The sequence below is a fragment of the Helianthus annuus genome, chromosome 9, assembly GCF_002127325.2.
Source record: "Helianthus annuus cultivar XRQ/B chromosome 9, HanXRQr2.0-SUNRISE, whole genome shotgun sequence".
NCBI lineage: Eukaryota > Viridiplantae > Streptophyta > Magnoliopsida > Asterales > Asteraceae > Helianthus > Helianthus annuus.
Window position 1 is genome coordinate 110,956,109 of NC_035441.2, and position 72,089 is coordinate 111,028,197.

At 38.0% G+C, this 72,089-nt stretch overlaps 3 protein-coding genes, 1 long non-coding RNA gene and 1 other non-coding gene across 5 annotated transcripts; 3 read left to right on the top strand and 2 right to left on the bottom strand.

Annotated features, from left to right (window-relative positions):
- Nucleotides 1–5,151: 5,151 nt before the first annotated feature.
- On the bottom strand, nucleotides 5,152–7,912 carry LOC110905956. Its single transcript, XR_002573540.2, has 3 exons — nucleotides 7,493–7,912; nucleotides 6,164–6,233; nucleotides 5,152–5,197 (listed from the first exon to the last, which is right to left on the bottom strand). It is a non-coding gene; the product is annotated as an uncharacterized LOC110905956 (long non-coding RNA).
- Nucleotides 7,913–31,061: 23,149 nt separating this feature from the next.
- Nucleotides 31,062–38,595, top strand: LOC110903926 (UDP-glycosyltransferase 88B1-like). The gene is made up of 2 exons (XM_022149729.2): nucleotides 31,062–32,507; nucleotides 38,378–38,595. The coding sequence occupies exon 1, from the start codon at nucleotides 31,077–31,079 to the stop codon at nucleotides 32,466–32,468; it is 1,392 nt and encodes a 463-aa protein (XP_022005421.1). The 5' UTR covers nucleotides 31,062–31,076; the 3' UTR covers nucleotides 32,469–32,507; nucleotides 38,378–38,595.
- Nucleotides 33,773–34,451, bottom strand: LOC110907448 (formin-like protein 5). The gene is made up of 2 exons (XM_022152431.1): nucleotides 34,447–34,451; nucleotides 33,773–34,115 (listed from the first exon to the last, which is right to left on the bottom strand). Exons 1-2 carry the CDS (start codon nucleotides 34,449–34,451, stop codon nucleotides 33,773–33,775), a joined length of 348 nt encoding a protein of 115 aa, XP_022008123.1.
- Nucleotides 38,596–40,022: 1,427 nt separating the features above from the next.
- On the top strand, nucleotides 40,023–41,565 carry LOC110903925 (UDP-glycosyltransferase 88B1-like). The gene has a single exon (XM_022149728.2). It carries the CDS (start codon nucleotides 40,057–40,059, stop codon nucleotides 41,437–41,439), a length of 1,383 nt encoding a protein of 460 aa, XP_022005420.1. The 5' UTR covers nucleotides 40,023–40,056; the 3' UTR covers nucleotides 41,440–41,565.
- A 19,777-nt stretch (nucleotides 41,566–61,342) lies between these two features.
- Nucleotides 61,343–61,449, top strand: LOC118482378. The gene has a single exon (XR_004868419.1). It is a non-coding gene; the product is annotated as a small nucleolar RNA R71 (small nucleolar RNA).
- Nucleotides 61,450–72,089: the final 10,640 nt, after the last annotated feature.

Below are 72,089 nucleotides of genomic sequence, written 5' to 3' on the forward strand. Positions count from 1 at the left end.
AGCACGGGCTACGGCTCAACTTTTTTCCGGTAGTGTAAATTTTTAATTTTTTTTCGATTTTTATACTAATGACACCCCTAAACAACTACAAGGACACCCCTAAACAACTACCTAAGGTGAAGATAGGTGAAGATGAAATGAAATCAAAATTTTCCATTGACGGAAATGTTTCCGGTCGACCTGCAAAAAAAATCGTTCAACATGGAGAAGATGAAGTATAATAAATAATAATAGTGAGGAGCATTGGAAATATAAAAAGTTATAGCAAGTTGGAATGTCAGAAGTTATATTCAAGTCAATAGTCAAACTATTGCATTTAACCATTTACTCTATTTTTTCTTAAATATCAGTATTAATAAAACCACAAAATATTGTAAGCAAATATTTACCAAGAAAATAAAAACAATTTACTTTAATTAATATCTAACCATTTAGTATATTTAGTTTGTTACTGTAAACATTATCTGTTTGTCTTTTTTTATTTCTTTGTTTATCCTTTTTATTAGTATTTGAATTACTTTTTTTTAAATTTTTTATTCTTTTTGTTGTTGAAGATATTTTTATTACAAATTATATCTATAAAACTTCTTAATAACATTTAAAGTTTTATAAAAATAATTTATAGCCTTCTAGTGTAAAAAATGATAATCAACGTATATAGAAATAAAATTATATTCGGATCTTGCAAGTCAATAGTTTTTGTTCTCACATTTTATTAGAGAGTAACACTCTATTATAGAGTATAGATTATAAAGAACTAATTAACGATTTTGTTTTCAAAAATAGTTTCACTGTAAATGTATCTATACCTAACAATACATTATATCAACCCGTGTAATACACAGGTGTGTAATTATATATATTGAGACTCATTTTTACTAGCCGCCCAGGTCCCCTAAGGGCTCTTGAATTCTCAGGGGACAGGCCCAGGTTAAAAAAAAATAATAATAATAACTAAGGGCCCATTTTTACTACCCGCACAGGCTTTTTAATTCTCAATAAACGACCACAGGTAAAAAAAACTGAGGATATCTCTCAATTTTTCTTTTAGGTCCGCCACTGATTCTAATGGTTTATTGTGAAAATTTTGAATACCAAAAAAAGAGAAACCTATTTGAAAAATTTTTTGATCCCATCACTATTATACATTGGGATGATTTGCAATCCTGTTTTAGTAGTTTTTCTTACTTTTGCTACAAAGAAAATAAAATAGGTTAATTTAAAAAAAAACAAATGTAAATATAATATCACTATTTTAATAAATATATTTTGAAATGACCCATTTTAGTAAAAAGAAAAATTCATCAACAATCCTGTTGAAAAAAAGCTCGACTTATGTTTGCAATTTGTGAGGACGAGTAATTATTGGACCACTTCCGTGATGGTGTGCAAAACTAAATGATACAAAACCCTACCGTACAAAATTATTTTTTTGGATTTTCTTTCAACTGCTAGGGAAAAGATCAAATAGGAAGTTAATTTTCGTTAGGAAGGATAGGAAGCAATCTCAGCCGTTCATCATCTTTTTTTAAATTTTTGCACGCGTGGGCTTTTTCGTCTTTTTACATCATCATTCCGTTACTTCTTTTCTTAGTTCATCACTCTTATAACAGAATTGAAGATTCAATAACCCTAAATTGCCATCGATCGCAAATTCACCTCTTTTCAAACATTAATCTTCTTTCGTTTGTCAATTCGATAACTTCAATGTCTTCGTCAGACTCTGCTGGTATGTTTAGCTTCAATTTGAGTAATTTTTTGTTATTTTGTCCAAATTTCATTGTTTTACGTTTTATAATTCGTGTTTCTGTAATTAATATTTGATTTTTCATAAGTTTAATTGTTATTGTTGTATAATTTAACATAATTTGTTTGTTTTGCTTCTTCATCATTTATTGCGTTTTAGTGAATAGTTGTGTTTTATGTTATTACTTAAATTATATGCATACAAACTTTTAGTTTAAGATTTATGTAATTATAAAGCTATAACTGTTATTGTTGTACAATTTTTGTTTGTTCATCATTAGATGCGTTTTACTGAATGTATTGCGTTTTATGCTTTTATCCATAATAGTTGATATACAAACCTTAAATGTCTGTATTTCTAAATTATTATTAACATATTTTGAGATTTAACAGTAAACACATTACTATATAGGTTGTATTGCTTTTTATGATTTTTTGTTAAGTGTTTCATATCGCATGATGCGTTTTACTGAACGTATTGCTTTTTATGCTTTTTATGCTTTTATAAACCTTAAAGGTTTGTATTTTTTAAATTTTTATTAATATATTTTTAGGTTTATTACTAAAAACATTATTCTCTAAGAGGTGGTGTGTTTTATAGTTTTTTTAATTGTTTCAGATAACATTTCCAAGTGGGAGGAACGTCTATGCACAAAGAGTGGAAGAAAGTTTTTCAAACCTAAAGTCAGTGGATCTATTACACCTGCTGTTGGAATGTTTTTTAAGTCATTTGATGAGGCTTTTGCATTTTATCAGAGATATGCACTTGCTGCAGGTTTTTCTGCAAGAAAAAATACTTCTTGGAAAAATGTTGGTGGTTTAGTGACAATAAGGTATGTGGTTAATAGGCTGGTTGGCGATTTAGATGAACTGTGTCGTTACAGGGATCATATTAAAAGTTATATTGATAAAGCGGATGAGGTTATGGTTGTTGCGCCGCCTCCTAGTCGCAAAGAAAGATTTGCTGATATTGGAGGGAACTTAGGAAAATCAGATTCTATGATTCGTGTCCCGATAAAAATAAGGACCAAAGGATGCGGTGTTCAAAAAAGGATCAAGTCTAATCGTGAGATTGCAATTCAGAAATCATCAAAGATCCAGAAATCGTGCCGTGTATGTGGTGGAAAAGGACATAACAGTCGCACATGTAAAGATAAGGTTTTTTCTAATGCTATAGGTTCTAGCAATGGAATGTAATTATGTATACAAATTCTGTCAAAATTAGATATCAATAAGTAAAAAAAAATTGTCATTGTGTTTTATGATGTATGGATTTCATCTCTTTTTGTTACTACGTTTTGAGATATCCTTCATAAATATCAGTTTGTTATGGTTAATTACGTTTTATGATAACAACAATATATTTTTATTGCGTTTTATACATAGAACAATTACTTTAACTGGTATTTTTTGATTATTGCGTTTTATTGTAACACAGATCATAGATCAAATTAAACAAGAAATGCAAGTGGATATCATAAACATTGCGTTTTATACATAGAACAATATATTTTAAATTGTATTTTTTTATTATTGCTTTTTATTGTAACACAGATCATATATCAAATTAAACAAGAAATGATGAGAACCTTAAGCTTCCATCAGGGATATCCAAATCACATATCAGCTTTTTTTGGTTATTCCGTTTAATACAATATACTTTAAATTGTATTTGTTGATTATTGGGTTTTATTATCACACATATCATACATAAAATTAAACAAGAAATGCAATTGGATATAATAAACATTGCGTTATATAGATGATGATAGTTTTTAAACAAACATGATGTTTTCAAACTACAAAATTAAAGAAAAATTACTAGCATAATCAGCTTCATGGATCAAAGTTTGTTTCTTCATCGGATGAGAACCCTAAGCTTCCATCAGGGATTTCCTCATCACTTTCAGATTCAACCCAAAGTTCAACCTGAGACCACTGCGTTTTGGAGCTTCTCTGCAAATTTGCTACCAGAGTTGTTGATGATTGGTATTTCAGATAACTGCTTCAAAAACTTTAGATCCTCACTGTTAGATATGTCCTTTGGGTCATACATCTCCACTTCACCATCGTCCCAAGTGACTGAAACTTTGAATGTTTCCTTAATGAACTCCTAAGATGTAACCTGGTTATCTTTAGTTTCAGTTTGATTCGGATTACCATATCTCTTGTGTAGAATTTTGAACAGTGCGGCTGTTTGACTTGTGTAACAAGAAGGTGGTATACCTATTTCGTTCATCCTTTTCAAAATACTTTCATTGCAGTTTTGAAGAACAGAAGCAACGGAATGGTATTTTATTTTTTTTCCATCAAGGAATTGAAGAACGAAATTGCCTCTTTTAACCCACCAAACTGAGAGTTGTTGATTAGCCATTTTAGAGTTTGTTGTGTTGGGTATTTTGGTGTATTTTTTGGTGTATGATGAGAGCAATGTGAAAATAGTTTAGGGTTTCTGTTCTTATATATTGGTAGAGGAATTTGAATCAACTGTTTTAATAATAAAAATGATTATTTTTTATTTTTTTCTTTGAACTAGAATTACGACCCGCCGCAATGCGGCGGGGATTCTTTAGTTATAACTAAGTCAATTTAGGACGCGCATGTTATGTTGAACCTTTCAAACGGGAAAAAATAGACGATGTAAAAACGTTCACCCACACATGTACGTTGCGTCGTGTTAACTCGCAAAATTTAGAACGAAACATAAAAACGTTAAACCAAAGACGCACGTTTCGATGTGTTTAGTCACAAAATTTTTGAACGAAGCATAAAGCGAAAAAATTTGCGGAAAATAAAAATTATAAAGGACCAAAGTTGAAAGTAAAAAAAGTTGTTAGGATAGATTGCAAAAGATAAAAAGTTTTATGTTAAAAGTAAAAAACAAATAGTTTTGCGTTAAAGGTAATTTATGAAATACATTTGAGTGAAAAGTTAAAAAATCATTTTTTTAAAAAACCCTCAAAGCCAAGGTTACGACAATCATATGCATAACCATATGAAATACATTTGAGTGAAAAGTTAAAAAATCATTTTTTTTAAAAACCCTCAAAGCCAAGGTTACAACAACCATATGCATAACCATTTTTTCTTTGGAAAACTCTCAAAGGCAAGATTACAACAAATAAGTAAAAAAATCAAAGTGGTTAAATTGCAAAAGATGGAAACTTTTGAATTAGAAGTGAAAAATCAAATTAATCAAAGGGGTTAAATTGTATAAGATGAAAACTTTTGAATTAGAAGTGAAAAATAAAATTAATCAAAGGGGTTAAATTAACAAAGATTAAAACTATTGTCACACCCCGAAATATCAGAGCTGGCGTGACTGGACCGGTATCTTCATTGCACAGCGGAAGCAAAAAGCTAAGACTTCTAAACAATGAACGCCCGCTAAGTACTCGAAATCGCGTGGGTTCTCCTATTCCAACCGTTCCGTAGTTTTGAAAAATGCAACCTGAGAAAGAACATGCGAAAAATCAACATAAAGTTGAGCGAGTTCATAGTTTGTTTTGAAAAGATTTAAGATAAATCTTTTTGATAACCGGTTTTAAAGTTGTTGAGAAAATATAGTAAAATTATTTTCTTGGCATGATATATGAAAAACTGTGAGTCTAGCCCACAATAGTCTTTGTACATTGCACGAGAGAGAGTGGGCCGAGCCCAAACGAACCTTTGTAAGCAGGATCAGGGCGTCCTCTTACTTAGGTATAATTTGAAAAACGTTACCAAAGTTTGTAAATCTATGTATTTGTGAGTTTACATCAAATGAATCTTAAAAACATTTGAAAGTTCAGTTTGTAGGTAGGTATGTAATGCGTCTATGAACATGTTGATCATTAATGTGTAGCTAAGACATTAATATGTGTGCCGACATAGGAAGCACTCAACCCGGTAGACGATTTAAGTGTCGATTCACTTCGACAGGGACACAAAAGCACTCTAAGTGGCCGCACAAGGACCGTGAGTGGGGCTCGCCCGTACCCGATAGATCTACCCCCTGTTCCGTGGTCCTTAAAAGGATTAATGGTGCCTAAATTAGCGCCTATTCGCACGTGATCCAAGAGTTCATTCCATAGCTTAATCATACCCTATTTAATATGTATTTCAAAAGAAAAAGGGGGACATAAACCCATTGGGTTGTCTCGTTGTTCGTACGCAGAACAACCCAGTCCCGTTGTAGTAACTAGGACATTCCTGTCACTAGTCATGAAAATCATGCACGTTTTGTAAAACCGGTATGTTTGTATAAATTGTTCGTAAACCATTCGAGTTTGTTGAAATTTAATTTCAAATTGGTTTAGAAATGTGAGTTTTTGTTCATCGAAATATAGATTAACTTTGCAAAACTTTGCATGTCTTTCCACCCCCGAAAACATTTATAAAAATGTAAAACAGTAAAAAGTGGGGGTTATGAACTCACCTGATGTGCAAACAAATGTGGCAAAGCAAATAGCAAAGTCCGTGTCTACATGAAATGACCTACTCGTGCCCTAAAGCATAAAGGACATCTTAAGATCTATACAATGTTACAAGCATGCAAGTTGGTTATGTGCCAAGTTCACCCAACTAACTAGACTTGTTGTGAATCATTAAAGAAATAATATGAACGTTTGAATCATCGCAAACCATTGGTGATATGTTTGCGTTTCTTGAAAGTATATTTGTATTTTGAATAAAAATGTATTACTATATACAGTGCACTAAATTATGACCCGTGTGGCCGTGTTAGTAACCAACTTTAATAGTCGTGGTCGGGTGTATAAAACTATGACTCGTTATGACCCGAGAACCAACACAATAGCTTTCCAAATAAATATAATAAATATTTATTTTTTTAAGAAACAAATAATCTCATATGGACAATCATGTTTTACCACTAAATGACCCTATACAAATCCACCCGAGGAATAAATATACACTTTTGTCCAATTTTTATTTAAGTTAAAAGTTTTATGTAGAAAAGTATATATACTTATATTCTTACATAACAATTTCCATTGAATTTTATATTTGCGTAGTAATTGAAATGACCTTGATACGTGTGTAAAAATATACGTCTTCATATTTTACATGTACATTTCCTCTTAATAAATTTATACAAAATATTACTCCCGTATTTGCAAAAATAGCCTTGATAGTATTTTCTTCAAAACTACCATCAAAATTAAGTTTATACAAATATATCCATATTATACAAGTTTTTATGCTAGGGTTTCATACGACCAAAATATAGTTTAACCATAATATCTAAACAACCACATTTTTTTCTAAACTTACATGAATATATATATTTATACTTCTTGTTATATTGAACTAGTAACATAGTTATTTTTGCAACCAACCAACATCCCATGAGCATAAAGGATACATACATGAAATATATTTATTTACCTAATAAAAAGATAGTATAGGTAATCATGTATTTCAAGATTTGACCATTAACAAACTGGTTAACTTTTGGTAAGGTTCCAAGCAAATATCTTGTAAAAAAAATATAAACTTGTAACCAGATGATAATAACTTACTTTAACTCACATAACTTGAAATATGTACATGATGTCTTGTTCTTCTTAACAAGCAAACCAGTGAAAAAAAAGTAGGTAAAACAAGAGTTCTTTCTAAGCTTTTGAAACATTTTATAGGTTGTTTAATATGACTGATGTTTGAACCATAAAACACCTAAGTTGGGTGAACGTATACATGATAATTTAGTGAAAACATAAGTTTGTTTGTAGAGGGTTTTACTTACAAAAACAAAAAAGGCATGAACGGTTTGAAGCTTGACCTTGAATCTTGAAATTCAATTTGTGGCTTGTGTGTGTGCTCTTGTTTTTGGTTTTGGAGAGTGGAAAATAGAATGAAATGGTCTTGTGTTTAAATGATAAGGATGAAGCACAATTAATAGGGTATGGTCGATGGGTATGGTTCCAGGAGGAGTTGGTTTGACAAAATCCACCAAATATATCAAGGAATGTATAATAAAAATTAATGTGTATGGCATGAATATATGTAATGATGATGATGTGATCGGATGGTCATGAGATAAAGAAAATATGGTATAGGATGTCATGAGTATTGATATTACCATGCTTTGGATATAAAAGTCCAACTTTGGCAAGTATGTCACTCAGCCATCAAGGAAAATCATAAAAAGGTTTATCTCAAAAAAAAAAAAAAAAAGAAGAAGTAATATGCTCTAACCAACTTGGCAAAATTAGAATTCAGCTAGAAAAATGTTTTTGGATGGTTTCATGTACGAACGCATGTTTAACGTCAGTTCGATTTCGGTTTCGACAAAAACAAGCGTTTTCGAGGATATACAAATTTGGCATGGAACTCTTTTTTTTTTGTGAAGTTCTATATAAAAAAAATAAACATATGATTTTGATATATATACATGTCAAAGTATGTATATTTTATACGTTTAAATAACCATATGTGCGTGATCGTGATCTAGAAATCTTTGAAAATACGAGGGTGCGTATAAAAAAATAAAGAATACGAAAGATCATGGAATACTAATGCATAAAAGAAAATAAACTTGTGCATATAATCTCATAAAATTATTTATGAACGTGTCCGATGTATAAAATATATTTACCTATTATTCGTGCCGCGCTAACCGCATATTGTAAATATAATTTACAACTTGCGCAATGAAAATACCTAATAGTACCATTTTAAGATCAAAAATATGTAAAAGAGCATCGGGAGGCGATGTTTGACGCGTATTTTTTGTCGGTTGCGTTAAAAACGCATAAATTGTGTCGTTCGTCGTTTCGTGTCCGTTTTGCGATCCGTTTTCAAATACGGATAATAAATTTTGAAAACGAAGTTAAATATATCATAATATATTAATATTGGGTCGTAACTCGAGTCCGGTGCTTTTGTTTCGTTGCCGGTGCGTTCCTTCGGTCGCGTTTTTCGTTCACGTTTGCGTTTTGTAACATTCGAAAGCGTGATGTTTTCACAAAACCACATTCATAAGTTTAAATTATACGTATAAAATTTGTATTTGTCTGCATGGTCAGTCTTTTGTACGACATCAGTTCGTTATCGTTTAACGTTACGCAGTTTTCCCGAAAATCCTCATATGCGCATTGTAACATCTGATTAGCGTTCCTAGGCATTCCAATAGCCTAATTAAGCTAATTCGTGTCTTAAACATTATTTGTTATCACCTAAATGTTTGTTAATCGCGAAATTAGAAGGCCGTTAATTACAGGTTGTCACATTCTCCCCCTGTTGCAGAAATTTCGTCCTCGAAATTTAGACTATGTTATCTCCTCAGAGTTGTGTCATTCGCAGGTAAGTCTGAACAATACCAAAGTGAATGACCGCATAATCGAATCAAGACTTGTTTAGATTACATGAATGTAAGGACATTTTGCATCAATAAGAACCCAACGGTTCAACTGAGTTTGTTCCAGAAATCGAGGTCAAGTGAACGAAGCGTAATGATACTATCACCAATGTGAGTAAGTTTACGAGGGTCCAACAAAAGAGGATTATCGACCAATAGAATTCCAAATGAACGTTCATAATATACAAATCAATTTTGGAACAATCAAATTTTCTACCAACGGAAACTTGCGTTGGTTGTTGTATGATCGAAACTCGAAGCAACAAGCTCAAATAGATAGGATCATGAAATGATTTGTCAACTATTGGATCATTAAATGAAATAAAATCTGGGTGTTGAAATTATTGAATTGCTAGGATACACCGAAACGAAATGCAACCGAACCTGGTGTATCGCCGTCTTAATACATAGTTGCATTAAGACTATTTGAGTGATTAGACAAACAAAGAGCATACGTAGTTACGCATGAAGCGATTGATTGTGATTAGCACAAGCTACAAGGTTATACCGACGCCACAAGGTGTCGTAGTGAATGAAATAATTCAACAATAGTGGTGACCGAACAAGCATCACCATGTTTTGCATGAAACGCTCAATCATGATTAGCCCAAGCTACAAGTTCGTTTCGACACCACAAGGTGTCGTAGTGATTGAAATAATTCAATAATAGTGGTGATCGAACAAGTATCACCTATGTTTGAAATCAAATGAAGGTTCAACGAAGTAAATCCGAATGTTTGTTTCAAACAAATCTCATAGGATTTTCGATTGAAAATGGAACAAATAAATAATGTTTTCGAGCGAAGATGAAAAACAATGAATATCACAAATGTTTGCTCGATGGCGAAAGAACCATTAAGAGGTACACCGAAATATGACATGAACTTGTGTACCATTATCTTAACACACGATTGTGTTAAGACTGCTTTAGTATAATAAATCGATAAAGCGGATTTACTATAAATAAACAAATAAATAATTAAATTCGTGCATGATGTGAGCAACGAGATTAGCGCAAGCTTCAAACTTGTGAAAAATGCCACCACAAGGTGATTGTGATCAAAGAAACGATTAAATAAAGTCGACGACCAAACAAGCATGTTATGGTTCAAAACAAATGAAGTGCTTGTTGGGATTATTTCGAATATGATGGCCTCAATCCGTCATATGGAATACTGAATCGAATATATATTACGAGCAAGTTCAATCAATTGAACTTGGTTGAAACACAATCAATGAATTCATGTATCAATAAGAAAGTCTCGACATGGCCACAACGAAAAAACCATGTATAGCACTCAAAAGAAAATGAGTTTTCCAAGAAATCCGTTGACTCGATACCAAAGAGTCAACATTTTGCAATAATATGGGTCGTCTAGAATACAATGCGAAGATTTAGTATAGCGAAATAATATATGAGATGTTTACAAAACAACCATTCGAAGTGAAACCACATGCGTAGCAAACAATGCATGTGTAGCGTACGAATTTGCCAAGAATGAAGCAATTAAGTGTTCGTTATCATGAAATAGAATTTTCGTGATGCAATGGCCATTAGGGGGAGTAGAAATGCAAAAATCTACTCACTAGATGCAAAAGTCGGAATTTCAATAAAAGAAATTTAAGGAACTTACCTGGAATTTCGTGTGATGACCGGTTGTTACATGACATTACCATGGAATGTCGAACATAGCGTAATCGCCATAACGAAGTAGGGGAAATGCGAAGATATGTGACTTCTTTTGCAGCGCCAACAATTGTGAGTCTCTTTAGACTAAGCATCGATCGTTATGAAATCTTGTTTAAGCGTACCTTAGTGTGATTCGTGTCGTTTGCAGGTTCCCTTGCCAATTTGCCGCTTTCGACCAGTAGTTCACTGACGGGGTTAGCATCGCTGCTGTCATGCTCAATCGTGTTTTCCAAAGGCCTTGCCTCGAAAGTTGTGTGTGATGTATTTCAACGTCCGTTGACGTATAGTTTAAGTTTCACGTGTATTCGCGCCCTAGCGTTTCGTTCCACGTAGATTACCTGCTCGGGTAATTAAAATAACATAGACAAATAGATAATAGCGTTTGCCTGAGTTGTTAGTCACGGTTTCTAAGTGAGGACCTTTAATGAGTTTCGACATAAGCTTTCCAAAGGTCCTAAGTGCATGTTATCCAAAACTCTCAAATTTTTGCTTAATGTATGAATTTGTTTCGTGTATCAAATGCAACTCTTGTGCATGTTTAAAATCAAAACAGTTGACTCATTGTTCTTGGCAACGATTGGAACCCATATTCGAGTCTTAGGCGTTCTGTATGCATTCAATTCTTGATATCTAAGTCCCCAGAGGATAGTGAGGTTAAAGCCTAGGTATCTCTACAGAAACCTAATTCGCTGAAACCTATGGCTCTGATACCAATTTGTCACACCCCGAAATATCAGAGCTGGCATGACTGGACCGGTATCTTCATTGCACAGCGGAAGCAAAAAGCTAAGACTTCTAAACAATGAACACCCGCTAAGTACTCGAAATCGCGTGGGTTCTCCTATTCCAACCGTTCCGTAGTTTGAAAAATGCAACCTGAGAAAGAACATGCGAAAAATCAACATAAAGTTGAGCGAGTTCATAGTTTGTTTTGAAAAGATTTAAGATAAATCTTTTTTATAACCGGTTTTAAAGTTGTTGAGAAAATATAGTAAAATTATTTTCTTGGCATGATATATGAAAAACTGTGAGTCTAGCCCACAATAGTCTTTGTACATTGCACGAGAGAGAGTGGGCCGAGCCCAAACGAACCTTTGTAAGCAGGATCAGGGCGTCCTCTTACTTAGGTATAATTTGAAAAACGTTACCAAAGTTTGTAAATCTATGTATTTGTGAGTTTACATCAAATGAATCTTAAAAACATTTGAAAGTTCAGTTTATAGGTAGGTATGTAATGCGTCTATGAACATGTTGATCACTAATGTGTAGCTAAGACATTAATATGTGTGCCGACATAGGAAGCACTCAACCCGGTAGACGATTTAAGTGTCGATTCACTTCGACAGGGACACAAAAGCACTCTAAGTGGCCGCACAAGGACCGTGAGTGGGGCTCGCCCGTACCCGATAGATCTACCCCCTGTTCCGTGGTCCTTAAAAGGATTAATGGTGCCTAAGTTAGCGCCTATTCGCACATGATCCAAGAGTTCATTCCATAGCTTAATCATACCCTAGTTAATATGTATTTCAAAAGAAAAAGGGGGACATAAACCCATTGGGTTGTCTCGTTGTTCGTACGCAGAACAACCCAGTCCCGTTGTAGTAACTAGGACATTCCTGTCACTAGTCATGAAAATCATGCACGTTTTGTAAAACCGGTATGTTTGTATAAATTGTTCGTAAACCATTCGAGTTTGTTGAAATTTAATTTCAAATTGGTTTAGAAATGTGAGTTTTTGTTCATCGAAATATAGTTTAACTTTGCAAAACTTTGCATGTCTTTCCACCCCCGAAAACATTTATAAAAATGTAAAACAGTAAAAAGTGGGGGTTATGAACTCACCTGATGTGCAAACAAATGTGGCAAAGCAAATAGCAAAGTCCGTGTCTACATGAAATGACCTACTCGTGCCCTAAAGCATAAAGGACATCTTAAGATCTATACAATGTTACAAGCATGCAAGTTGGTTATGTGCCAAGTTCACCCAACTAACTAGACTTGTTGTGAATCATTAAAGAAATAATATGAACGTTTGAATCATCGCGAACCATTGGTGATATGTTTGCGTTTCTTGAAAGTATATTTGTATTTTGAATAAAAATGTATTACTATATACAGTGCACTAAATTATGACCCGTGTGGCCGTGTTAGTAACCAACTTTAATAGTCGTGGTCGGGTGTATAAAACTATGACTCGTTATGACCCGAGAACCAACACAATAGCTTTCCAAATAAATATAATAAATATTTATTTTTTTAAGAAACAAATAATCTCATATGGACAATCATGTTTTACCACTAAATGACCCTATACAAATCCACCCGAGGAATAAATATACACTTTTGTCCAATTTTTATTTAAGTTAAAAGTTTTATGTAGAAAAGTATATATACTTATATTCTTACATAACAATTTCCATTGAATTTTATATTTGCGTAGTAATTGAAATGACCTTGATACGTGTGTAAAAATATACGTCTTCATATTTTACATGTACATTTCCTCTTAATAAATTTATACAAAATATTACTCCCGTATTTGCAAAAATAGCCTTGATAGTATTTTCTTCAAAACTACCATCAAAATTAAGTTTATACAAATATATCCATATTATACAAGTTTTTATGCTAGGGTTTCATACGACCAAAATATAGTTTAACCATAATATCTAAACAACCACATTTTTTTCTAAACTTACATGAATATATATATTTATACTTCTTGTTATATTGAACTAGTAACATAGTTATTTTTGCAACCAACCAACATCCCATGAGCATAAAGGATATATACATGAAATATATTTATTTACCTAATAAAAAGATAGTATAGGTAATCATGTATTTCAAGATTAGACCATTAACAAACTGGTTAACTTTTGGTAAGGTTCCAAGCAAATATCTTGTAAAAAAAATATAAACTTGTAACCAGATGATAATAACTTACTTTAACTCACATAACTTGAAATATGTACATGATGTCTTGTTCTTCTTAACAAGCAAACCAGTGAAAAAAAAGTAGGTAAAACAAGAGTTCTTTCTAAGCTTTTGAAACATTTTATAGGTTGTTTAATATGACTGATGTTTGAACCATAAAACACCTAAGTTGGGTGAACGTATACATGATAATTTAGTGAAAACATAAGTTTGTTTGTAGAGGGTTTTACTTACAAAAACAAACAAGGCATGAACGGTTTGAAGCTTGACCTTGAATCTTGAAATTCAATTTGTGGCTTGTGTGTGTGCTCTTGTTTTTGGTTTTGGAGAGTGGAAAATAGAATGAAATGGTCTTGTGTTTAAATGATAAGGATGAAGCACAATTAATAGGGTATGGTCGATGGGTATGGTTCCAGGAGGAGTTGGTTTGACAAAATCCACCAAATATATCAAGGAATGTATAATAAAAATTAATGTGTATGGCATGAATATATGTAATGATGATGATGTGATCGGATGGTCATGAGATAAAGAAAATATGGTATAGGATGTCATGAGTATTGATATTACCATGCTTTGGATATAAAAGTCCAACTTTGGCAAGTATGTCACTCAGCCATCAAGGAAAATCATAAAAAGGTTTATCTCAAAAAAAAAAAAAAAGAAGAAGAAGAAGTAATATGCTCTAACCAACTTAGCAAAATTAGAATTCAGCTAGAAAAATGTTTTTGGATGGTTTCATGTACGAACGCATGTTTAACGTCAGTTCGATTTCGGTTTCGACAAAAACAAGCGTTTTCGAGGATATACAAATTTGGCGTGGAACTCTTTTTTTTTTGTGAAGTTCTATATAAAAAAATAAACATATGATTTTGATATATATACATGTCAAAGTATGTATATTTTATACGTTTAAATAACCATATGTGCGTGATCGTGATCTAGAAATCTTTGAAAATACGAGGGTGCGTATAAAAAAATAAAGAATACGAAAGATCATGGAATACTAATGCATAAAAGAAAATAAACTTGTGCATATAATCTCATAAAATTATTTATGAACGTGTCCGATGTATAAAATATATTTACCTATTATTCGTGCCGCGCTAACCGCATATTGTAAATATAATTTACAACTTGCGCAATGAAAATACCTAATAGTACCATTTTAAGATCAAAAATATGTAAAAGAGCATCGGGAGGCGATGTTTGACGCGTATTTTTGTCGGTTGCGTTAAAAACGCATAAATTGTGTCGTTCGTCGTTTCGTGTCCGTTTTGCGATCCTTTTTCAAATACGGATAATAAATTTTGAAAACGAAGTTAAATATATCATAATATATTAATATTGGGTCGTAACTCGAGTCCGGTGCTTTTGTTTCGTTGCCGGTGCGTTCCTTCGGTCGCGTTTTTCGTTCACGTTTGCGTTTTGTAACATTCGAAAGCGTGATGTTTTCACAAAACCACATTTATAAGTTTAAATTATACGTATAAAATTTGTATTTGTCTGCATGGTCAGTCTTTTGTACGACATCAGTTCGTTATCGTTTAACGTTACGCAGTTTTCCCGAAAATCCTCATATGCGCATTGTAACATCTGATTAGCGTTCCTAGGCATTCCAATAGCCTAATTAAGCTAATTCGTGTCTTAAACATTATTTGTTATCACCTAAACGTTTGTTAATCGCGAAATTAGAAGGCCGTTAATTACAGGTTGTCACAACTATAAACTTAAATTGTCAAAGATTAAAACTTTAAGGTTAAAAATGAAACAAAGATTAAAACTTTAAACTTAAATTGTGAAAGATTAAAACCTTAGGGTTAAAAAGGAAAATTCCAATTTTTTTTTGAAAATCTCCCAAAGCCAATTGTACAACCTTGATATGCATAAGTTTGTTGCTTATTTATAAGGTTGTAATTGATTGTTCAATCATACAGTATTTGGTATCAGGAATCCAAAAGGCTTCTTAAGGCTTTTTAAGTCTTTTGGTCTAATCAACTGTATAAATTTCAATCATACATACAGTATTCATATATTGTATATTATTTTATTTTTTATAACATTTCGTTTTAGAAGTTGTAATATATTTTTTTATGATTGTCCTTATTGTAATTATGTTTTAAATTTGTTTTTTGTGTTATAAAAATTGTAAAAAAAATTTCAATGCGTTATAAATTATATTGCGTTATATGTTTGGAAATAAATAATTAGAAAAAACATTGCGTTTTATATTCAAAACATATTAATAATTAAAATTGATAATGTTGAGTTATAGCATACTATTAAAATGATGCGTTTTATAAATTGTATATATATTTTATAAATTTTTTTTTCAAAATAATGTTTAAATAATTTTAAAGAATACATATTGCGTTTTAAAATAACAAACAAATAAGTGCATTTTAAAATATCATCAAAATATTGCGTTATATGAAAAAAACATTACGTTTTATAATAAGTAGCATTTCTAAATCAAAGTAACTAGCAAGATCAAGAAAATAATGAGTTATACTAAAAACATGCTAAATCAAAAAACATTGCGTTTTATAATAAGTAGCATTTCAAAATCAAAGTAAACCAGCAAGAGAAAGCATGTCTTTAATCCTATCTAAACTAGTGTCATAGGATTGTTTTTTAAGTTTCGCACTGAGGTCTCGAAACTTCTTTAAGTCCTGAATAACATAATCTCTTTGTTCGTTGATTTCGTGCAATAATATCTTCGCAATGAACTTTCTTCTTAAATCTTCAAGTTGTGTGGTCTGCTTGTTGACCGGTTTTTTGTTTTTACCCCTTGCAGGTTCTTCATACTCCATGTTAAACCCACAATTCCATTTTTCGACCGGTTCTCCATGATAACATTCCATATGACGCATAGTGAATATACCACAGTCAATGCCATTATATTGTGTCCTCCATTTCATCTGCATTCTAATAGGGGTTATTCCCTTTATATCATCTGTTTTTTCATGTCCAACAGATTTAAGGCAAGCTGCCAAAGCATCCCTCTACAGAAAAAAAAATCAAACAAAAAGATTAGGTGGTTTATATTTGTGTTTTAAAAGCATAAGTAAGAATACTTACTGTATTTTCAGGCACATTCCCATATTTAGCTTCATTTGTTTCTTTTTTGGCACTGTTGTCAATGATGAATATTTGTTTCTCTTCAAGATTGAAGGAGATCACAAAGAAATGTTGTATATAGAGAATCGGGACTAGGATAATTTTAAAATCCTTTATGCTTTTTAGCTTTGCACCTTGAAGAATTTTTTCTATGTTCATTGTGAATGCTTCTATCATCTTTTCTTTATTTTCAGTTTCTTCCTTATCATTCAATGGAAAAGCCTGCCTAAAATTAAACAAATTAACATATTATTGCGTTTTATGAAGTTAATAAAACATAAAGCTGCGTTTTATGAAGGTAATAAAACATACAGCTGCGTTTTATAAAACTTCATTCAAACAAAGTAAAGATTGCTTTTTATTATAGAAATAAAACAACAATTGCGTTTTATAAAACTTCATTCAATCAAACTTCAAAATACATCATTATATGAATACAGAAAAATTGAGTTTTATATATCATACCAGCATTCGAATAGTACAGAAAAATCTTGGAGTTTTGTTGTCTTTTGATCTTCTTTTTTCTTCTTCATTCAAAATATATGACCAACAATTGATTACTTCTCCTGTGATTTCCAATCCTGGCCTCATTGTTTCAGCAGCATATCTATATAGAAATACATGATTTTTAATTTCAAAGAGAGTATCCCTGCAAAAAAAATTAATAATTAAATTATATTTTTCAAAGAGAGTATCCCTGTGTATATAAATGAATTTTTACATCATTTCTCCATCTGCATGGAAAGCATATCCCGATATGTTGTTTTCGTGTGCCGTTCTTGCTTCCTTCATTGCTACTTGTCTTAGATAGTACGGTGAGCAAAATACTTCTGGTAAATTTTCTCACGATCAGGTCGTACCATCCTTGTGATTATTTCTTCTGTTTTGCTTATATCTGTTGTTGGTTGTTCTTGATGAACTGATTTTGCAGGTGTTTTATACAGATCTTCTTGTGGGTTGAGGAATGATGTGTTTTGAATTAGATCACTGATTTGCTTTTCAGTATTATCCTGTTCTTCAATTCTATCAAACAGTGTTTGGATTCCAGTAATTTGAACTTCTTTTTCGATTGATCTATTTTCAGACTCCGCTTCAATTTCGGTTTGTGCAGCGTGAGGAGTAGCATCAACTTCAACTTCAACTTCATTTTCATCAACATTTGAAGACAACTGAGAAATTTTCCAATCAAAGGATGGTACCTCATTATCCTGAATTTTCTTTTGATTTGATTTTTTTTTTCTTCTTCATCTGTCTTTTTGATCATCTCCAACATTAATGATGGAGTTTCTTCGCTAAATGATGATTGTTCAATTGAAGGTTTTTCAATGTGTGTTTGCAGAATAGATGCAGGTCATTGTTACTGATTTTTTCTGGATTGGAGGACTGGACTACAGCTGTGTTATCCTCATTGCGGTTTGCATCATCATCATCATTGCGTTTTATAATCAATGGAGTTGAAATGATTTGATTTTCAGTGTCTTCATTTTGGCTCAAATTTAGAAATCTTGATGGTGTTTCCATCATAGTTGAATCAATATTAACTTTCTTGTGCTTTTTTGCTTGATGGTTTAATTTTTCCATCAATGACACCCATTCGTTTACTTTGTTATGAAGAGCTTCACTGTTTGGATATTCTTCGACAATCTCATCTATACGTGATTAGATGTTTTCGAAAATTTCTTCAAATCCTTTTAAATGATCATCCAAAACATTCACAAGATATTCTTCATGTAACGTTCCGTATTTTTGAATTTTCTAATTATAGCTTTATCAGTTGTACTTTCCAATTTCAGTCATTTGTACTCTCATTTTACTCTATCTTGAATTTCGAGACTTGAATTATAATGAAAAGTGCATTATTTTGATCATACGTTTGTTTGAATTCTATGTTATGTTATCACACGTCAAACTATGTTAAACACGTAAAAACAGTGGAAAAATATTCTAATCTTGGCTCTCGAAACAAGTGTTATCAAGAGATTACCCTAAACTAGACAAAATCGGGAATTCGTGCGTTAACTCGGTGGTATACCAGAGAGTTTGGTTAAATCGGATAATTACAATACTTTTTAACATTAAAAAAAATTAATTAGATTGAATAAATAAATGATTTTTATTTTTCATATTTTATAAAAAAAAATAAAAAAAAATAAGTTTTATTAGTTTTAGTTAGTTTAGACTAACTAAGTTTGTTTAATCTTCATAACATTGAGTTTAACCAAGTTAAGCCTAACTTGGTTAGGATTATCAAGGGAAACAGCTAACTGAGTTAAGAAACTCAGTTAGCTCTGTTAAGTATCAAAAAAGGGAGCAAAAGGGGGTTTTCTGTATAACCCGGCCCCTTACACGAATCGAACCCGCGACCTTCCGTTCACAAACACACGTCTCAACCAGATGGGCTACCATCATCGCTGGTTTAAATTAGGAAACAAATTATATATATGTACGATTGGAAGTTCAAACCTGATTCCATTTAAGCGCCAAAAATGGCTGTAAACGTGCTGTCATGTTTCCTTTTCCGCTGCCGACAAGAATTCCGGCAATCAATCAATGATTGATTGCCCGGTTACCATAAACCATCCTATTTCCATTAATTCGGTCACCCCATTCGACCTTATAAATACCGACCTCATACCCACCGTCTTCCTCACCGAATTCCGGCACACAAGACCTCCGGTTCGACTCCCCTACCCCTCTCCTTCTTCTCTTCGCCGGAAAACCACTGCAACCGCACCACCAACCACCTTACCTCGCCGGAACCACTGCTGAGACGCCGGAAAAACCGCCGGAGAAGACGACTGATCTCGGTAACCTCCTTTCCTCCGGCTGACTTTTATTTTTACTGTTTTAATTCCTGTTTTATTTTATTTTCTGTTATTATTATTATTATTATTATTATTATTGTTATTATTATTATTATCAGATTTACAAATCAGTATTTTTAAATCAGAAATATTATTTTCAGAATTTATATTATAAAAATCAGAAGTGTATTCTATTTAAATCAGAATCATTATTTATTATAAATCAGTATTTATACTTTAAAACAGAAAAATATTATTTAGTATTTAAATCAGAAATTATATGTCTATTAAATCAGAATTATTAATTTATTAAGACAGAATTAATACTTTAAAATTCAGAATTATTATTCAGAATTATCATTTTAAATATATATATATATATATATATATATATATATAAAAGCAGAATTTTGCTTTATATATTTTCAGAATTATTATGTAACAGATATATTTTAATTAGATTATAAATGTTATCAGATTTATTATTATCTTAGAAATTTAATTTTGCCTTGTTATTTAAACAATCCCCAAATTCCCAATATTTAACAAATACTCAAAATTAATAGGGTAAATCTCTTGTGCAACGACACTTGGAACAATCCTCATATTCTCTTTCCAAGAAATACGCAACGCACTCCAAGGTGAGTATACATGACCCACTTTCGTTTTACACTTTTGGGTGCAATATGTATTACATATCAAACATCACAACACGTTAAACATTTTATGCACACTCTATCCTTATTCTATGTGATACATTTTAATCATGTTAGACATGTTATGCTATTGTAAACACCTAATGACTATGTGTTCATTAACTTCGTACAAGCCTCCCCTAACAATGGTAGCGCTATAGGTTGAGAAACGCCCCTCCTGTTCTATGAGCAGGTATTGTTAGGTAAACTATGTCAACCTACTCAAATTCGTTTGGGTACACTTTAATTGCGTTAAACTTTGGTTTGGGCACATAGAGTAACATCGTTTCGAGTATATACTGTTAACATGATATTGTATTTCACATTTGGATATGAGCAAACATTTTAAACACGTATTATACTATGTATGAAAACTTGTATACTCGCCAACATGTTTTTGTTGACATTATTTTAATACATATTGCAGGTTGAAAGTACAAGATTCAAAAATCAAGCTAGGATGAACTCTAGAAACCCACATAACATTTGAATTATTGTTGAACAATATGTTGTATTGTTTGGAACTATGTATTTCACTTTAGAGTTTATGAAATGAATTAAATAAATTATTGTCACATTTAGTGTTATGTTGTTTTGAGCAATTTGTTCGTCTCATCCCGATGTTTCCGCCATCGGTTGGGGTGTGACAGATTGGTATCAGAGCCATAACTATAGGGAATTAGGTAGGGTTGCCTTAGTTTTCCCTAGTCTATAGTAGGAGTACTCTGATACCAGATTGGTATCAGAGCCATAACTATAGGGAATTAGGAATGTCTTGCCTAGTCTATAGTTTAGGAGCTTATTCACTATGTGTTGCTTAAAACAACTTCCTTTCTATCTTCTTTGCTTCCCTCTACTTTCTTTTGGACTCTTAATATACATGCCTTTCCTAAGGCTAACACAATACACACTTGGAGGATTTGAAGACACTCTTACAACACAATCGAAATGACTTATCAAGATAGGGGTGATTCCCACACTTGGTGATGATTTTCACTCAGCTATACTTTGATTTTTTGCACGAAATCTACCCTCAAGTTAGGAGTGATATCCAAACCTTGTTGGGAGTTTTCCATCTCATATTCTAGTGGACCCTTATCTTAGGATAAGTACCAACCACGTTAGGGTACGATGTTATCAAGTTAGAGGTGATACTCGCATCTTGTTTAACTAGTCCCACTCATCGATTTTCGCTCTCGCCAAAGTCTCGATTTCCCAATCGATTAAGGATGTGTAGTAACTGGAAGGGTTAGGTACCGGTAGTCGGGACGTCCTGTCTAGGTTTGGCATTCGTATAAATCCATTAAGGACCCGTTGCCTACCTGGGGACCATCGATGAGAGTACTAATATCTATTAGGCCAAAGCACGTTTCCTTAATTCGAGAAGGTCTTCGATTCACTTTGGAAGTGTCATATGTTACGTTCCGTGACAATCCATGTTTTATGTTAAATCTCTTTTATGTTATCTCAATTTCTATGTGATTTTACTTTGAACGTCTCATTCATTTCTACCTAGGAGACACATTTCGCACAATTGTCGTAACCTAAAACAATTAATGATACTCTCTCGTGAACAAATTAAATTTATTGTGCTTTCATTATACATGTTACGCTATGTGAAAATCTATGGCATTTCATTCATTTTATTCTATGTGAACAACAATGTGAAACAATGTGCTACATGTTGCATTCATAAAAACAAATTCTTTTAAACATTATGATCAAGTCTCATCCTCATTTCGAATTCGTAGATGTCTTCATCTCGTCAACTTTCCAACTCGTCCAGAAAATCAAAGTCCAATTCTCAAAAGAAGATGATGGCATTCATGGCCAAACAGTTTGCTCGCCTTATCCCCAAGGTTGTGACTGAGATCCAAGCTTCCAACACACCAAACTCTTCCGTTGACTCCAAAATTGCCCAACCTAAGCCTATTACTTTTAGCTACAAGCACTTTGCCTCTTGTCACCCAAAACCCTTCACTGGTACAGAGGGTGTGACCGCTATGTTCGAATGGTTTGACAGCATAGAGGTCACCTTCATCAACAGTGAATGCCCTGATGAACTCAAAACACGTAGTGCTACTGGTGTCTTTCAAGCAAGAGCCCTAGAATGGTGGACGAATGAAAGGAACATTCGTTCAAACGAGTTGGCATATGCTTTGTCATGGGAAGAATTGAAGCAACTCATGATGGAGGAATTCTGCCCTCCTCACGAGCAACAGAAGCTTGAGGAAGAGTTTTGGTCCCTCAAGCAAGTTGGAGACGATAACCTCGCGTATACCATTTGTTTCAAGCAGCTGGGCTTTGTTGTACCTCACCTGGTCCTCACCGTTGATAGGATGATCAAAAAGTATATTCGTGGATTACCCCCTGTTATGAGAGACACTATCGAAGCAGCTCAGCTCGACAACATCGAAGCTGTTTATCGGCTCGCTGCTAGTTTAAACGATAATCGTGTTCGTGATAAACAAGTCGCAACAACCACGAGGGTAGCCAACCAAGTTATCATTGACCATGAAGCCCCAGCAAATAGCAACGAGGGTAGGAAACGGAAATTTCAAGGTTCAGAGACAAGCAAAAGGGTTCGCGCATGCTACAAGTGTGGAGACACAACACACCTTCGCCCACACTGTCCTCTATGGAATCAAGAGCGACAACCAGCCCCAAAGGCCCCAGCTCCCAATGCCAACCAAGCTCAAGATGCCGACACCTAATGATAGAATCGTCACGACCAGCTTGATCTTTAACTATTGCATCATTTCTTTCCTTTTGGTCTTTCATCTTGATTTCGAGGACGAAATCTCCTAAAGTAGGGGAGACTGTAACGTTCTGTATTTTTGAATTTTCTAATTATAGCTTTATCAGTTGTACTTTCCAATTTCAGTCGTTTGTACTCTCATTTTACTCTATCTTGAATTTCGAGACTTGAATTATAATGAAAAGTGCATTATTTTGATCATACGTTTGTTTGAATTCTATGTTATGTTATCACACGTCAAACTATGTTAAACACGTAAAAACAGTGGAAAAATATTCTAATCTTGGCTCTCGAAACAAGTGTTATCAAGAGATTACCCTAAACTAGACAAAATCGGGAATTCGTGCGTTAACTCGGTGGTATACCAGAGAGTTTGGTTAAATCGGATAATTACAATACTTTTTAACATTAAAAAAAATTAATTAGATTGAATAAATAAATGATTTTTATTTTTCATATTTTATAAAAAAAAAATAAAAAAAAAATAAGTTTTATTAGTTTTAGTTAGTTTAGACTAACTAAGTTTGTTTAATCTTCATAACATTGAGTTTAACCAAGTTAAGCCTAACTTGGTTAGGATTATCAAGGGAAACAGCTAACTGAGTTAAGAAACTCAGTTAGCTCTGTTAAGTATCAAAAAAGGGAGCAAAAGGGGGTTTTCTGTATAACCCGGCCCCTTACACGAATCGAACCCGCGACCTTCCGTTCACAAACACACGTCTCAACCAGATGGGCTACCATCATCGCTGGTTTAAATTAGGAAACAAATTATATATATGTACGATTGGAAGTTCAAACCTGATTCCATTTAAGCGCCAAAAATGGCTGTAAACGTGCTGTCATGTTTCCTTTTCCGCTGCCGACAAGAATTCCGGCAATCAATCAATGATTGATTGCCCGGTTACCATAAACCGTCCTATTTCCATTAATTCGGTCACCCCATTCGACCTTATAAATACCGACCTCATACCCACCGTCTTCCTCACCGAATTCCGGCACACAAGACCTCCGGTTCGACTCCCCTACCCCTCTCCTTCTTCTCTTCGCCGGAAAACCACTGCAACCGCACCACCAACCACCTTACCTCGCCGGAACCACTGCTGAGACGCCGGAAAAACCGCCGGAGAAGACGACTGATCTCGGTAACCTCCTTTCCTCCAGCTGACTTTTATTTTTACTGTTTTAATTCCTGTTTTATTTTATTTTCTGTTATTATTATTATTATTATTATTATTATTATTGTTATTATTATTATTATCAGATTTACAAATCAGTATTTTTAAATCAGAAATATTATTTTCAGAATTTATATTATAAAAATCAGAAGTGTATTCTATTTAAATCAGAATCATTATTTATTATAAATCAGTATTTATACTTTAAAACAGAAAAATATTATTTAGTATTTAAATCAGAAATTATATTTCTATTAAATCAGAATTATTAATTTATTAAGACAGAATTAATACTTTAAAATTCAGAATTATTATTCAGAATTATCATTTTAAATATATATATATATAAAAGCAGAATTTTGCTTTATATATTTTCAGAATTATTATGTAACAGATATATTTTAATTAGATTATAAATGTTATCAGATTTATTATTATCTTAGAAATATAATTTTGCCTTGTTATTTAAACAATCCCCAAATTCCCAATATTTAACAAATACTCAAAATTAATAGGGTAAATCTCTTGTGCAACGACACTTGGAACAATCCTCATATTCTCCTTCCAAGAAATACGCAACGCACTCCAAGGTGAGTATACATGACCCATTTTCGTTTTACACTTTTGGGTGCAATATGTATTACATATCAAACATCACAACACGTTAAACATTTTATGCACACTCTATCCTTATTCTATGTGATACATTTTAATCATGTTAGACATGTTATGCTATTGTAAACACCTAATGACTATGTGTTCATTAACTTCGTACAAGCCTCCCCTAACAATGGTAGCGCTATAGGTTGAGAAACGCCCCTCCTGTTCTATGAGCAGGTATTGTTAGGTAAACTATGTCAACCTACTCAAATTCGTTTGGGTACACTTTAATTGCGTTAAACTTTGGTTTGGGCACATAGAGTAACATCGTTTCGAGTATATACTGTTAACATGATATTGTATTTCACATTTGGATATGAGCAAACATTTTAAACACGTATTATACTATGTATGAAAACTTGTATACTCGCCAACATGTTTTTGTTGACATTATTTTAATACATATTGCAGGTTGAAAGTACAAGATTCAAGAATCAAGCTAGGATGAACTCTAGAAACCCACATAACATTTGAATTATTGTTGAACAATATGTTGTATTGTTTGGAACTATATATTTCACTTTAGAGTTTATGAAATGAATTAAATAAATTATTGTCACATTTAGTGTTATGTTGTTTTGAGCAATTTGTTCGTCTCATCCCGATGTTTCCGCCATCGGTTGGGGTGTGACACTTCATGTGATTTTTTGTCTTCAATGTTCTTCCTATTTTCATCGCCACTTTTTGTTGAATGAATGTCAGAAAGACCTTCACTTTGATTTTGTGATGGCATGAAATTACGCAGTCGGCTTTGACTGTCTACCCACATTTTATCTTTATTTCCTATTGATGGTTTAATGAAGAATTGCCCCCATGATCCTCCACTTTCTGTTGGTGTTTTCTCAGTTTCGTTGGTTTTAATTGGGCTGTTTTGAACATTTTCTTGATTCTCTTGATCAATCCAGTCTGTTGCAGCTTTAAGTAAGGTGATTGGTTGTTCTTCAGCATCGTCTTCATCATTTTCTTCAGATTCATTTTCAAAAATTTCTTCGTTTTCATTCTCGGATTCAGTTGGATAAACATAAAATTCATCCTTTTTATCTTTCTTTTTTTGTTTATTCTTTCTGACTTTTTTCTTTTTATCCATTACAAGACATATACCCTCATTTTGTGCAGTAATTTCCAGTTCATCTTCAAATTCTTGTAATGTTGTAGAGTCAATTTTATCAAGAGAGAACTCTTCAGTGTTTTCAGCATCGTCAAATCCTTGTTTTTTGTAGGCATATAGTATCTGTATGAAACATTGCGTTTTAGAAATATAATCAATTCAAATTTTGATGCGTTTTAAAATATAAATCATTGTAAACAACTTACAAAACTAATGTTTTGTAACTTTAAATATATTGCGTTTTACAAAAACATTGCGTTTTACACTAGCAAAGAAGTTTTAACAAACAAAGAATATAAAGAAACAAAAATGAAAGATCATTGCGTTTTATAATATACATTGCTTTTTATAAAGTATAGTTTTAAACAAACAAAGAATATAAACAAGCAGTCTAAACAAGCATTCAGCAAATATGAAGCAATAGTGAAAGATCAGATTTCATACCGCTAACAATGCAATAGGTCCATTGAAGAGCTTCTCATTTCCAGGCCATTGTCTTCTTGTACGCCTTAAAACGGTCAGAATATATTCACACCAATTAAAATCCTGGGTTTTTTTTATCACTTTTCATTGATGGCAAGAATCTTTGATTAACATTACTACTTTGCATTGCCTCCGTCATGATCGTTAAAAATATAACCAATAAATTTAGTTTGAACAATCTTCCAAGCTCATTTCTTGATTTTAAATAATTAATCAAGTTGTGTGCATACATTCTCTTCAATATATCTTTGCTGAATTGACCGCGCCAGAATTTAATTATAAGATCAGTGTCTTTTGGTCTCAATTTTTCCTCAATCTCTGTTTTTCCATTTGGTATTTGGAGTACCTTTTGGATAAATTCAGCTGTGATCTTAATCTTTTCATCTCCGGTATTTATCTCATCATTTTTAGCATCAAAGTTTTTTACCAGCCAATATCTGAATTTGCGTGGAACTGAATGCAGATTGAATTTTAGTATGCTCTCAAACCCTATTTCTCTAACAGCATTCCTTTGCTCTTTTGACAAACCTTCAATATAATCTTTTAGATTATTGACTGCACATCTTATGTTGATTTTTTTTTCCGTCGTAATCATAATATGGTTGTTGTTCTGGTTGTTCTTTTGTTTTCTCTTTCCTCAGTGATCTCTTTGGTTTTGATTCTGCCTTTTCCTTCTTTTGATTTTTTGTCGGGTTAACTCTTGGTTGTGGATCAACAAAATCATCATCTGATACATTGAATTGTGTTAAAAATATATATATTTTTTTTCTTGAAATTTGTTAAATGCGTTTTATGTTACCTGAATTTACTTGTTGTTCGGAAGTATGCAGAACAATAGCTCGACTAGATTTTTTATCATTGGAATCAGAAACTGTCTCTTCTGATGATTCGATCACCACTTTCCTTCTTCTCCTTTTTTGTTTTTCCTCTTGTTTTTAACTTTAAATAGAATAATGAAACAATCTCAATTAACAAATTTATGATAAAACGAATTAGTTAACACTCTAAAGATAAAAAGCAGTAATTAACAAGTTTAAGATAAAACGCAATAATTTACATCTTATTATTTAACAGGCAATAGTTAACAACACATGTATCTCAGCAAATTCAAAGATAAAACACAATGTTTTAAAATTCGATTACAATTATGATAATAATAATCTCTTTGTTTCTGCAACTTTATTAAGGTAAAACGCATTAATTGACAATATATAAATCCCATTAGAAGCATTAGCATCTTAGATAATAGTTTTAACATAAAACGTAATGTAGTCTCTACTAACAAAAATGTTAAGATAGGGGAAGATATAACTCATTAACTATTTTTCGGAACGGATATGATATATTAGGTCTACTGTACTTCATAAAACGTAACTTGAATTCAGTTAAAGAGCAAAAGTAGATAAAATTACCATTGTCTGAAATATCTTTTCGTTTTCTAGTTCTTTGTTGTTTCATTGTTGATTTTCGGCTAATATTTTCTTGTTCATCTATGTTCTCTTTTGCTGATGATGTTTTTTGCTTCTTTGATGATTTAGGGTTTTCAGAGATGGATTTCTTTTCAGTAACTCGAATGTAAACCTTCAAATTATCTCTCGACGACGCCATGAACTTCAATGGAGTATGATTTTCTGAAATTTCTGTATGTGTTTGATCGTTCAATGGAAGTGTAAAACGTAAAGCACTTTTTTCGAAGAGTTTCTGTGTATATTCAACAGCGGTTATTTTGGAATTTGACGATAATACCCCTGAAACCCCGGAGAGCGTGTTTAAATGACAGTTTTTAATTTGATTTTGATCTAGACCGTAGATTTTGCAATTGGACGGTTATGATTGCTTCCTATCCTTCCTAGCGAAATAAACTTCTTATTTTATCTCCATCCTCAACTGCTATACCGATTGTCGGTACCATAATAATATCGTCCAAATTCCCAGTGTAACGAATCCATTGCAATGCAAGTGCATCACTGGATCACCCCCTAGTTTTATATAAAGCAAAACATGAAAGAAATATTAGTTTTGAAAGTTCTAGATATGTTTTGCGAGTCATACTCAATACGTATAACCTATCTTATATAGTCAGGCTCTTTATAACATATCATTTATATCATTTTAATTTATATTTCTGAAATGAGTTAATTACTGTTTTCGTCCCTGAGGTTTGTCAAAAATAACGGTTTCAGTCCATTAGTTTAAAAATTGCGATTTCAGTCCATTAGTTTCATTTTCGTAACCATTTCAGTCCACCAACTTAACTCCCATCCATTTATTCTGTTACCTTTGGGTGAAATTACAAAATTGCCCCTATGGTTTAATTAAATAAGAACGTTGGTCACAGGTTTCGAACCTGTGACCTTTGCTTTGAGATGAGATTGTTAAACCAATAGGCCACGTATCAAACTTGTGAATGAATTCATATTGTTTCTCTTATAACATAGCATATTATTCATCATCTTCCCCAACCCTTTCATCATCATATCTGCAACTAGAATCACTCAAATATAAAGAACTTGATCTCATCTCCTCCACACATAGAGATTACAGCCTCAACTCACCTCCATACTCTGCAAATTATCTCAACACTCACACATATCAACATCCCATCTCTCTCTCTGTCGGCGGATTCTGGCGACGATTCCGGCCGGTTCCGGCCGAGTTTCCGGTAAGCCGACCACCCACAACACACCTTCAACCCTCACAACACCTTTCGTAAACCTTTGCACTCGCTGGAGATCGGAGAAAACGACCGGAGAGGAATTCGACGCGACGGTTCTTTTACGTGTTCGTGTGTTCGACATCGGAACATCCCCGGGATGAACGTAAACTCGTCGTAGACCTGGAACGCACGTCGACGGAACCTACGGATCTTCGTTCGAATGAAGAAGACGACGCCGGAGTAAACCGAACACGCCGGAACAACGTCACGAGTTCTTCGTCGTGTTTCGGTATATAATATTTTCTCAGTTCTTGTGCTTTTCATTTCTGTTGTCATACACCTGTGCTTTGAATTTGGGGTATAAAAATGCGTCAATGGATCTAAAAAAAAACGTTGTTTCCATAGAGCATTTTCTCTTTCTCTCTCTCTCTCTCTATATATATATATATATATATATATATATATATATATATATATATACATACACACACATACATATGTATGTATAAAGATGAAGGGTTTGGGGAAGATGATTATGAATATGCAATGTTATAAGGTAAACAATTTGAATTCATTCAGAATCTTGATACATGGCCTATTAGTTTAACAATCGCATTTCAAAGCAAAGGTCACAGGTTCGAAACCTCTGACCAGCGGTTTTTTTAATTAAACCATAGGGGCAATTTTGTAATTTCACCCAAAGTTAACAGAATAAATGGATGGGAGTTAAGTTGGTGGACTGAAATGGTTACGAAAATGAAACTAATGGACTGAAATCGCAATTTTTAAACTAATAGACTGAAACTGTTATTTTTGACAAACCTTAGGGACGAAAACAGTAATTAACTCTTCTGAAATTTATACAATTATACCAGCTTGCAGTTGTTTTAGTTGTTCAACCAATGAGTGTCCAGATGCATCACAATGTCAACCAACGACAAAATTGCGTCCAGGTGCATCATCTCAAAGACACCCTCTCTCACGTGCCCCACCAACATCTTTCAAAGTCTCAACATCTTTTTCTAAATTTTTTAGTTTTGAAACGGCTACTTTCATTAAAAGCACACTACCAAGGCGTTTGGAAAAACAAACACAAAGATTACGATAAGAAATTACATCACTCATTATATATTTTTAATCCACACAAACCCAAAAGATTTGATTTCCTCCATTGTCTTTGAAATTGACGCCGTCTTGTTGAAGAAAACTTGATCATTCCTAACTTTTTAAATACACCAACAAATCGTGAAAATAATACCTTGAAAGACTTTGTTCTTCCTCCACCGTCCCAAGTTAGCGTGCTTGTGTAACAAGGGCAAACAATATAGTTCTTTACTTTTATTGTTTTCTGAAAACATAATTTTGATATATTAACTCAAATTGTAAAACCTACATAAAAAGTCAATAAGCTAACTTTTTTATATATTAAAAACCATAAACCTGTCTAAAATACGTGTTTTTAACTTTTAAAAACATAAGCTTTAGTTAAATTTTCATGATATTTTTACAATTGGATGACTATAAATAATATAAAAAGAATTAGGTTAGGTTTTTTTTTTCTGAAAAAATAAAAAGGAACAATAATTTTTTATTGTCTTTTTTTTTAAACGGCCAGCAAACTCAATCCCGAGCACTCTCGGGGCACCCACTAGACAAACGGAGTACTCCGAGAGTAACACGAGTACACCACCAATTCTGGGGAAAACCCGATAACCCACCCGTCCGTAGACACTTATAATATCTAATACATGTTATTTTATTATTCATGTAAATACAAAAGAAAAAAAATTGTCTTGTACCAATCATTGATATCGTTTTCAAAAACCTAACATTATAACTTCATTACTCCATCCATTCACTTCTTTGTCTCAAATAATCACAAAAATGGCGACTATAGTTTTGTATCCATCTCCGGGTATGGGTCATCTCATCTCAATGGTGGAGCTTGGAAAACACATCTCCAAACACCACCCTTCTTTCTCTATCGTCGTTCTCACTCTCATCCCCTCCTTCAACACCGGCACTACCGCCGCCTATGTCCGCCACATCTCCGCCACCTTCCCCGCCATCACCTTCCACCATCTCCCTGACATCCCTCTTGACCCCCTACTTTTCCCTTCAATGGAAGCCATCATCTTTGAGCTTATTCGACTTAGCAACCCCAACGTCGATCGCGCTCTACAATCGATTTCTTCATCTTCTAACATCACCGCCTTCGTTATCGACACGTTTTGCTCTCCCGCGATGTCTTTGGCTGAGAATATTAACGTGCCGGTTTACTACTTCTTTACTTCCGGTGCGTGCTGCCTTGCACTGCTCCTTTACATGCCTACAATTCATAAAACCACCACTAAAAGCATTAAAGATATGAATACACTCATCCATTCGCCCGGGTTGCCACCGATACCGCCATCGGATATGCCAGGCCCGTTTCTTGATAGAACTTCTACTGATTATTCTGATTTTCTTGGAAAATGCGAGCAATTACCCAAATCAGCTGGGATTATTATTAACACGTTTGATTCGCTGGAGCCGAAAGCGCTTAAAGCCATAAACGACGGATTTTGTGTCCCGGATGGACCTACGCCGCCGATCTACTGCATGGGACCATTGATAGCGAGTGGAGGTGATGGCTCGCACGAGTGTTTGAATTGGCTGGATTTGCAACCGAGTGGAAGTGCTGTGTATTTGTGTTTCGGGAGTTTGGGTGTGTTTTCGAGTGAGCAGTTGAAGGAGATAGCAAAGGGGCTGGAGATGAGTGGAGTTCGGTTTCTTTGGGTGGTTAGAAGCCCGCCTTCAAACAAAAAAGAAGACCGATTTCTGCCACCGCCTGAGCCGGACTTGGATGTACTACTGCCAGAAGGTTTCTTGGAGCGTACGAAAGATAGAGGGCTAGTGGTGAAGAAATGGGCGCCGCAAGTGGCTGTTCTCAACCACAAGTCTGTGGGCGGGTTTGTGACACACTGCGGGTGGAACTCGGTCTTGGAAGCCGTATGTGCTGGGGTTCCAATGGTGGCGTGGCCGCTGTACGCGGAACAAAAGTTTAATAAGGTGGTGTTGAGGGATGAAATGAAGTTGGTATTACCTATGGATGAGTCAGAAGATGGGTTGGTGACCGCGATGGAGGTGGAGAAGCGGGTCAGACAGTTGATGGAGGGGGAGGAAGGTAAAGTTGTTAGGGAGGTGGCGAAGGCGAGAAAAGAGGAGGCGACGATGGCAGTGAGTGACGGTGGGTCTTCTCGTATGGCTCTGTCTAAATTAATTGCATCATGGTAGCTGTTAAACGCCGATTACGAAAGAAAGAAAAGAAGCACGGTATGGTTTGTTACTGCTTGTTTGTTACGTCTAGAGGTTGTTTTAGAGGTTTGGTTTGTTACTGCTTGTTTATCCTGAGAGGTTATTTGCTAAGACACGACGTGAAATAGATATTAGTTGGTTTAGAATAGTGTTTCAGAATGGCTTGCAGTATGAATATAAAAAAAAAAATTAAAAAGACAACCAATTAAGAAAAGAAGCACAGTATACTACTACCTCCGTCCCATTAGAAGTGTCATGATTTAAATTTTCAAAGTCTTTATTTATAAACTTTGACTTTAATTATATATTTTTTGTGTTATATAAAATTTGATGAAAATTAACCCAATAAAAACATTTGTAAAACACACTCAAATCATATAACTTTCATTAAGTATTATTTAACACAAACAAAATTATTCAAGGTCAAAGTTTATAAATAAAGACTTTGAAAATTCAAATGGAGGGAGTACAATATTACACCGTCAAGGATATATTTTTTTAATCTTTATACTTTTATGCATCTCGTCCAGAATCTTTGGGAAGCAAATGGTGTTAAGCTTTATACATTTAATCATTAAAACTGCATGTTTCATGAGTATCACTAATGACACTAAAGATCATTTTTGTTTAACGTTTTCACATATTTCGTAGTTAAATCCTTCCAATAATCATTAAGGAATTTAAGTTTTGTTTTACAGTCCAAGATTTCTAGAGAATAAGTTATGTTTTTTTCAAGAATAAAGTTAAACCCTTACAATAATCATTAAGGAATTAGTCCTTGATACGTCAGGGAAATTATGAAATTACATCAATAAACTAATATGAAACTATAACTTTTCGAATAAATATCAGATTAAACTCCTTAGGAAGCCATTTGGTTCGCGGAATATTTTTAACGAAATTGGAATCAAGGGTGTAAGTGCCCTTAACGCGTAACAATAGATTAATTGGATTACATTCAGGGCAAAATTGCAATATTCCTTTTAATGTCCATGAGACTATAAATATTAGCCATACATTTTTGGAGAGATTCTTAGGGTTTTCACACACACATCAATGTAATAGAATTTAGGGTCTGTTTGGTATGTGGTAATGGAATGGACGGGGGAATGGAATGGACGAGGTAATGGAATTGATCATTACCATTTCATGTCTTGTTTGGTTACCATGTGTGAATGGAATGAACAATTACTTTTTGTTGTTTGGTATGCGAAAAAAGATGAAGGAATAAAATCAGATGGTGGTGGTCAGTGATGGGCAATGATGGGGCGTGGTGCTAGGTGTCAGTTGTAGCGGCGGCGGTGGTGGTGGGTGGAGACGACGGCGGATGGTGACAACGGTGGTGGTAGTGGTGGATGACGGTGGAGGTAGGTGGCCATGGTGGTGGCAGGGGTGGTCGAAGGTGGTAGCAGTGGCGACGGTGGTCGGAGGTGGTAGTAGCGGCAACGGTGGTCGGAGGTGGTAGCGGTGGTGGCGGTGGGTGGTGGCAATGGTGGCGGCGATGATCGAAGGTGGGTGGTGGCGATGATCGGAGGTGGCAGTGGCGACGGTGGGTGGCGGCGACGGCGATGGCGAGGACAGAGGTGGGTTGCGGCGGTAGGTGGTAGCAGCGGCGGTGGCGGGTGGCTGCAGAGGTAGGTGACGGCGGCAGATGACGGTGGTGGTGTGTGGTAACAACGGTGGTGGGTTGTGGTGTTGTTAATGAAGGGGGAAGAGGGAATGGAATGGAAAAAAAAAAACAGGGGGGGCGGATGGAATGATTTTGAGGGAATGGAATGCATTTTGGAATGGACGATTCCATTCCATCGACCAACCAAACACTCTTTTCTTCATTCCCTCACAATGGTCCATTCCATTCCACCTCTCATTCCTGCATACCAAACGCTAGCTTAGGGTTTGCAAAGTTCAGTACAAGCTTAGATTGATATTTAGATCTTGTGTCCGTGTGTCGTTTTACCTCATCGTGTTTGATGAATTTCGCACGTGACCAACAACAATCGTGATGGTATATAGGCTTATAAATTAGTTAGTTTCCCTGACCCGGCCCAAATATCAATGTCTAGTCGATGAGTCGCTAGCAATGTCACATCACGATGTGCAAGTTGATGAAAACCTGAGGTTCGTTGAGAAACCAATTTCGATCGAGGATCGACAGGTTAAAAAGTACCGAAGGAAATTTATTCCTATTGAGAAGGTTAAATGGGATGCCCGTCGTGGCCCGGAGTATACATGGGAAGTTGAGTCCACAATGCGACAAAAGTACCCCCATCTTTTTGAATAAAATCTCGAGTTCGAGATTTCTTTTAAGGGGGTGAGGATGTAACACCTCGGAAAATTTGTGTCGATTTATATAAAGACATGTGTCCGAAAAACTCTCATATTATGCCACGTAGTTTGGCGAGAGGGACTAAAATATGCAATTTAATGGAAGAATGTTGTGGAGGGACCATATATGTCAACATGCCATTTTTATGGCCTCTGAGTGACGCTTACGGACCGTAAACCTTATGTGCTTACGTAACGTAAGCAAAGGATTTAAACATTTTCATTAAAGCGGTTACGGACGGCAAGGCTTAGTCCTTACGGTCCGTAAGGGATTCAAAACCTATGGACGCCTAAAGGGCTTACGGACCGTAAGCCCTGGACCCAGACGGTCCGTAAGCAGGTCGCTGACAGTTTTTGTTTGGGAGCCAAGGAAGTCTGCCCTGGTGCCACCTTGCTCGTGAACCTGAGCTTTTGTGCAGCTCTTGCCACCTCAATGGACACCTGCTAACATCTTAGGATGCCCCTTAACACTTGACATCATCTTGTGTCACCTCATTTGGTATAAATAGAGCCCTTGTGTTCATGGGCAACTTGCTCACTTCTTCAATATTTCCTCTATCACTCTATTCTGGAGCTTGCCTCTTCTAAGAGGCCTCTGCTGAGTTCTAATATTCTCTAGGATCATAAGTAAGTGTTCCCACTCTGCTCATTTCGTTTTATGGGCTAGAATTTAGCCGAAAGTCAAGCAAATTGACTTTTGCTTTGACTTTCGGTTTAGACTGTAAGGACTGCCAAAAATGTCCCTAAATAACCCGTAAGTGAAAACCCGGACCCTTGAAACCCTGACGTACATGAAAAACCAAGAAAACAAGAAATTTGACCTTCAGGCGGGCCGCGTAAAGGTTAAGATTGGCCTCACGCGGGCCGCGTCAACCTTAAGTTGACCGGATATGCGTCCCATGGCCACGTGTCATCCATGTGGCGACCTTACTCGTGACCCATTAGACCTACACGTAGACTAGGCGGCCACGCGGGCCGCGTAAGAGTTATGTATGGGTTTACGCGGGCCGCGTAAAACCCAAATTCAGGCTATAAATCGCCTATGCATGGGACTTTCATTCTGTGTCGAAAACTTTTCTCAAAAACGAAGCATCCTTCCTAATTTCGAAGATTTAAGGTATTGAAACCCTACCACGATACCGGGTGTTAACTCGATCGCTATTATGATTCAATGTCCGATCAATTGGAACTATCCAATGGATGTTTAAGTGCTGCCCACATTAGGGTTATACTTTGTCATTCGTCGTGAATTCGATGGATGGTTAAGTATCGCACTTTGTCATTCGTCGTGAGGGTTTGTATCTCGTGAGTTATCGTAAATGTTGTATTAGTTACTAACCTAGTTCGTGTGCATTGTTGTTTAAACTAGGTTATCAGGCTTATCAGTAGGCTAAACTCTGCCCGTATAAATTTGCAATGTGAGCATTCTCTTTTTATCAACAATCTTTTACAATACTCCAAATTATTTTCAAAAGTTATAATTACAGGGATTAAGTCGTGGTTATTTTGAATCACTGGCTAGTGGGGTATTGTGCACATTACTAATTTCTCACAGTTAGGCTAATAAATCCTAACAGTGGTAATCATCACTACTTGGGTGAAAGGACCCAATAGTGGTATGACCATCGTCACCAGGGTGTGACACGGCGCTAGATAAAAATAAGATAAAAGCCACTGTAATCGCTCTTATGCTGTAATTGATAGCTAGGTGTCATTTTGTGAACTTTGAGTGACTCACCAGTATTTTCCCGCTGACGAAATATTTTTAGAACATGTTTCAAGCGACCTCGTCTGAATCAAGGAAAAGTGCTACGGAGCACTAATCAAGCTTGAAGGGTGGCTCAGTTAAATAAATAAACATGTTTTGTAAACCAGGGAATTTCCTCGAGAAATTCCTCTATTGTAAATTACGGGGTTTGTCCCAAGTTATAAAATAAAATAATGGGGCATTTTCAAGTTTAAAGATCCTGTTAAAATCTTCCGCTGCCAAATCAGATAATAAATACCACGGGTTTTTCTGCCCCGCGGCTCCTGGACCGGGTAAAACCGGGATGGGGGCCGTGACATAGACCATTATAGTCCAGCCAGTGTTCGAATCGAACGTGGCTACGTGATCGTAATAAGGTAGACATTAATCTATTAAAATGCACTTCTTGGAAATCTATTTAATTGGTCAAATGACGGGTCAAAGTTATGTTTAATAAAAAGTCAAAGACGTAGTTTTCGGAAAACTTATAAAATGAACTTGTAAATGTTTAAACACATGTTTTTGACATCATATCAGTTGGTAATTAATATTAGAACACGTATAAACATGTTCAGCCCGTCATTTCTAGTTTACATATAGGTTCGCAACCGAAAGTCGAGCAGTTTGACTTCTGCTTTAACTTTCGATTCTGGCCTAATTTAGCAACTTTAGCTACTGATTCTAAGTTGCATTATCACCATAATTACATGTAGGATAACCCTCTATGGTTATACTACTTGGTCATGATCAGTTGTCGTGTTTTTATGCAAGTTCTTAATTTATGTCATATTATGCCAAAAATGCCCTTTTGGCGCATAACTTGATTTTAAACATTGATGAATATACAAAGTGCATAACCTACTGATGTGGTAACTTAATTAACATGTTTTGGCTTATTAAACTTGTTTATAACTCATCCGATCACCCGATACCGCCTATGCGCGTACGGTTAGCTAATGTAACTAGTTTACGTAAGTTTACCGAATCGGATCAATTCTTTTCAAATTTCTTTCAAATTCCAGAATGTATATTGTTTACCCATATTATACAAGTCTTAGTACTTGTGAGGGTCTAAACTACATTCTATCCGGTCATCGCTTAATCTAGTATATCGTACCGTTTTCATTATTATAAGTTAATTGGTCCAAGTCTATGACTTGAATAGGACTCGTTAACATTCTAATTGGTTATTATACCATTCATTCCAGGCTAGGGCGTCTAGTAGATTGCATCGTGCTAAGTTAATTAATATATCGGCTGTGCTTATTAATATATCTTGCATTGTAAGATTATTAAGCCAGGTAAATACTCTTAACCTATTTTCCCTATACGGGCTTGGGATACGGTAAATTATTACCGCTTGGTCGGGTATGGGATCATATGTCGGATTGTGACTAGACAATCTACATAACCCGTTTTAATTGTTTTGCTTGAGAAGTTAAACATTGGGGGTTAACGCGACCGTGTCCTGGATATACTCGACTCATTTAATTGCAAATGGCCACAACTTAAGCACGAGGTGTAGGCATACATTCGACAGATTTTAATGCTATTATTTTTCTACCCATATTAGGGATTCCCTTTAGGGGTTAAAGTGGCGTGTCAGTTAATCATGTTATCGGTGTTTTGTACCGAGCCCCCTATGTATTGACAAGCATGTAAATTTGTATACAAGATGTTATATATATTTCCCCAAGTTATTTACGTAAATACATTTGCCTTGTGCACTTAAAACAATTTTTAAATATTTTCAAAATGTGTCGGTTATTTGTAATTACCAGTGTAAAATGACGTATCTTCAAAATACTAAGCGCAGGTAGCAAGGTTACGAAATAGGCTGAAAGTGTCCGGTAAATGTTTAAGAGGAATTTACAACTACTTGCATTTGAAGCCTAGTAGTCTGCATATTTAATCATTTTGTTATTTTCGATCCGTCTGTGGATCTTTTGAATACTTACGGCTGTATAATTAATTTGAACATTCGGACATTATAATTTGTAATAGTATTTTAATTTCAAAACTTCCGTTAGGCTATTTGTGTATCTTGATATCAATCATCACGTACCCCAAATCCAGACTCATCATAAAATACAGGGTGTACCCTCGTTTTCTTTCAAGCAATTAATTAATTAAATACCAATCACATTTTGGCGTATATTATTTGCGTAGGATGATTCAAAGTAGGTGATTTAGTCTTTGTTCTTTATTTAGTTTTTTTTAATTGTTTTGAAGTAAAAGTATTGATTTTAAAGTTTATACCCCTATTGTGTATATTTTAACGGGCTGGGTTTAGAAAAAACCACTAGACGGATTCGAGAGTATAACTTGGATTTAAAGAGAATAAGATTTAGGGGTTGTTTGGTAGCCTCTTAATGACCATTCAGATATTACCTCTTAATGGTTTAAAACCTCTGAATGAATAAGAGGTAACCTCAAGTCTGAATGATTAAGAGGTAACCTCTGAATGGTAAATCATCACATGTCACATTCTTTTACTTTCTCATTGGTAAAATTTTTAATGATTCCATTAAAAGGTAGCCTCTTAATAACCATTCAGAGGCTACCAAACAGCCCCTTAATGTTTTTTTGACTTTTACGCATGAAAAATGTAGAACACGATTTATCGGAAAAAAGTGAAACCAAACAATTTTTTTCTCCAACCAAAAGCAATAGAATTTTGTTTGTTGGTATCTACTCAGAAGAGTATGTCCATCTAAAAGTTTCTAGTTGAGTGAGGTAGCAGAAAACGATTTTAATTAAACAATCGAGTATCGTTTAACCGCCAAAAGATGTTTATTGATAATGTTGTATTTGGTCGTTGAACTTCGGATCCAATATCTACAATAGTGTTGACATTACCCTAAATTTTCTAAATTAATTAACAAAAATAAACATGACCAACAACAATCATGATGGTATATAGGCTTAAAAATTAATTGGTTGCCCTGACCCGACCCGAATAGCAACCCACACAAAAATTCTAATGGTTCATTGTAAAAATTATGAATATAAAAAAAAAAAAACCCTAATGAAAAAAAAATCTTGAGTTCACCACTATTATAAATTGGGATTATTTGCAAGCATGTTTTAGTAGTTTTTCTTACTTTTGCTTCTAGTCCGGAAGGGTTATATGCCAACTAGGAAAATGAAAAGCAATTGCATGATTAAATACATAGAAAATAAAATAGGTTAATTTAAAAAATTAGAAGTAAAAAAGAAAAATTCCTCAACAATCCTGTTGAAAAAAAGCTCGACCTATGTTTGCAATTTGTGACCGCGAGTGATTATTGGACCACTTCCGTGATGGCGTGCAAAACTAAATGATACAAAACCCTACCAGCACTTATAATATCTAATACATTGTTATTTTATTATTCATCTAAATACAAAAGAAAAAAATTGTCTTGTACCAATCATTGATATCGTTTTCAAAAACCTAACATTATAACTTCATCACTTCATCCATTCATTTCTTTCTCTCAAACAATCACAAAAATGGCGACTATAGTTTTGTATCCATCTCCGGGTATGGGTCATCTCATCTCAATGGTGGAGCTTGGAAAACACATCTCCAAACACCACCCTTCTTTCTCTATCGTCGTCCTCACTCTCATCCCCTCCTTCAACACTGGCACCACCGCCACCTATGTCCGCCAGATCTCCGCCACCTTCCCCGCCATCACCTTCCACCACCTCCCTGACATCCCTCTTGACCCCCTACTTTTCCCCTCAATGGAAGCCATCATCTTTGAGCTTATTCGACGTAGCAACCCCAACGTCGATCGCGCTCTACAATCGATTTCTTCATCTTCTAAGATCACCGCCTTTGTTATCGACACGTTTTGCGCTCCCGCGATGTCTTTGGCTGAGAATATTAACGTGCCTGTTTACTACTTCTTTACTTCTGGTGCCTGCTGCCTTGCACTGCTCCTTTACATGCCTACAATTCATAAAACCACTACTGAAAGCATTAAAGATATGAATACACTCATCCATTTGCCCGGGTTGCCACCGATACCGCCATCGGATATGCTACGCCCGCTTCTTGATAGAACTTCTGCTGAATATTCTGATTTCCTTGGAAAATGCGAGCACTTGCCCAAATCAGCTGGGATTATTATTAACACGTTTGATTCGCTGGAGCCGAAAGCGCTCAAAGCCATAAACGACGGAGTTTGTGTCCCGGATGGGTCTACGCCGCCGATCTACTGCATGGGACCATTGATAGTGAGTGGTGATGATGGCTCGCACGAGTGTTTGAATTGGCTGGATTTGCAACCGAGTGGAAGTGTTGTGTATTTGTGTTTCGGGAGTTTGGGTGTGTTTTCGAGTGAGCAGTTGAAGGAGATAGCGAAGGGGCTGGAGATGAGTGGAGTTCGGTTTCTTTGGGTGGTTAGAAGCCCACCGTCGAACAAAAAAGAAGACCGGTTTCTGCCACCGCCTGAGCCAGACTTGGATATACTACTGCCAGAAGGTTTCTTGGAGCGTACGAAAGATAGAGGACTAGTGGTGAAGAAATGGGCGCCCCAAGTGGCTGTTCTCAACCACAAGTCTGTGGGCGGGTTTGTGACACACTGCGGGTGGAACTCGGTCCTGGAAGCCGTATGCGCTGGGGTTCCAATGGTGGCATGGCCCCTGTACGCAGAACAAAAGTTCAATAAGGTGGTATTGAGGGATGAAATGAAGTTGGTGCTACCTATGGATGAGTCAGAAGGCGGGTTGGTGACCGCGATGGAATTGGAGAAGCGGGTTAGGCAGTTGATGGAGGGTAAAGTTGTTAGGGAGGTGGCGAAGGCGAGAAAAGAGGAGGCCGCGATGGCACTGAGTGACGGTGGGTCTTCTCGTGTGTCTCTGTCTAAGTTAGTTGCATCGTGGTAGCTGTTAAACGTCGATTATGAAAGAAAACATGACATAAGAAGGTGCTAGTCGTTGTACCAATAGTTTTTATGTTTTTATTTGTGACGTCTAAAGGTTGTGTTAGAGTTTTTTGTTTGTTACTTCTTATTTATCCTGAGTGGTTATTTGTTAAGACACTAGCTGAATGAAATAAACATAAACTGTTTTAGAATAGCCAGTAATATATTAAAAAAAATAATAATAAAAGAAAAGACCAAACAATAGGAAAATGTTAAAAATTAAATAATAAAAAAAGACAACAATAGGAAAGCATCACAATATACTAATTATTAATAAAAATCAAAGAGTAATAGGGATTAAACTGAATTCTCATTGTTTCATTACAATATATAGATAAACGAAACTGTAAACCCTAAAGCCCATAAGTAATGGGTTGGGCCTAAAATGTCTGGTTTATAACACTCCCCCTCAGACATTTAGAATTACACACAGTTTAACAACATACTTCAGGATGATGTTAAATAGGTACTTCAGGACCTGAATAAATAAACTGATACTACTGGATCAGCCATGCTGCCTCATTAAAAACCTTACTAAGAAAATCCAGTGGGACAAAACTTAGTGAAGGGAAAAAGAGTACAGCGTGCATAATTCTCCCCCTGAATTCAACAAACATCTTTCAATCTACGAAGACCGATCTTGTGTGATAACTACTCGAAACTGCTTCTAGGTAAAGATTTTGTGAACAGGTCTGCTAGGTTTTCACTTGACTTGATCTGACGAACATCGATTTCCCCTTCCTTTTGCAAGTCATATGTTGAGAAAAATTTTGGTGAAATGTGCTTTGTTCGATCACCCTTGATATAACCTTCTCTGATCTGAGCTATGCAAGCAGCATTGTCTTCATAAATAATTGTCGGCTCCTTCTTGATCTGTTCTAATCCGCATGCTTCTTGTATGTGATTAATCATTGATCTCAACCACACGCATTCTCGACCAGCAGCATATAGTGCTATCAATTCGGCATGGTTTGATGATGTTGCTGTAAGTGTCTGCTTAGTTGACTTCCAAGAAATTGTTGTGCCACCGTATGTGAATACATAACCTGTCTGAGATTTTGCTTTGTGAGGATCTGATAGATATCCAGCATCAGCATACCCAACAAGCTGGGACTTTTGATCTCTCTGATAGAAAAGACCTAAGTCTTGTGTTCCGCAAATATACCAGAATATATGTTTTATGTGTAACACCCCCAAAATCCCACTAGCGGAAATCCCGCGAGGCGTGTTACGCATCAGAGTTCGAGCCACCAATCACATTGAACCAATAGTAAATACTTAAATAAAACATAACATCAAATCCCAAAGTGTTGTGTAGCGGAAGCATTTAATAAATCGTTTACAATTGTTTCATAATAATAATTAAACCAATGTATCACGTGTAAGTTAATCCATGAGTCTCGATCCATGACCACTCCCGCATTCCCAGATAGCAAGTCCATATTCCAAGTGCTAATGACCTACAAGCATGCAAACAAGTGTGTCAGACTACGCTGGTGAGTTCAAGGTTTGTACATGAGTTGTGTTACCAGATATATGTTAATACGATTCACTGTTGTGTTACGTTGTTGCTCATGTTAGTTACCCTAGGGACGACGCCCTTACGTAACCGAGGAGTGTGCCTCTTAGCAACCCACTATGTTGTTCAGTTAGTTACCCTAGGGAAAACGCCCTTACGTAACCGAGGAGTGTGCCTCTAAACAACCATAGTGAAACCCAGATAATTAGTACCTAATAGCGCTATCAACTAATTACCCCCATTGCCCTCCAGGCAATGACCAAAACCGATTAAGTTGTTTACCCAATGTTTCCCGTCCAAATGTTTACTAGTTGTCCCAAACCACCGGGACGCATGCTTGAGAAAATGCAATGAACTCACCTGGGGTTGCTCGGTATGATTCACACAGTTCAATTAAGTTATAGAGCGATTAACCACGTCCTACCATAGTTATTATGCGGGTCAGATTCGTATACAAGTAGTGCACGTATGTTCCATACATATTGTAACAGATTGTGCAAATATTCGACATCACAGATTAGCGTAAACAATCACGTAAACAAGCAGAGTCCAAGTATCTGGCCCAATCTGTTGGGCTCGTAACAGTGTGCAGGCCCAATAACAAAGTGTACATGTAAAAGGGCCTCGAGTCGCAACGAAGGAGGTTCCGAGTCGCAACGGAACTCGCAACCGTGGTTTCGGCTCGTGCGGTTTGTGCCGGGAATGTGTGGTCTCGAGTCGCAACGGGACTCGCAACCGTGTGTGGTTTCGAGTCGCAACGGGTGATTCCGACTCGCAATCGGTGTCGCAACGGTGCATGTAACAACTTTCCATGATTACACAGCAACAATCATTCCGTAAATCCAGCTAACAACTTATCAGTTTCACAAATCGGATCAAACACCATGTTTAACAATTTTACATATTCAAATCATCATCAACAAGAACAGTAATTCAATATCAACATAATATGCAATCGGATCATTTGGTTAACAATTATACGGCTCTAAATCAATGACATGTAACCCGAAACATGGCAACCTACGTTTAACATAAACACGTCCGATTTAACAAGCATTCGGTTCAACATCATCTTAACAAGAATCCGAACAACATATTGCAAGATATCCGATTATCATGTAAATATCCCTACTCATGAATTCTAACACATAATCATATACCATCACATCATCATTTACGAATAATCAAGCACTAACCGATTGATAGAAGGTGATCCGGTTACAAGAAAGCTTCGGTGAGGAGGGATGCTTGGCTGCCTTTGGTTCGCGAAGGAGAGGGAGAGAAGAGCTAGGGTTTTGCAACTTGTGTGTGTTAAGTGTTTTGGTAACAATGGGTAGTAGTTACTAACACCCCAATTGTTAAACAATCAAAGAGGGATGGGCCGAACCCCACTTGGGTTGCCCCTTGGTTCCGATTACAAGGTTTACGGCCCAAATGGCCTTATGTGATTGATCCATGTCGTGTGGGTTTAGTTCAAGCAACATACGTATAAGCATTTAATTCGTAACATACAATAGCAACACATATCACGTAAACATGCATTTAATCAATTAGAGTGACTCGCATAACATTACAAGATAGGTCTAAAGTACGAGTTGTCACAGTATCCCCAACTAAAAAGAAATTTCGTCCCGAAATTTGGTACGCACTCACTGAGAAAGCTAGATAAGTTAGAGCTAGGTAGGTTATATCGTTTGCTGGTTTTCCTGGGGTGTCACATCCTCCCCAACTTGAATGGGAATTTCGTCCCGAAATTCACTAGTTGCGTCAATACTAGGTTCACTAGGTTTTGACTGGTCTTCAGGGAACAAATATGGATACTTAAGTTTCATCTGGTCTTCGCGTTCCCATGTGAACTCTGGACCACGTCTTGAGTTCCAACGAACTCTCACAATCGGTATACGGCTGTGTTTACGAACTTTAACTTCCCGATCCATAATCTCAATTGGTTCTTCGACAAACTGCAATTTGTCATCTATCTTTAGCTCTTGGAATGGTACTACTAGTGTTTCATCAACCAAACACTTCTTTAGCTGTGATACGTGAAATACATCATGGACATTACCCAACTCGGCCGGTAATTCCAACCTGTAGGCCACCTTTCCAATCCGTTCCACAATTTTGAAGGGTCCTACATAACGAGGGTTTAATTTGCCGCGTTTCCCAAAACGCACCACACCCTTCCAGGGTGAAACCTTTAACATAACACGGTCATTAACTTCAAATTCCAACGGTTTACTACGCTTGTCAGCGTAGCTCTTCTGTCGGTCACGAGCTGCGGCCATACGGTTTCTGATCTGCACAATGCTTTCCGATGCTTCAAGAACAAACTCAGGGCCTGTGATCTGGCTATCACCCACCTCATGCCAACAGAGAGGTGAGCGACATTTCCGTCCGTACAGTGCTTCGAACGGAGCTGCCTTAATACTTGAATGGTAGCTGTTGTTGTAGGAGAATTCTATCAACAGTAGGTGCTTCTCCCATCTTTTTCCAAAGTCGAGTACGCATGCCCGAAGCATATCTTCGAATGTTTGGATGGTGCGCTCGCTTTGACCATCCGTCTGTGGGTGATAAGCGGTACTCATGTCGAGTTGGGAACCAAACGATTTATGCATTGACTGCCATAACTCTGAAGTGAAACGCGGATCTCGGTCCGAAATGATAGAAGTTGGCACCCCATGCCTAGAAACCACTTCCTTAAGGTAGATTGCTGCCAATTGAGAAAACTTGTCTGTTTCCTTGATTGCTAGGAAGTGTGCTGATTTCGTGAGGCGATCAACAATCACCCAAATAGTGTCATTCCCAGCCTGAGTTCTTGGTAGTCCTGTCACGAAATCCATAGCGATCTGTTCCCACTTCCATGTGGGTATCTCTGGTTGCTGCAGTAGACCTGAGGGCTTTTGATGTTCTGCTTTGACTTTAGCACAAGTCAAACATTTGCTGACGTAGGTTGCTATATGAGCCTTCATGCTGGGCCACCAGTAGGTAGTTTTCAAGTCGTGGTACATCTTATCCGATCCAGGATGTACAGAGTAGCGTGATTTATGTGCCTCTTCCATTACAAGTTCCCGTAAGTTGCCAAAGAATGGGACCCAAATGCGTCCAGTTACATAGTAAGCGCCGTCTCCCTTCTGTTCTAGTCGTTGTCTCGAGCCACGTAAAGCTTCAGCTCAAACGTTCTCTGGTTTCAACGCTTCCAACTGAGCGTCTCGTATCTGGGAAGGGAGGTTGGACTGAATCGTGAGTTGCAATGCTCGCACACGCCTAGGTGCATTATCCTTTCTGCTGAGGGCGTCAGCTACAACGTTCGCCTTGCCCGGATGATACTTGATGGCACATTCATAATCGTTCAATAACTCCACCCATCGTCGTTGTCGCATATTCAACTCTTTCTGGTCAAAGATGTGCTGGAGACTCCTATGGTCGGTGTAGATGGTACATTTGGTACCGTACAGATAGTGCCTCCAAATCTTCAACGCAAATACCACCGCTCCTAACTCCAAGTCGTGCGTCGTGTAGTTCTTCTCGTGCACCTTCAGCTGACGAGAAGCATAAGCTATTACCTTCTCGCGTTGCATCAACACGCAACCGAGACCCTGAATTGACGCGTCACAATATACCACAAAATCTTCGGTGCCCTCTGGTAAAGACAAAATCGGTGCACTACAAAGTTTCTGTTTTAACAACTGGAAGGCCTCTTCCTGCTTCGTTCCCCAAGAGTATGCCGTGTTCTTCTGTGTCAGTGAGGTGAGGGGTTGCGCGATTTTCGAGAAATCTTTAATGAACCTACGATAATACCCTGCGAGACCAAGAAATTGCCGCACTTCAGACGGAGTCTTTGGTGCTGCCCAATTCTTAACTGCATCCACCTTTGCAGGATCCACATATATCCCTTTCTCGTTAACAACGTGCCCAAGGAAATGCACTTCTCGAATCCAGAAGTCGCACTTAGAAAACTTCGCATACAGTTGTTCCCTTCTCAAAAGTTCCAAGATGAGACGTAGGTGACGCTCGTGATCTTCCTCGTTTTTCGAATAGACTAAGATGTCATCGATGAATACTATAACGAATTCATCGAGATAAGGCTTACATACGCGGTTCATGAGATCCATGAAAACCGCTGGTGCATTAGTCAATCCAAACGGAATGACCAGAAACTCATAGTGTCCGTAGCGCGTTCGAAAAGCTGTCTTGGGAACATCCTCTTCCCTAACCCTTACCTGGTGATAACCCGACCTTAAGTCGATCTTTGAATAGAAACTCGACCCTTGCAACTGGTCGAACAAGTCGTCGATGCGTGGTAACGGATAGCGGTTCTTAATGGTCACCTTGTTGAGCTCTCGATAGTCGATACACATACGGAATGACCCGTCTTTCTTCTTTACGAACAGAACTGGGGCTCCCCAAGGCGAAGAACTGGGTCGAATAAAGCCCCTGTCCAACAACTCCTGCAGTTGATTAGACAGTTCCTGTAACTCTCCTGGTGCTAACCGGTAAGGAGCTCGAGCAATTGGAGCCGCTCCCGGTGCAAGATCGATTTGAAATTCTACTTGGCGGTGAGGAGGTAACCCTGGTAGCTCCTCTGGAAATACATCAGCGAATTCTCGCACCACTGGTAGATCCTCAATCTTACTCTCTTCAGACTGAGCGTTGGTAACTAACGCTAACATTGCTGGGTACCCCTTTTGTAGATACTGTTGTGCACGCATGGCCGTGATAATCCCAACCATCGTCCCACTACGATGCCCCTGAACTAACAGTGACTCTCCATCAAGGAGAGGAATACGCACAATCTTCTCTTTACATAGAATTTCTGCTTGGTGCTTAGACAACCAATCCATGCCTACCACTATGTCAAAACTACCGAGCGTAACGGGAAGGAGGTCAATATCAAACACCTGACCCACGAGATCTAGTTTGCACCCGAAAAGGACGTTCGAGGCTTCTATCGTTTTACCATCTGCTAGTTCTACTACCTTTTTAACTTCTAAAGGTGTTGGGGTTATCCCTAATCGTTGACTAAACTCTAGGGACACATAACTCCAATCGGCACCCGAATCAAATAATACAGAAGCAATACGATTGTTAACAGGAAACGTACCAGTTACAACGTTGCCGTCATTCCTGGCATCCCCTGCTCCAAGCTGAAACACTCTGCCCCGAGCACCATTACCCCCGTTGTTGCCATTGTTGTTGTTGTTGTTGTTCCCAGCATTGTTATTATTTGGGCGGTTGTTGTCGTTGGCGTTCTGGTTTAACTGAGAGCAATCCCGCTTGAAGTGGCCCTCATCACCACACTGATAGCACCCCTTCCTGAAACCTTGGTTCTGTTGAGGTGGCTGTCCCTGTTGTCTCTGGTTTTGTTGGTTCTGTGGTTGCTGGTGTTTGGGTTGTGAGGTCCTACAATCCCTGGCCTCATAGCCTGGCTTACCGCACTTGTTACACGTCCGACCACACGGCCCCCAATGATGATAGCCACATTTGTTACACCGTGGCTTTCTCCCTGCATAAGAACCCTGGCTGTGGCCACTTCCCTGGCCTTGATTGACAGAAGACGACTGGCTGATGTTGCGGTTGCTGTTGTCTGGCCTTTTCTGAGTCTAGCCAGCACTGGATGCTTTGTCATAATCACCCCACTTCCGCTTGTTATCATTAGCGGACGCAGTGGCAGTGGGTGTAGCAGCAGTAGCGGCCGAAATACGCGGAGGTAATGAATCGTTTTCCACCTCTTGGTCCACAATCTTATGAGTCAGACGAACGATCTGTGTCAAATCATTGAGATGGGCTGCAGCGACCAAGCTCTTCACACGCGGAGGCAACCCTTTGATGAATAACTCAATCCTCCGAGACATAGGCCGGGACAAGTTCGGGCACATGTCGGCCAGTTCATACGATCGCTTCACATACGCTTCGACTTCAGATCCAACCATCTTCAAGTCGTAGTATTCGTTTTCCAACTTCTGGACTTCATCCCGAGGACAGTACTCCTCCCTGATCAGTTCTTTAAAGTCTTCCCAGGTTGTGGCATTCGCTGCCTCGATGCCCAACAACTGTACCTGGGCGTTCCACCACGTTAGGGCACCATCTGCCAAGGTACCCGCAGCATATTTCACCCTGTCCCCAGCGGGACAGTTACAGATAGCAAACACAGACTCTGCTTTCTCGAACCATCTTAGAAGTCCCACAGCCCCTTCAGTCCCGGTGAAGGTCTGTGGCTTGCAGTCCATAAACATTTTGAACGTACACACAGGCTGGTTAGGTTGAGGTTGCGCTTGTTGACCTAAATAACGGGAGGAAACACATTATAGGAATGAAAAGACGTGTACGTGGTATAAGAGTAAAGAGTACTTGGTACACTCCGTACCAGCTTGATAGGCTGCTAAAGCCTCAGCCACGCGGGTATTGATTAGGTCATTCAACTCAGCCTGAGTCATGTTGATGTTGCCACGTCCGTGTCCTCGTCCACTCATGTTTCTATAGTTGGGAATAAACCGATTTAGAAATCGAAACGGATCAGGAGTCAAGTATCATACTGATATTCACGTACTACTAAGTTCACACATAGTAAGGCAGAACCCTTCTCACGCTCGATAAGCCTCACTGGGACTTGCATGCACCCCACGTTATTATTAAGTGTGCACCCATAATAATAAGGCAATTTGCATGCTTATCTCAGTACCTCTTAGCTTGCGCTCGAAGTTTCCCCCGTTCAAACAACACAACAGATGATATCACAGTTCTATGGTTTACATGAGTCGGAGAGTAGTGTCACACTGTCAAGTCACTATGGTGTTAAACGTTTCAGTTCATATACGTTGTGGGTGTGTGACTGCTAAGCAAGTAATATATAAAGTGAGAGAGAAACGAACCTTGCAATCTGGTGCTGAGTGTCATGATCGATTTTCGAAGACGTTCGGTTATAGTCTGGTTTTACAAAACGTTTTAAAACCTAGTTCACTATAACCAGTGGCTCTGATACCAACTGTAACACCCCCAAAATCCCACTAGCGGAAATCCCGCGAGGCGTGTTACGCATCAGAGTTCGAGCCACCAATCACATTGAACCAATAGTAAATACTTAAATAAAACATAACATCAAATCCCAAAGTGTTGTGTAGCGGAAGCATTTAATAAATCGTTTAGCAATTGTTTCATAATAATAATTAAACCAATGTATCACGTGTAAGTTAATCCATGAGTCTCGATCCATGACCACTCCCGCATTCCCAGATAGCAAGTCCATATTCCAAGTGCTAATGACCTACAAGCATGCAAACAAGTGTGTCAGACTACGCTGGTGAGTTCAAGGTTTGTACATGAGTTGTGTTACCAGATATATGTTAATACGATTCACTGTTGTGTTACGTTGTTGCTCATGTTAGTTACCCTAGGGACGACGCCCTTACGTAACCGAGGAGTGTGCCTCTTAGCAACCCACTATGTTGTTCAGTTAGTTACCCTAGGGAAAACGCCCTTACGTAACCGAGGAGTGTGCCTCTAAACAACCATAGTGAAACCCAGATAATTAGTACCTAATAGCGCTATCAACTAATTACCCCCATTGCCCTCCAGGCAATGACCAAAACCGATTAAGTTGTTTACCCAATGTTTCCCGTCCAAATGTTTACTAGTTGTCCCAAACCACCGGGACGCATGCTTGAGAAAATGCAATGAACTCACCTGGGGTTGCTCGGTATGATTCACACAGTTCAATTAAGTTATAGAGCGATTAACCACGTCCTACCATAGTTATTATGCGGGTCAGATTCGTATACAAGTAGTGCACGTATGTTCCATACATATTGTAACAGATTGTGCAAATATTCGACATCACAGATTAGCGTAAACAATCACGTAAACAAGCAGAGTCCAAGTATCTGGCCCAATCTGTTGGGCTCGTAACAGTGTGCAGGCCCAATAACAAAGTGTACGTGTAAAAGGGCCTCGAGTCGCAACGAAGGAGGTTCCGAGTCGCAACGGGACTCGCAACTGTGGTTCTGGCTTGTTATGGTCCGGTTTCGAGTCGCAACCTGACTCGCAACCGTGGTTTCGGCTCGTGCGGTTTGTGTCGGGAATGTTTGGTCTCGAGTCGCAACGGGACTCGCAACCGTGTGTGGTTTCGAGTCGCAACGGGTGATTCCGACTCGCAATCGGTGTCGCAACGGTGCATGTAACAACTTTCCATGATTACACAGCAACAATCATTCCGTAAATCCAGCTAACAACTTATCAGTTTCACAAATCGGATCAAACACCATGTTTAACAATTTTACATATTCAAATCATCATCAACAAGAACAGTAATTCAATATCAACATAATATGCAATCGGATCATTTGGTTAACAATTATACGGCTCTAAATCAATGACATGTAACCCGAAACATGGCAACCTACGTTTAACATAAACACGTCCGATTTAACAAGCATTCGGTTCAACATCATCTTAACAAGAATCCGAACAACATATTGCAAGATATCCGATTATCATGTAAATATCCCTACTCATGAATTCTAACACATAATCATATACCATCACATCATCATTTACGAATAATCAAGCACTAACCGATTGATAGAAGGTGATCCGGTTACAAGAAAGCTTCGGTGAGGAGGGATGCTTGGCTGCCTTTGGTTCGCGAAGGAGAGGGAGAGAAGAGCTAGGGTTTTGCAACTTGTGTGTGTTAAGTGTTTTGGTAACAATGGGTGGTAGTTACTAACACCCCAATTGTTAAACAATCAAAGAGGGATGGGCCGAACCCCACTTGGGTTACCCCTTGGTTCCGATTACAAGGTTTACGGCCCAAATGGCCTTATGTGATTGATCCATGTCGTGTGGGTTTAGTTCAAGCAACATACGTATAAGCATTTAGTTCGTAACATACAATAGCAACACATATCACGTAAACATGAATTTAATCAATTAGAGTGACTCGCATAACATTACAAGATAGGTCTAAAGTACGAGTTGTCACATTATGCCATTCCAGTGTCTACGTGTTGGATTCGAACTGTATCTCGCTAGTACATGTACTGCAAATGCAATGTCAGGTCTTGTGTTATTTGCGAGATACATAAGGGCACCGATCGCGCTTAAGTACGGTACTTCTGGACCAAGTACTTCTTCGCCTTCTTCTTGAGGGCGATAAGGATCCTTGTGTGGATCTAGCGGTCGGACAACCATAGGTACGCTAAACGGATGTGCTTTATCCATATTGAACCGTACTAACATCTTCTGGATGTAGTTTGATTGATGGACAAATGTGCCGTTGCACAGATACTCAAATTGTAGTCCGATACATAATTTCGTCATACCCAGATCTTTCATTTCAAATTCCTTCTTTAGCAACTGAGCAGCTTTCTCTATCTCTTCAGGAGATCCGATGATGTTAATATCATCAACATAGACTGCTATTATAGTGAAATTTGAGATTGATCGTTTTATAAAGACACATGGACTGATTACATCAGACTTGTATCCTTTCTTTTCGAGATATTCACTAAGTCGATTGTACCATATACGACCAGATTGTTTGAGACCATATAAAGATCTCTGGAGCTTTATAGAACACATATCTCGAGGTGTTGATTTTAATGCTTCAGGCAATTTTAATCCTTTAGGGATTTTCATGTAGATGTCATTTTCAAGTGTCCCGTATAAGTATGCGGTGACGACATCCATTAGTCTCATATGAAGTCCTTCAGAGATTGTGAGGCCGATTAGGAACCTAAGGGTTATCGCATCCACTACAGGGGAATACGTTTCCTCATAATCAACTCCTGGGATTTGGGAAAACCCTTGTGCTACAAGTCGAGCCTTATATCGTACAATCTCAGTCTTTTCATTTCTCTTTATTGCAAATACCCATTTATAACCTACTGGTTTGACGCCTATGGGCGTTCGAACTACAGGTCCAAAAACATGTCGCTTTTCGAGCGAATTCAATTCGGCGTTTATGGCTTCTTGCCATCTTGGCCAATCATTTATGTGCATGCACTCTTCTAAAGTTGTAGGTACGTAATCATTTTCATTGATTACATCCGTTGCTATAGCATATGCGAATATATCATCAACACGTGTTTTATTCCGGTTCCACATTTGTACTATCTTGTACATAATTAATAGAGATCTCATTTTCGTTCGGTACCGGTGTTTCTTCTGAAACTTCATTTTCCTCTGGATTCATAGCTGTCTCTTCTGGGACATTTACCTCTACCGGGGTTTCACTTATAATCTTTTGTGAGTTTTCACCAACTGCGTTACTTTGTTTTTTTCGTTTCCGTGGGTTTTTGTCTTTGGAACCAATTGGTCTCCCACGCTTTCGTTGTATAGTAATCGCTTCTGGGATTACTTCAATTCGAGCAGGTGCATTTGATGCTGGTACATGTGACTTTGTCACTCTATTCGTGTCTGTGAATACATCTAGTAATTCATTCGCTATTCTTTGCAAATGTATGATCTTTTGGACTTCATATTCACATTGACCACTTTGGGGGTCGAGATTTGATAGCGATGATGCATTCCACGTTATTTCTTGCATTACCAGTCTTTCTTTGTCCTTATCTCCCCCTAAGACTGGGAACATTGTTTCATCAAAATGACAGTCAGCATACCGTGCTGTAAACATATCTCCCGTCATTGGTTCTAAATATTTAATTATGGACGAGGAGTTAAAACCAATATATATACCAAGTCTTCTTTGGGGTCCCATTGTAGTACGTTGAGGTGGCGGTATTGGTACGTATACCGCACAACCAAAAATTCTAAAGTGGGACAAACTTGGTTCTCGTCCGGAGACCAGTTGCAATGGGGAGTATTCGTGATCAGCAGTTGGTCTCAATCTAATTAGTGCAGCGGCATGCAAAATAGCATGACCCCATGCAGAAGATGGTAATCTCATTAAGAGTGGTCTAGCGATTATTTGTAATCGTTTGATCAGAGATGCAGCTAAACCGTTTTGAATGTTCAACATTGATCCCAATTGACATACAATAGTCATTAAAAGCTTGAGATGTGAACTCTCCCGCATTATCCATCCGGATGTTTCTAATTTGATTATCCGGGAAATTTGCTCTCAATTGTATGATTTGAGCTAAAAGTCGGGCAAATGCTACATTTCGAGTAGCTAAAAGGCTCACATGTGACCACCTTGAGGATGCGTCTATTAAGACTAAGAAATAGCGGAATGGTCCACACGGAGGATGAATAGGCCTACAAATATCCCCTTGGATTCTTACTAAAAATGATGGGGTTTCATGTACCAATTTAGTTTGTGAGGGCCGAATTATAAGTTTGCCCAGAGAGCATGCTGCACATGATAAGTCTTGTGGTTGCAAAACTTTTAAGTTTTTGAGAGGGTGCCCGGTTGCACTTTTGGTTGTTCGTCTCATCATTATGCTACCAGGGTGACCTAGACGGTCATGCCATATATTAAATGTGTCTTTATCTAATAGCTTTTGGTTACTCACCATGTATGATTCGATAGGATTGATATTAGTACAATATAATCCAGAGGATAAGGCTTCTAATTGTTCAACAATTGTTTCTTTGGCATTTTTGTTTGAAGTAATTTGAAGATATTCAATTTTATTTTCAGATATTGTTTTTAGGTGGTAACCGTTTTTTCGTATATCTTTAAAGCTAAGTAAATTTCTTCTAGATTTACTTGAAAATAATGCATTATCAATAGTTAGTTGGGTACCCGAAGATAATATTATGTGTGCTCTGCCGGAGCCTTCGATAAGGTTACTAACACCAGATATAGTACTAATCGGTGTCTCTGCCGGAGACAACTCAGAGAAAAAATTCATATCTTTGAGAATAGTGTTAGTACTACCGCTATCTACCAGACATTCATCACCAATAATAGCTCTACTAGAGCTAGTATACATATTTCTTCAGGAAATAAAAATAAATAAAAGTTAATTCAAAGAAGTAAAATGAAATATTGCAAGAGTTTATAACAAATGCGTTGATATGCCTCAATGAGGTGTTTAGGGGTGTGACATGTGCTGGACCAATGATTGACATCCCACATTTATAACAAATGTTGTTTTGGTTCCCGCTACTTTTCCCTTTTGAAGGTCGCCCCGTTTATGTCGACTCGATTCACCACCGCTATTTATTTATTTATTTATTTATCTTTTATTTTTTATTTTTATTTTTATTTTTAGTGTTCTGGGACTTTCGATGCCATGTATATCCCCGTCCTCGACCACGACCACGACCTCTGCTGGGGCCGCGGCCTCTACCTCGTCCGCTTTGATAATTGGCCACATTCGCTTCAGGGAATAGGCTTGCACCGGCGGGTCGCGATCGATGGTTTTGCAGTAGGAGCTTGTTGTTTTGCTCAGCGACCAGAAGACATGATATCAATTCAAAATATTTGGTAAATTAGCATTCCTTGTATTGCTGCGACAGGAGCTTATTTGAGGCATGGAACGTTGAGAAAGTTTTTTTTTTTTTTTTCAAGCATGTCTTCATCAGTAATTTTCTCACCACATAATTTTAACTCATAGGTAATGCGGAACAAGGCAGAATTATACTCACTGACAGTCTTAAAATCATGTAGTCGTAAATAAAGCCATTCATAGCGGGCATTGGGGAGTAAGACCAACTTCTGGTGGTCAAAACGTTCTTTGATGTTTGTCCATAATTCAAGGGGGTCCTCAACAGTTAGATATTCCCGCTTTAGATCTTCATGAAGATGATGGCGGAGGAATATCATAGCTTTCGCTTTATCTTGAGGTGAAGTTTGATTACCATCAATAATTGTCTCCCCCAAATTATTTGCGGTCAAATGGATTTTAGCATCAAGAGTCTATGGGAGGTAGTTGTTACCCGAGATGTCAAGTGCGATGAATTCAAGCTTTGATAAGTTCAACATATTATTTACAAAGGAAAGAATAAGGCGTTTTAAAAACAAGCCTTCAAAAGAAATTGTATATTGTATGAGAACTTCGGGTTCTCTTTTGTTAGAACTACAGGTTCTTGAACTTTAAAGTTGTTTTCATGTAATAGAGAAGGAAAACAAACTCGTTTATTAACTTTGTATTCTGTAATCTGGTTGTCTGGTAACATTTATAATTGTGGTTTAAAGACAAATATATATTATTAATGGTACAATTTTTTTATTTATATATAATTCACAATGGGTTTGATCCAACAACCCCCATATAAAAGAAAATATAGTTATTGATGACTGCAACTTGCTGGCGGCATAAAATGGGTTACACCTTGATGTGCGTGAAGTGTGTTATATTTTTTATGTATATTTAAGCCCCTTTTACACTTTTAGCCAAGTTTTAAATTTATAAAACACGATATTTACTAACACTAAGCACACATATGGGCAAGTGCACCCATCGTGGACGTAGTATAGTGTTGGTAAGATACCGAGGTCATCCAAGGACACAAGAGCTTTTAATACCGGTTTATCCTCAACGTCTAATCAAATCAAAAAGTTAGAAAAATGTTTTTAACTAAGAAAATAAAAACTAACTAAATGCTGAAAAATAAAATAAAATAAAAACAGATAGACAAGATGAATCACTTGGATCCGACACGTGTATTAGTATAACCTTTGATTATTTTCGCACTTTTGCACTTGTTTAAGAGATTATCTTAGTTATTGTAGTAGGCCCCTCTTTTGAAGGCGACGTTACCCTCAACCCAATAGTTTGAGTCAGCAAGGATACAATGCTAAAGGGTCGGATTATTGAAAGATAATGAATTAAGTTATTAATGCAAATTGTGGTAGGCCCCGCTTTCGGCGGTGACGTTACCCTCGGCTAAGTAGTCTGAGTCAGCAGGGATACAGTCCTAAATAGCCGGGTAAGGTATTAATAGTAGTTAACTTATGAGGGGGTCAAAGAGTTTGGATCCCCGCCATCCAATACCTATGGGCATTGAAGGAGATCCTACTAAATTTGACCCAGGTCCCAAGCAGGACCTCTAAACGCTGAACAAGGGCAAGACCCTTACCAAACCGTTCCCTTAACCCCCGACCAGGTAGCCAACATACCTCCATATAGACCGTGGAGATATGAATGGTGAAAATCTTTTATTTTATATAGACAGTAAAATAATGCCAAGACACCACGGACAAACGATAAGGAAAGATCACCTTCAACATAAGCAACTAGTTATTAAAGTCATTAATACAAAACCAAATAAAAAGTGCAAAAGATTAAAAATAAAAAGTATTATACTAAACACTTGTCTTCACCAAGTGATGTAAGAGACTTAGGCAAACATGGCCTTGATTGTCAAGAACTCTTACGATCAATCTTGGATCCCGAGACGACTCACACACTCTACGATGGACAATGGATGATGGTGGTGGATGATGGTGTTATGGTGGTGGTGGGTGGTGGATGAAGTGTGAGAGAGGTGGTGTGCCAAGGGATGAGATGGAATGAAACCAAGCACTCCTATTTATAGGCTGACCAGAAGGCTGGGCACAGCCCCGTGTCCGCTGGACACGCCCCCGTGCCCGTCTGACACTCTCTCTCCTCATTAATTGTAATTCGCAATTACAATTAATGCGCTTTCTGTACTTTCACCACGCCCCCGTGCCCGCTGGACACGGCCCCGTGGTGGGCAATGGAAGCTTCTATAAGTTTGTCTTTTATGCTGCTTCTTGGGCACGGCCCCGTGCTGGCTGAGCACGGGGCGTGTTCAGACTTCTGCTTTCTCTTCTTTGCTTTGGAGGATGCCGTTGAGGGTCCGGGCAGTCTACTTTTATTCCTTTTCTTGTATTTATGCTAGAATTAGTTGTCTTTTTGCTTCTTTTGTGAATTTGAGCTCATTTCATCCTGAAAATACAAAAGGAAGACAAAAACACTCTTTTTCCAACATTAGTACTTAAAAAGGGTTAGTTTTATGCCTTAATTGATGTGATTTATATCTTGCATTTTACACACATCAAATACCCCCACACTTGAACTTTTGCTTGTCCTCAAGCAAAACTCTTTAAATGTGGCTTACACTCCCAAATGGAATATGTAGAAGAGAAAGTTTTTGGCTTGTCATAGAGTGTCAGGAATCCAAGATCTTTGTAAGTTTTATTTTTATTTATTTACAATCCTATTCGTTATGATTTATTTAGAACGTTTCAAAAGATAAATTACTTATTCGGGCATAGCATGCCTTATTAAAATTCCATTTATATACATGTTCACATACCTCACGGGAGATCACTCAACACTCGGCCGAAGGTGTAATTTTTTTGTGAATCACTCGAGAGCGGCATGGAACTTACGCCTTCCATAGGCTTACCAAGCAATCAATCCTCCTCCTTTTTAACTTTTTACCTTTGTAAATATCAAGAGGACTTTTTGGGTGAAGGGTTAGGCTTGGGTTAAAGGTGGGTGGTTGGGTTAGTGGTTAGTAAAAGGGCGAAAATCGTAAAAAGCGTCGGTTTTCGTGACACACCTTGTTTCTAGTGACTTTTTATTTTGAAGTATTTCTCCAAACAAGCCTTTATATAGCTTTTGTTTGTTTTTGACTTCATCATTTTTTTTTTGATAAGTCACATAAAATAGCGAGCTTACGAAAAACCGAGCTTGTTACTAAAATAAAGGGTGAAAAATAAAAAAGGGTTTTTGGTGGGTAAAAAGGGTTTTAGGGTAATGAAATGAAAGGTTTAGGCTCAAAGGGGCTAACTAGGGGGATTTTGGGTAGGTGGTAAAAAAAATGAAAAATAATGGGGTAGAAAGAAAAATATGGTTAGTCCTAATGCCTCCATCACTTACTTACTTGGGTTTAAGTTGGTAAGGACCGGGAATGTATCGTCGTGGCAAGTTCTAGAGTTGTAAGAACCAAGCGGCTATTCACACAAGAAACGAAAAATGAGCATTTAGTCTAAAGATGTATATTTGTATGCTCAATAAAGGCTCAAAACTCACTTTTGTGGGAATGGGTTTTTAATGCGATCAAATATATAATCGAATTTTTAACTAGACTTGTTATGCCGTTTCGTAATTTTCTTATGTTGGTTCTTTGTTATCACGACGCTATCGGTTGTAAATTTGTAAAAATATAACCTTTTTAGAACTTGTTATTCCCAAATTAACCCAAGACAAGTAAAAAAAACGAAAAGTTTTTGAAAAAAATTTGGGGTGTTTAGCGGTTCCAATAGAGTTTTGTGTAAGGCTTGTAATTAGGATTTGCAAAATTCAAGGTTTTAGCATCCCCCCCCCCACACTTAAATTACACATTGTCCTCAATGTGTCCCAAAAATAAGATTTTCGGTTGATTAGAATGTGTAAAAGTGGGTTAAAAAGCAAAGATTTATGTTACTGGCATCCTGGACACGGCCCCGTGGTGATCGGGCACGGCCCCGTGGTCAGGTGCCAGTAACAGAAATTAAAGAAATAAGACAGAAGCCTGGACACAGGGGCGTGTCCGCTGAACACGGCCCGTGTCCAGTTACCTGAACTGGGCGTTTTTCTGCAGGTGGCTCAGCACGGGGCCGTGTTGGTTGGGCACGGCCCGTGTTGAGCCTTCTGTGATGGAGATTTGTGTCGGGTTGCTCTGTTCTTTGTGCATGGGGCCATTTTTCTCGTTCTCTTTTTCATCCATTACCACCATGAGCGTGTTTTATTTCTGCAAATTAAAACTAAAAGATTAAACTAAACTAAGGATAGTTCCGCGGAATGCCTCCGTGGTGCGCCACGTTTATAAGGGTCCTTGGCTAGACCCAATGCGAGGTTATATGTTTTCTGAGTGGGATGCATGGCGTCCCATGTTACACCGTCGGAGAGCAGCATCCAAGCTCGAATCAATAACCTTCATGTAATTGACCGGGTCGTCGTCCTCTATTCTCTTCCCAACTCCGAACTTCACTTCATCATCCCCATACCTCAAGGTGAGTGTCCGGTCATTCATATCTACCACTGCTTGGGCGGTGGCAAGGAAGGGTCTCCCTAGTATAAGGGGGACCTCGGTGTCTTCCTCCATATCGAGTATGACAAAGTCAGCTGGATAAACGAATCTGCTTACCTTTACCAAGACATTCTCGATGACACCTTGTGGGAATTTGACGGATCGATCAGCGAGTTGTATGCTCATTTTTGTAGGGCTCGTTGTTCCTAAGCCGAGTCTTTTGAACATTGATGAGGGCATGAGGTTAATGCTAGCCCCAAGGTCGGCTAAGGCATTACGAACGGGCGATTCCCCTATTGAGCAAGGAATCGTGAAGCTTCCGGGATCGATTTTCTTTTGGGGAAGTTTATTGAGTACGAGGGCAGAGCATTCTTCGCCTAAATTGACTAATTGCAAACTTTCAATTTTCTTTTTATGTGTAAGGAAGTCCCTCATGAATTTAGAGTACTTGGGCATTTGGATTAGGACTTCGATAAAAGGAATATTGACATGCAATTGTTTTAACAGACTTTCGAACTTTGCGAATTGCTCATTGGTCTTTTGACGAATTAACCTACCGGGGTACGGAACTCGAGGAGCTTTGGTAGGCTCTGGTGACGGAGGGGAGTTCTTTTCCTGCAGAGGTGTGGGTACTGTTTCTTCCGTTGGTGGTAGCACTTCTGCAGGCCCTACGGTGCGGTTCCGTAGTGTGATGAGGTGAACTTGCGCTTTTGGGTTCGTTTCGGTATTGCTAGGTAATGCGCCTTGCGGTCTCTCGGAAAAATTTTGAGCTATTTGATTTAATTGTTTTTCTATGTTTTGAATACTAGCTTGTTGATTTCTAAAATTTGATTCTAATTGTAGAAAGCTTTCCGAGTTTTTCTTATCAGTGTCGGAGACGAGGCGAGATACAGTATCTTCGAGCCTTTCTCGTCCACTTTGTTGTTGAGTGAAATTTTGTGACTCATTTCTTGGTTGTTGAAAGTTTGTTCGTTGGGTTTGTTGGTTACTACTATTGCCGGGTTCCCTCCAACCAAGGTTTGGGTGGTTTCGCCATCCTTGGTTGTAAGTTCCCGTTGGGGGACCCGACGGCCTAGGTCTACTATCAATGTAGTTTACCATTTCTTGTTGATCGTCTGTTTCTTTCATACAACTCCAATTTTCATGTGACCCACCACACCCTTCACAAGCCATAACCGAGACTGTTTTTGTCATTTCCAATTTTTTTATCTTTGAAGAAAGGGCCTCGATTTGGGCTTGTAAAGAAGTGCTTTCATCGACCTTATGGGCGCCCGGGGCGATAGACTTATTTCCCCGGGGGGTGTGCCATTGAAATTTGGTTTGAGCAATTTCCTCAATTTGATTATATATTTCGTGTGGGCGCCGATTACCTAAAAGTCCCCCGGAGCTAGAATCAAGTGTCTACCTAGTGTGTGGCAACAATCCATTATAGAAAGTGGATACTTGTTGCCATATTGCAAGGCCGTGATGGGGACACTTGCGTAATATCTCCTTGAACCTTTCCCAAGTTTCATATAAGGATTCCCCGTCCTCTTGTGAATATGTATTAATTTCAGTCATTAACTTAGCAGTTTTAGCGGGAGGGAAATACTTATATAGAAATTTTTGGGCTAGTTCATCCCAGGTGTTTACCGATCCAGCTGGGAGGGCGTTGAGCCAAGCTTTCGCTCGGTCTTTTAGTGAGAAGGGAAACATACGGAGGCGGATGGCGTCGTTTGATGCTCCATTGATCCGAAAGGTATCACATATTTCCAAGAAATTAGTTATATGTAGATGGGGATCCTCGTCCGCAAGCCCATGGAAGGTTGCGGAGTTTTGGAGCATTTGTATCAAATGCGGCCGGAGTTCGAAGTTATTAGCTTCGACATTCGGTAGCGGCGCCTAGATTACCTACGGTGGGTCGTAGATAATCCATAAGGGTACGTTGGTCCGCCATTGGAGGTGGATCACCCGAAACCTTCTCTTGGTTTTTGGCTTTTAACCTTTTTCTGAGAAAGCGTTCGAGTTCTTCTAGTGGTTCTTTTATGTCTTTATTGGAACTGGAGCTCATACACTACGTGAGGTTGGCGTCGGGTTCCAAGTCCTGCAATAAAAACAGAAAAGAATGTTGGTCAGGAGGTTCACCACGGCCCCGTGTTTAGTGAACACGGCCCGTGGTCGGAGTTTCAGTGATTGTTTTCCAAATCCCCAGTTACTGGAAGTTGGACACGGCCCCGTGTTGCACCGGCACGGCCCCGTGGTCAGCCTTCTGTAACTTGGAAAACAAAAACTGCCAGTAACGATGCTGGGCACGGCCCGTGTCCGACCAGGCACGACCCGTGCTGAGCCCTGCAGAAGCTGAAAAACTAAGAAAAATCCTAAAAATTAAAAAGAAAAATAAAAATATGATTAGGCCGTTGATTCCTAACTTTCTTAAAATCCTTGTGTCCCCGGCAACGGCGCCAAAAACTTGATGTGCGTGAAGTGTGTTATATTTTTTATGTATATTTAAGCCCCTTTTACACTTTTAGCCAAGTTTTAAATTTATAAAACACGATATTTACTAACACTAAACACACATATGGGCAAGTGCACCCATCGTGGACGTAGTATAGTGTTGGTAAGATACCGAGGTCGTCCAAGGACACAAGAGCTTTTAATACCGGTTTATCCTCAACGTCTAATCAAATCAAAAAGTGAGAAAAATGTTTTTAACTAAGAAAATAAAAACTAACTAAATGCTGAAAAATAAAATAAAATAAAAACAGATAGACAAGATGAATCACTTGGATCCGACACGTGTATTAGTATAACCTTTGATTATTTTCGCACTTTTGCACTTGTTTAAGAGATTATCTTAGTTATTGTAGTAGGCCCCTCTTTTGAAGGCGACGTTACCCTCAACCCAATAGTTTGAGTCAGCAAGGATACAATGCTAAAGGGTCGGATTATTGAAAGATAATGAATTAAGTTATTAATGCAAATTGTGGTAGGCCCCGCTTTCGGCGGTGACGTTACCCTCGGCTAAGTAGTCTGAGTCAGCAGGGATACAGTCCTAAATAGCCGGGTTATAGTATTAATAGTAGTTAACTTATGAGGGGGTCAAAGAGTTTGGATCCCCGCCATCCAATACCTATGGGCATTGAAGGAGATCCTACTAAATTTGACCCAGGTCCCAAGCAGGACCTCTAAACGCTGAACAAGGGCAAGACCCTTACCAAACCGTTCCCTTAACCCCCGACCAGGTAGCCAACATACCTCCATATAGACTGTGGAGATATGAATGGTGAAAATCTTTTATTTTATATAGACAGTAAAATAATGCCAAGACACCACGGACAAACGATAAGGAAAGATCACCTTCAACATAAGCAACTAGTTATTAAAGTCATTAATACAAAACCAAATAAAAAGTGCAAAAGATTAAAAATAAAAAGTATTATACTAAACACTTGTCTTCACCAAGTGATGTAAGAGACTTAGGCAAACATGGCCTTGATTGTCAAGAACTCTTACTATCAATCTTGGATCCCGAGACGACTCACACACTCTACGATGGACAATGGATGATGGTGGTGGATGATGGTGTTATGGTGGTGGTGGGTGGTGGATGAAGTGTGAGAGAGGTGGTGTGCCAAGGGATGAGATGGAATGAAACCAAGCACTCCTATTTATAGGCTGAACAGAAGGCTGGGCACGGCCCCGTGTCCGCTGGACACGCCCCCGTGCCCGTCTGACACTCTCTCTCCTCATTAATTGTAATTCGCAATTACAATTAATGCGCCTGCTGTACTTTCACCACGCCCCCGTGCCCGCTGGACACGGCCCCGTGGTGGGCAATGGAAGCTTCTATAAGTTTGTCTTTTATGCTGCTTCTTGGGCACGGCCCCGTGCTGGCTGAGCACGGGGCGTGTTCAGACTTCTGCTTTCTCTTCTTTGCTTTGGAGGATGCCGTTGAGGGTCCGGGCAGTCTACTTTTATTCCTTTTCTTGTATTTATGCTAGAATTAGTTGTCTTTTTGCTTCTTTTGTGAATTTGAGCTCATTTCATCCTGAAAATACAAAAGGAAGACAAAAATACTCTTTTTCCAACATTAGTACTTAAAAAGGGTTAGTTTTATGCCTTAATTGATGTGACTTATATGTTGCATTTTACACACATCACACCTCAAAACCCATGTTTATTTTTTTTTTCTTTTTTTTTAGTTTTCATATAGTTTATCTTTATTTTGTTTTCATTCCTTTGTTAAATAAGTGTCCTCCTTAAATATTAAATAACAATAATATAGTGATGGATACAGCTGTCATCCATTCCTTTGTAATCCTTGAAGATTGCTTCGATTACTGAAACCCCATTCTCTTCATCAATGGCATCCAAAACCAAATCTTGCTTCCAAACATGGGAAATCACCGGTATATGCGCCGATCCAGAGTACCAATCTGCCATTCCTCTCGCCGTTGACTACCGACCGTTTTGTCCCGTCACTAATAAGGCGAAAGCCGTCATCCACCGCCAATCCGGAGAACCTGGTCGCCATAAAGTGCTTCTCTCGCGATCAACGCCGTAACCTTGTTGTGTCAATTCGCCGTCGTCGAGATTTAGAGCGTCGTCGAGCAAACTCGCCGGCCGGTTCATATTTCCAACCGAACCAGGCGTGATGCACAGGGGCCGGTCCGACGGTGAGTATAATCATCGTGTCACACCCCGATTTCCACGTGTTTCACCGGTGGGCCCGGTGGGGGATTACCGTGACGATGTTGGCAACAATGTAGTCAAACCACACAATTATATAAATGCACAGCGGAAGCTTAAGATAAATATATAAACTTCAACCTCTGGTTGTAATATCAAATGTATTACAGAAGTTGAATATATCCACAGCGGATCAAAAAGTAATAAATATTGTTCATTCAGATGCAGCATCGAGTTTGCGAGACTATGTACGATGCTTAGGACGCCTATACCAGCCCATTTCGTATAGTACCTGCACTTAATCTTTTTGGGGAAAATACGTCAGTTTACACAGGTAAATACATTCAACTGACACATTTGAAAATGTTTATTAAAATTGATTTGAATGCACAAGGCACAAACTCTTTTATAACTTGGGAAAATTATTAAAATCTTGTGAACGTTTTACATGTTCTTTTATGCGTTCAGTAGCCCGGGTCGTGCCGGGTTAAAGATTTATAGACACACCACATTGCGTAAAACCGTAGTATAAAAACCAACGGCTACGTCTTTTAATTTAATGTCGACAATATATACCGGGTGTACGCCTACACCGGGATGTCGATGGTCGTGGCCATTTCGTAAAATGATGCCAAGAATATCCGGGACAACGGTCATTAAACCCCCCAAAGGCTTTTAAGAAACAAAACTGTTTAAATGAGCCGATCATATTATTTAATTAACCACCTAAGCGATGGAAGAATATAATGCTCAATCAAGCGGTATTAATATACCGTAACCCAAGCCCATATAGGGGAAATAAGTCAAAGTATTTACCTTTGCAAGTATATTTCCTTAATTTGGATTAAATCACCGATAGCTTTTACTGGGGCTCCTAATCTGGAACGAAGGTTTTAATTAACCTCTTAGAATCCTAACGAGTCGTTATAATGGCCGTAGCCTAGACCGGTTGGTTCCGATATGTGAATATGGTTTAATCGCGTGAATCTGAGTTTTTCGAGTTCTACAGGAAATCTGAGTTTCCCGTACAGCTTATAAAGCTTAAAATACTTTATTTATTATTTGGAACCAGTAGCAACTGGAATCGGTTCAAAAGACCTTGTAGAACTCATGTTTTGGCCGAAAAGGGCATATTCGGTATTTACCGAACCGTGGCCATAACCGCAGGTTATGAGCGAGGTAAAAATTATTAAAAATCTTTAAAATTCCCAAAATATTATTTTAATACATTGGGTAAAAGTTTTGGTGTCGAAATCTTGGTTTAGATAGGCGTTATGCTAATTGCGCCGTTTATTACAAAAGTTTACTTTAATTGCGCTATTTAGCATAACTCTCATTCTAGACCTCGGGTTGACGTGAAACTTTAAGGACATGCTTATATTTTAATAAGCAAGGTTCTGGTCCGTTCACGTGTCCGAAATACTCGCTTTATTTTCAAAATGGCGTTACGGTCAACTTTTAGGCGATTAACGGAAATGCGCAAAAGACTCGGATAACTCATGAACCGATTACAGAGGTTTATACCATCATGTAACCTGGTCCTAAGAGAGTCCTAAGGTATGTCTATACCTCACTAAAACGGGTCAGAACTGAAGTCAATGCAAAAGTCAAACTTTTGCGACATTCGGCTCCGAACCGGTTCAATATAGCAAATGATCGATTCAAACGAGCGCAAACAAGTTTATATACTTAATATCATATTTTATGAGTGTCAAAATAGGTTTCTTAGTATGTACATTACAGATTATGCGTAAATCGCTAAAATAGCTTTCTGTTGACTTTTTAAGTGCGCGTTTGACTCGATTTTTGACATAGTTAGAGTGGTGATCAGGGGGAACCCTTTTAGAGGTTTATTACCCACATAAATACCAACTCAAAACCACTTTTGATTCGTCATAAGACTGAACCATTTGCAAGTTATTGTAATGACAACCGTTAGTTACGACGGTTGTGTTTATAAGCTATAACTATGGAAATGCAAGACCATATTGATTGTGAACGACTTACAGAAGTTGTTTATTGCTTATAGAGCAGAGATGGATGCTTGGGAGCTCTTAGAATGATCAGAGATGTGTGTTTGAGGTGTGGTGAACATATGCTCACAAGTATGCTATTTATAGCCAAAGAAAGCACCTAAGATCATCACAACTCAGTCTACATTTGATCATGGATCATGGGCAGGTGTCCCTAAGTGATATGGGTCAAGTGTAGGGTGCCCATGCCTCATTCATTAGTGTTTTGATCGTTCAAAGGCTCTAAAAGGCAAGTAGTTACAACTTTCTGCATCTGGGCGTTTTACGCGGCCCGCATGGGAGTTCCATGCTTGTTTAATGCGGGTCGCCTGGGATTCAAATAACAGGCGCGTAAAACAGGAGGCTCGCGGCCCGCCTACACTTAGGCTATTACTTAACGCGGGTCGCGAGAGGCTTGGTTTCCAGAAATTTTAAATCTTTTGAAATGATTATCAGAATCTGGTAATTAATAACGAAATCTTTCGTAATGATTTACCTGACCTTTCGGGTTTGAAGGGGTAACTTTGCGGTTTGGCCCTCGGTTAATTACAACTAAGGACCTCGTGTTATTTACCCGCATTATTAAATCCCCGGTTAGTTTATTAATTATTCAGAAAGACTTAACTTTCATTATTGACGCTTTTAACCCTTCTTCTACGAATTCGATCGTAACTTTCTCGTTTCATAACGAAACTTCGCGAAATTTATATATTATATTTTAGTGAGTGTATAATACCGTTACAAAGCCTTGGGAACGTCAAAGGGTCACTCAGAGGTATAATTAAACATGTTGACACGGTTAACCCCTGTAGCTTGTAATCTCTCACTTTCTTTCGCGTTTCGCTTCTGTACGATCTATGATTTATTCGTTTTGAAGGTTCAAGCATTATTTAGGGTTACTATACAGTATATTTACCCTTGTTGACATTTATAACCCTCGAATTTACATACTTTCAAGGTTTGTCAAAATTAGTCCTTTATTTATGATAGATGCCACGTGTAATCAAATGACACGTGTTAACACATCATTGGACACAAAATTTCGAGGTGTTACATCCTCACCCCCTTAAAATAAATCTCGACCCGAGATTTACTCAAATAAATAGGGGTACTTTTCTTTCATTGTGTCTTCGACTTCCCACGTATATTCGGGACCTCTACGAGCATCCCATTTGACCTTTACAATCGGTACGTGCTTTCTTCGAAGCTTCTTCACCTGTCGATCTTCAATCGACAAAGGTTTTTCTATAAATTTTAAGCTCTCATCTATATGCACATCTGTGTGTGGAATCACCAATGATTCATCGGCGAAGTACTTTTTGAGATTGCAGATGTGGAACACATTGTGAATTCCATTGAGCTCTTCAGGCAAGTTCAACTTATAGGCGACTGACCCGACCCGTTCAATGACCTCAAAAGGTCCTATATATCTCGGACTCAGTTTGCCTTTCTTGCCGAAACGCATCACCCCCTTCCAGGGCGATACCTTAAGCAACACCTTCTCACCTACCTCGAAGTGAAGATCCTTACATTTTGGATCGGCGTAGCTTTTCTGCCTATCGCGGGCAGCCTTGAGACGTTCCCGGATCTGGACAATCTTGTCCGTTGTCTGGAAAACAATCTCTGGTCCTGATAATTGGACCTCTCCTACTTCCGCCCAACAAACAGGCGATCTGCATTTCCTACCATATAATGCCTCGAAAGGCGCAGCCTTTATGCTGGTGTGGTAGCTATTATTGTAGGAGAATTCGATCAGGGGTAGATTCTTATCCCAGTTACCGCCTAAATCGATCGCACATGCACGAAGCATGTCTTCTAGCGTTTGGATAGTACGCTCACTTTGACCGTCCGTCTGTGGATGGTAAGCCGTACTAAAGTTTAAACGCGTGCCCAAAGATTGCTGGAAACTCTTCCAGAAATGAGACGTGTACCTGGCATCCCTGTCGGAGATAATAGTCACAGGTATACCGTGTAAAGCTACAATCTTATCAACATACAGTTGGGCTAACATATCGGAGCTATATGTCTCCTTGATGGGTAGAAAATGAGCTGATTTAGTCAGCCTATCGACTATGACCCATATTGTATCGTTTCCTTTCCTGGTTTTGGGTAACTTGGTTATGAAATCCATAGTTACGCATTCCCACTTCCACTCGGGAAGTTCAGGTTGTTGTAGCAAGCCAGACGGCTTTTGGTGCTCGGCTTTGACTTGAGCACAAGTCAAGCACTTTGCTACGTGGGCGGCTACAGACTTTTTCAAGCCTATCCACCAATAGTTTGCCTTTAAATCTTGATACATCTTGTCTGCTCCAGGATGGACTGAGTATTTGGAACTATGGGCTTCCTGGAGGATAACATCTCGTAGTCCTCCATAAATCGGAACCCATATACGTCCGTTCAGCCTCAAGATTCCATCCTTGCTAAGAGTCAACTGCTCCTCAGTTACTCCTAGCTTTTCATTTGGATAGTTAGCTTCCAACACAGCCTCTCGCTGTGCAGCTAATATCCTTTCAATTAAATTGTTCTTGACTTCAATGCTCTTGGCATTGATTCGAATAGGTTTTACCCTTTCCTTCCTGCTTAAGGCATCAGCGACTACATTCGCCTTGCCGGGATGGTACCTGATCTCGCAATCATATTCATTCAAGGTTTCCATCCAACGGCGCTGCCTCATGTTCAACTCCTTCTGGTTGAACAGGTGCTGGAGGCTTTTGTGATCAGAATAAAATCACAAATTTAATACCATAAAGGTAATGTCTCCACAATTTTAGTGCAAATACAACGGCACCCAACTCCAAATCATGGGTGGTGTAATTCTTTTCGTGCACCTTTAATTGCCTTGAAGCATAGGCAATCACCTTGCCCTTCTGCATAAGCACACATCCCATGCCTGTGTGCGATGCATCGCAGTAAACTACGAATTCATCTGTACCTTCCGGTAATGTCAGCACAGGTGCGTTGCTTAGCTTTTGCTTCAGTATTTCGAAGGACTCTTGCTGCTTTGGGCCCCAAATGAACTTTTCTTTCTTCTTGGTTAGGGAAGTCAAGGGCGCAGCAATCCTCGAAAAATTTTCAATAAACCTCCTGTAGTACCCTGCTAACCCCAGGAAACTACGGATCTCGGTAGGCGTCTTTGGCTCTTGCCAGTTCATGACTGCCTCAACCTTAGCGGGATCTACTTGGATACCACGCTCACTCACAACGTGCCCTAAAAACTGAACCTCTCGTAGCCAGAATTCACATTTCGAGAATTTGGCGTAGAGTTTCTCACGCTGTAGTAATTCGAGAATTCAACGGAGGTGCTTCTCGTGGTCAGCTTGGTTCTTGGAATATATAAGGATATCGTCGATGAAGACTATGACAAATTTGTCCAAATACGGCTTGCAGACGCGATTCATGAGATCCATGAACGCAGCCGGTGCATTTGTGAGCCCAAAAGGCATCACTAGGAACTCGTAATGACCATAGCGAGTTCTAAATGTTGTCTTATGTACATCCTCATCTCTGACCCTTAGCTGATGATAGCCCGACCTCAAGTCGATCTTCGAGAAATAGCTTGCTCCTTGCAGTTGGTCGAACAGATCATCGATCCTTGGCAAAGGATATCTGTTCTTTATGGTAACTTTGTTTAGCTCTCGATAGTCGATGCACAACCGCATCGATCCGTCCTTCTTCTTTACAAATAGGACTGGTGCTCCCCAGGGAGATGAACTAGGTCTGATAAATCCCTTCGCCAGCAGTTCATCCAACTGGGTCCTCAGTTCTTTCATCTCCGTCGGAGCTAATCTGTAAGGCGCTCTAGCTATAGGAGCTGCTCCAGGAATGATGTCTATTCTGAATTCCACTTGTCTATCCGGTGGCAAACCAGGTAGTTCTTCAGGGAAAACCTCAGGATATTCAGAAATGACAGGAAGATCTTCTATCTTTGGCTTAGGTTCTTCTATTATCACCTGAGCCATGTAAATTACACAGCCTCTGTTTAAACACCTTGAAGCTTTGAGCATAGATACGTCCTCGGGTAACCCGTACTGCGTATCTCCTCGAATGGTAAGAGATTCACCACTCGGAGTCTTTAAAACTATCTGCCTTTTGCCGCAAATAATTTGGGCCTGGTTATGGGATAACCAGTCCATGCCTAGCACAATGTCAAAACCCGCTAATTTGAAGGGAAGTAGAGATAAAGGAAAAGAATGGTTCCTAATGGACATTTCACATCCCTCTAAGACAGTGGAGACGGTTTCTATCGTGCCGTCTGCTAACTCTACTTCGTATTTCTCGTCAAGGGTTTTGATAGGCATATTTAGTAGTTGGCAAAATTTCTGGTCTACAAAGGATTTATCAGCGCCAGAATCGAATAGTACTCTTGCAAATATATTATTTACGAGAAAAGTACCTGTAAGCACGTTGTCGTTCTGGACCGCTTCCTTTGCATCCATGCGAAAAACTCTTGCATTTGACTTCTTTGTTTCTTCCGCCTTCTTGGCATACTTAGGGCAGTTACTCTTGATGTGCCCTTTTTCATTACAACCATAGCAGGTTGCATCCTTGATTTTCTTGCACTCCACAGTCTTATGATCCTTGGACTTGCATAGTCCACAGGAAGGAGTCTTTGATTGCGATTGTGAGTTCGATGCAAATCTACATTTCCCAGAGTGGGGTTTCTTGCAGATTTTGCAGTTGGGCCTTTCACCAGCTTGCCCATCTTTCTTCGCCTCCGACCCTCTTTTGCCTTCACCGTTTCCACGGTGCTTCTTCCCTGATCTTCGTAAGGTATCATCCTCACGTTTTCTCTTCTCAGCCTCCTTGTTCCTTAGGGTCCTCAGACGGACAGCGTCTAAGGTGAGAGACAAGGAGAGGTCAGTAACTGACCTGAAGGTCGTCGGCCGAGAGGCCTTCACGCTAGCCTTTATTGCAGGCTCTAATCCCCCAATGAAATGGGCGATTCTTCTGGGTTCTGGTGTCACAAGGTATGGGACCAGACGAGACATTGTATTGAAACTCGTCAAATATGCCTGGCAGTCCAGGTTCGTCATCACCAGTGACACAAAGTCAGCCTCGATCTTCTCAACCTCATGCTGAGGGCAGTAGTTTTCCTTAATGAGAGCAATAAATTCCTCCCACGTCATTTTATACAAAGCAGATTTACCAGATGCCTGCACCAACGCCCTCCACCACGCCAGGGCCTCGCCCTTAAATGACTGGGACACATACTTCACCACATCCTTCTCTGCACACCCGCTGATGTCCACAATAGTGTCCATCTCATCTAGCCAGGTGATACAATCAACAGCACCTTTCTCCCCTGTAAATTCCCGGGGCTTACAAGATACAAAGTATTTGTAAGTGCAACCCTTAGCATTTGATGCATCAGTATATTCTCTATCGCGATGAACGCTGTTCTCAGTGGACGAGTGTTTGTCGTCATCTTTCTTGGGTTGAGAGGGTGGTTTGGAGTGTGTCTTTGGTTTAGAGGGTGGTTTTGATACAGTTCTGCCTTGTGACTCAGAATATTGACGATCAAGA

Bases quoted from the DNA above. Each gene is read 5' to 3' on its own strand.
- LOC110903926 (XM_022149729.2), top strand. From the start codon at position 31,077: ATGGCGACTATAGTTTTGTATCCATCTCCGGGTATGGGTCATCTCATC.
- LOC110903925 (XM_022149728.2), top strand. From the start codon at position 40,057: ATGGCGACTATAGTTTTGTATCCATCTCCGGGTATGGGTCATCTCATC.